The sequence below is a fragment of the Chiloscyllium plagiosum genome, unplaced genomic scaffold, assembly GCF_037043375.1.
Source record: "Chiloscyllium plagiosum isolate Xiang-an unplaced genomic scaffold, Cpla_swu_hap1 HiC_scaffold_10, whole genome shotgun sequence".
Lineage (NCBI taxonomy): Eukaryota > Metazoa > Chordata > Chondrichthyes > Orectolobiformes > Hemiscylliidae > Chiloscyllium > Chiloscyllium plagiosum.
The window spans coordinates 55,120,661-55,192,749 of NW_028270148.1; positions in this window are offsets into that span (position 1 = coordinate 55,120,661).

Sequence of the window (72,089 nt, forward strand, 5' to 3'; positions counted from 1 at the left end):
GCTCCTTGTTTATATGCTGGTACTCCAGTTGAGGCTGATCTAGGATTTAATAACAGTTCATCACAACTTCTTTATTTTTGTAGCCAATGCACTCATTTATAAATTCAAAAGTCCCATGTACCTATATCGTCAATTTCTCAATCTAACCTGCCATCTTTAATACTGTTCCTCTAATTTCTTTAATATTGTAACGATATTCTTCTTACCAAAATATATCGCTTCATATTTCTCTATTAAATTTCAACCACCATTATGCCCATCCAGTTCATCTGCCTACCCATGTCAATCAATCACTGGTTCCCTTAAAGTTCACAACATTTGCAAGATCTGTTTTTTTGAGTTGCTTTTATTTTCTTGTTGCGCTGATGACTCCCAAGACATAAATTTAATGCAACTAACTCCCTCATTGTGTCATAGGTCTTCCTTGAGCTCTTCCAACAAAGCAATCCAATCCCAGCAGTAAAGTTTTAATGTTAATGGATGACATTCTGCTAATATATTCAGGAGGGTGGAAGTGACTAATGGTATCAGAATCCATTTGCTACTGAAACTATCGTCCTATTCTGTGTTTTAGATTGTCCAAAATTGAAGTATTATTTGGGTCCAGTAAAGTCACCAGCATTTCAAAGAAGGTTGCGTCATAAAATCCATGTGGAACAACACTTATTAAATATCCATAGATTAAGTAGCATTGAGATGATAAGTTTTAGGAAAAAGAAGCAATGAGTGGTGAACTGTTGTTTCGAATTGGCAGAGATTATACAGTTGTTTACAGGTCAGTATTAGGGCCAGTGGCTTTCATTGTTCCATATTAATAATTTATATTTGGTGTACAGGGCATAAGAGAGATAGATCAAGGAGAGATGATAATCAAAAAGAATAAGAATTCATAGACTAAAGAATTATGCTCCTGTGTGAATGAGAGATTGGAACACTGTTGGATTTGCCTTCAGAAAGGAGGTGGTAACTGACTAGATGGACCTTCATGACAGTTGCTGACATTATACTGAAGATAAGGCAAAGGTTTTTGGAGGAATTATAAAATTGAACATTATATGATAAAGTAAAAGGAAAGACTTCAGAGAGATTAGACTACGATAAAAGTTTCTAAAATTATGGAAGAATAGAAAAAATAAAACACATGGAAACAAGGCGCAAGAGTTCAGTGCTCTGAGCCTGCTCTACCATTCATATGATTATGGTTGCTCCTCTACCTCAATGCCATATTCCTGCTTTCTCTCCATACCTTCTAGATGCTGGTAACATCGAAATATTTATCTCTCTTTCTTGAATATATATACTTATCCTTTACAGTCTCATATGATAGAGAATTCCCCAGGTTCACTCCTCTTTTGAGTGAAGGAATTTTCCTTCATCTCAGTCCTGAACGTTTTACTCCTGTGCTGTTTCCCCTGGTTCTAGACTCCTCATCCAGGGAAAACAATATTTTTGCATCCAGTCTATCCAGCCCTGTTAAAATGTTATACTTTTCAGTCAGATCCCTCTCAGTCTTCTAAACTCAAGTGAATAAAGGCCCATTTGGACTAATCTCTCCTCAAAGGACAGCACCTGTCAAACCTGGTATCAGTCTAGTGAACTTCCACTGCACTCCCTCTTTGGCAAATATATCATTCCTTAAATAGGGAGACCAAGACTGCAAATGATATTCCAGGTGTGATCTCACCAAAGCCTTGCATAACTGCTGTAAAGTATTGATACTTCTGAACTCAAATCCTCATGCAATAAAGGCCAACATACCATTTGTCTTCCTAATTGCTTTCTGCAGGTCATGGAAACTAGAAAAAGAATGTTTGTAGTGGTTGCTGAATCCAGTTCGAGGAATATTGATACATAGTTAAAATTAGATGTCAGATTGTCCTTAAATTTTGGTCTTAAAAGGATGAGAACAGGTTAAACTCAACTATATTTTCATACCTAAATGGCACATCTGTGCTATAGACTAGCTATGAGCATACATTATGAGACCTACTTATATTGTATGCATGAAATATCCAAACCAGTAAAAAACATATTGAGGAAATTCAATTGGAAAGGCCAGAATATATAATGCAAAGCAAAATTGCTCATTTTAATTGCATTACAAGGTACCTCTCTTCCAAGGGCTCCTGCCCAGGAGTTCTTTTTTTTTCCAAAATCTTTTCATTATTTTCATAATAATGCTGAATATTATTTGCAGTTTGACTGTCAATGTAAGACTGATTGACTGTTGTACGTTCATGGTATAAGTTTTACCCAGTGACATAATAGGACATATTCATCTAATTTGCCACTGTGCCAGCACATCTTGAGACAACATGATCCATCACTAAAACATAACCTGTTCTGGACAATTATGTACATGGTTTAATCAATGTATTAAATGGTTTTCTTATGAAAATTCAACAAGGGGGGATCCAAGATGGTGGCGACCCAGCAAGTCTGAGTCTACAGTGCTCCTCCCAAGACGTGGGCAAAGTGGGTCACCCACCCCCACGACACTCATCAAATCATTTAAAATAGCTGTTTAATTTAATTAGTTGCTTAGTATTAAATTTAAACAATCTAATCTTCAGTAAAAATGACTAAAGGGAAGGGAGCCCGCAGTTCTCAGCAAACAGGAACCCCTCCCCCACCCTCTCCAGCTGCAGCTGAGGCATCCACAGCCGCCCCGGGTGACTTACCTACGGTGGCGAGCCTTGTGGAAATCATCTCCAAACTGGATGCGAAGATCGACGCTTTTATTGAAGAATCCCCGAAGTCGATGGGACTCACTCTCGGCTGCGCTGCAAAAGCATGACCGAGACATTAAGGAAATCGAGCGGCGAGTAGGATGGGCGGAGCTAAAGGCCGCGACTTCCGAAACTACAGCGTAATCGGCCATGGATCGGGTCCGGACTCTCGAACAGCGAGTCCGGACCTTAGAGAATCATATTGATAATCTCGATAATCGAGGTCGTCGAAAAAATATTCGTTTTCTGGGCCTTCCCAAATGGGAAGAGGGAGGCCAGCTTACAGCGTTTCTCGAACAGTGGCTGCCACAGCTGTTAAATCTGGAGGCTGGATCAGGCCAGGTAAGGGTAGAATGGGCCTACCGGGTCGCAATACACGGGCCCGGCTCAAACCAGTGTCCCCACCCTGTCCTGTTCTGGTTGCAGAGCTATAGGGAGAGGCAGATACTCCTAGAAACCTCTAGAAATCTTGGAAAAGATTCCCAAGTCATGATCTATAAAAGATCCAAGATCATGTTATTCGAGGAAGCCTTCTCAAAATTGATGGCTCTTGGTGCCATCATACAAATATAGGGGGAGACTTTAATTGTATTATGGATCCAGAAATAGATAGGGTTCCCAAGAGTACTGCAGGAGTATCTCCCAGATCTAGACAATTGGTGGATCTGAACAAAGAATTAAGATTAGTAGATGTATGGAGATGTCTTCATCCACAGGGCAGAGATTTTTGTTTTTCCTCCAATCCACATAAATGTCATACCAGAATTGATATGTTTTTGCCTCCTCGATTTTTTTAAATTCCATATCATCCTGTAAAATAGGTAGTATAGCAATTTCCGACCACGCTGCTGTATATATGGAAATCAAGGTGAGGAACAACGGGACACCCCCTCGGCATTGGTGTATGGACCCCTTCCTATTGAAAGTTAGTAAATTTGTAAAGTACTTCTCTCAAGAATTTAAAACTTTTTTAGAAATGAATTTAGGTACGGCTAGCAACCCATCAATGATGTGGGAGACCATCAAAGCTTACGCGTGAGGTTTGATCATCTCCTACTCAGCGACCCAGAAAAAATTAAAGGGAGAACAACAGCGTCTGCTCGAAGCTCGCTTAAAAGCAGCTGAAACAGCATACGCTGATAGACCTTCTAATATCAAATTGCAAAGGATTACGGCCCTTAGGACATCTCTAAACACCACGCTTACCCAAACGGCTAAGAGGGAAATATTATTTGCAAAACAAAGGTTATATGAATTTGGTGACAAACCAGGTAGATACTTAGCATTTCTTGCAAAGAAAAAAAAAGGCCCCTCAAACTATCACGTCTATCAAGGACAGTACGGGTATTTTGACTCATGATCATAAAAGGATTAATGCAATCGTTAGAAAATTTTATTCTGATTTATATAAATCGCAGGATTGTGAAGCCTGGACTAGGAGGATGCAATCATTTTTTAAAAATTTTACCTTTCCGGACCTAACTCCGGAACAGGTATCGGTCTTAAATGCTCCCCTAACAGTCCAAGAAATACTTGATGCAATCAGGCAACTTCAGAGCTGTAAGGCACCTGGCCTAGATGGTTTTCAAGCTGAATTCTATAAAGAATTTACAGAAATACTGGCTGGTCCACTTATGGACATGTATAACTACGCATACTGTCAGGGCTGTCTCCCGCCATCGATGAAAGAGGCAAATATCTCTCTTATCCTTAAAAAAGGAAAGGATCCAGAAGATTGTGCGTCATACAGACCAATATCTTTGCTAAATATAGATTTTAAAATCCTTTCTAAAATGTTAGCATTGAGACTAGAAAGGGTATTGCCACATATCATAAAGGTGGATCAGAGGGGGTTTATTAAGGGCCGTAGATCATCCAATAATATTAGAAGGGTTTTGAATATGATTCAAGCCTGCCATCAGGGAAAGATACCAGGAGTAGTAGTCTCATTAGATGCGGAAAAGGCATTCGATAGGGTTGAATGGTCATATTTGTTTTACACATTGGAAAGGTTTGGCATTGGAAAGGTGTTTACCAAATGGGTCTCAACATTGTATAGTAATCCCAAAGCGGTTGTGGTTACCAATGGATTAGGTTCGGATAGCTTCAGTGTGGGTAGGGGCTGCCGTCAGGGATGTCCTCTCTTGCCATTGTTATTTACGGTAATAATTGAACCACTAGCAGAAGCTATACGGGCTGATCCTAATATTACGGTCCCGAGGATTGTTACAGGTAAACATAAAATTACCCTTTATGCAGATGATGTTCTTCTATTCCTCAGTAATCCTCTGATGTCCGTACCTCGCTTAATCCAAGTTATTAATACATTTAGTGCATTCTCAGGCTATAAAATTAATTTCTCAAAATCGGAGGCTATGCCAATGGGTGGCCTTGCTATGATACCCCACTTAATGGACGGATCCCACTTTCCCTTTCGGTGGTCCCTGGAGGGTTTCTTATATTTAGGCATTTTTATTACCCCAGTATTTGGTCAGTTATACAGGCTAACTTTGTGCATTTACTGGAGAGGATAAGGCAGGACCTCCAGCGATGGGGAGACCTTCCAATTTCTTGGCTGGGTAGAATAGCACTAATTAAAATGAATGTCCTGCCCCGTTTCCTATACCCCATGAGAATGCTTCCGGTGATGCTGCCGAGGCTGGCACTACGTAAATTATATGGCTGGTTGGGTTCCTTTATCTGGAATCATAGACGGCCCCTCATTAAGCTGAAGAAGCTACAGCTTCCACAGGCAAGGGGAGAATTGGACTTCTCAGATTTTAGGAAATATCAGTTAAGTTCCCTATTAAGTTACATGGCCAATTGGGTCTTGTCTGATTCGCAATCAATCTGGCTGGACATCGAGGCTTCTCAAGTAAAATGTCCACTTATTAACCTTTTTTTTTCAGACAAGAGGAAAATCATTACGGATCACTGTAAAAACCCTATAATACTAAATACAATTAAAGCTTGGAATATAATGCGGCAAAATGAGGGCAACTCATATAAAACATCCCCCTATGCGCTGATAGTGGGAGCATGGGGATTCCAACCGGGGTTAACAGATGCCACTTTTAAACTCTGGAGATCCAGGGGTATCTCATGGCTAGGGGACCTATTTAAAGATGGGGTCCTGATGTCTTTTGAACAGCTGCGTCAGAAATTCGGATTACCTAATGGAGACTTCTTTTGATACTTAGAAATTCGAGATTATATACAGAAGAAGACTACGTTATTAGATAGTCTTTATAAATCAGATAGAGAATATAGAGTACTACAACCAATGGGGGTATCTTCCGTCAGTACTATTTATCATTTACTACATGATGAAATATCGGGAGATATGGACAATCTGCTTAAAACATGGAATCAGGATTTGGGACTAGAAAGCTCTATAGAAACGTGGAATGACATTTGGGAAAATGCCAGAAGAATCACCATCTGTAACAGAACTCAGGCTATCCAGCTGAAGATACTTCATAGGGCCCGGATCTATTGGCAAAATTTAAGGCAGGAGCATCCCCAATGTGTCCCAAATGTAAAATAGAGGTGGGCACTCTTGTACATTGCCTATAGACCTGTCATAAGATCCTTAGATACTGGACTAAAGTAGCAAGTACCCTGACAGAAATTTTAGGAACGGAAATTAAAGTGGACCCTGTATCTCTCCTTTTGGGCTTTTCGAACTTACCCTCCCTGGATATGCACGGGAAGAGACTATTTTCTATTCTCTCTTTCTGTGCAAGGAAAAATATTTTGGTAAACTGGGTGGCTGAGGGCCCCCCTGGACTTTCAATTTGGCACAGATCAATTATGGAATGTATTCCCCTTGACTTCCTTACAAATATGGTGCACCGAAAGACCAAATTATTTCATAAAATATGGCAGCCCTTCTTGAATTATATGAATACAGATATTTCGGTATCCTAACAAGGGCTTTTATTTAATTGAGATTACGAACCTGGCTGGTTCGGGGCCCCTTGGGAGAGGAATCCCGCACGAATACGGGTTTTGTTCCATTTGATGTTAACACATTCCGAGCATGTATCTCACTACCCAATTTCTGTGTTATCCGTTGTTTTTTTTTCTTTCTCTTATTTGAATCATGTAAGAGACTTAAATATACACTCTGGTTAGTTGTAGGTTAGATTAGTAGTTAGTTGAGTTTTGTTTTTTTTATTTATCAGTATTTTTCTTTTGTTAAATTTTGTTTATTATTTATTTAAGATTTAATTGTATATCAATGTTTCTACTTGAGAGTTTTGTTTATTTTTGTAAACTTGTAAAAATGTTAAATTTCTAATAAAAATATCTATTAAAAAAAAGAAAATTCAACAAAATACTTTTAAGACCTTCTGTCTTTGGGACATTGACATTAAAGGTATGGATACAGAACATGCTGCTCCAGGCAAATTTCTTACAATATTTGTTCAGAACAAATGGAAAGTGTTACCTGAATGGTTAATTGCATGGATTGAATGCATCCCTTTGTGCTTTGAGCTGTGTTAAAAGTGACTTGCCTTTTTTTTTACTACATTGTATTCTATTACAAATTGGTTCATTCTGTAAAGTTACTTTATTTCATTACTCGCCCATTGTCTGAGTGACAGATACATGAAATTATGCAGTTCAATTTATAATTCATTGTGAATGAAGCTAAATGTAGAACATTAAATTCTTAGTAAGTGCTCCCTCTGATTCTGTGAAATGGAAAATTATATCAATTAGTTGGCAGTCGTAGATCAGTTGCTAATATACTTATCTCTGAGTTGCAAAGTCCTAGTTGCAGATTCAAGCACTATTCCAGATTTTAGGTATAAAAATCAAGACCGACACTTCAAAATTGAGGAAGCACTGCACTATTGGAAGTGCTGTCATTTGAACGTGAAGTGAAACTGAGGCCTTGTCTCTCTGCTCAGGTAGATGCCAAAGATCTGATAGTACATTTCGAAGAAGGGCAGGAGAGTTATCTCAGTGTCAAAGTAAATATTTATCCTTCAATCATTACGATAAAAATACAAATACCAGGTCCTTGTCATATTAATATTTGTAGGAGGTTACTGTGGAGATTGGCTGCCTGGTTCCCTAAATTACAACTGTAACCACAAAATATTCTGATCAGCAAAATTCCTGAAAGTGATGAATCATTCATGTATACTGCACTCTATTACTGAGTCCCTGGCTTATAGCCTACCGATTCTCTATCACTGTAACCTGACATGAATGCAATAGGTCACATTGTACCACAGAGTGTAACCACAGGTTCATAAGCAATGCTTCTCATGTTTCAGTAAAAGAGTGCCTTAAGGCAAGGTAATTTTATGTTGGAATTGAGATATTTACGCACATTGACTAATGTATTCTGGATTTACTAAGCGGGATCTGATATTTGCCTATGGCCTGAATACTGGTTCAATGTCATCTTGTGCAGATGAAGCTCATTCATTCTGAATAGCTGCATTAGGGCTTTTGCACTATATGACTGAATATTGTTAATTTTCTTTTCTTTGGATAAATTTATAGTGTCAATATTTTCCTCACTCATTCAGAAAGTGTGGCCATATGAATTTCGCCCATTGTGAGCTTGAGAGTGCTAAACCAATTTATTTCTATGCAATGCAATATTAAATAATTTTCATAAATTATAATTTTACTATAAATCAAATGCTCAATATACTGTTATTCAACCATGGCCTTCTGTAACATTTAGTGTATCTTTCAGTTTTGTTAGAAGTTAGTTTTGGAGGTTCAAGTCAGATAACTATTTATGAGGGGTAGATCTTAACTTTTTAGAATACTATAAAACTGGTGACAATGAATTAACCAGTTTATTTTACATTTTTCCTGATGGTTAATTTCAGTGAGTGAATTCAACAAAGAAATTATTTGGTTTGCATGGACCAGTTTGGGCCAAAGGGCCTATCTCTATACTGTCAGACTCTTGACTCTAAAGGGAAGATTTACTATCACTTGTTTTATTGAATAAGAGTTAAGACCTAACTTCAGATCTCTGTGAATGTGTGGCATGTTGACATTAGATAAAGCATCACTTAATTTGGTACAAAATCATAGAAACTGATAATACTGGATAGTATATTTATGAAAATTCTTGTTAATTTATACATATGAATCAATTGAATCTATCCATGACCTGGCCAAAGTTGCTGGTACATTTTATCTCAGGGAATCTTCTTTCTATATTACAACTTTGTACACTGGTGGTGAAGTGCTGAACTTACATCTGTTTTTTGGCTATCAAAAGAGATATTTCATGTCTATCAATGTCTATTAGCATAGTGTCTGATCTATAAAGATCTACAATGTATTGATATCTTTTGGTGATCTGAGGACAATTTCAGACACTTTCTTGGTTGTTATAGACTCACAATCCTTTGGAATTAAGGTTCCCTGCATTCATTCCCATATTATGGGGTAAATGAAATTTAACATATAATCATCATGCAGGAACACCATAGAAATCTTTTCCAAAGGCATTTCTACACATTCTCTGCCTCCGAGAACTGCCTTCCCCCAAGCTTTCTTGCACTTCTTCAACACTCGCATCAAGCAAGTTGCCACTGGCTTCATTTGAATATATTAGAGTGTAATGCTGATCAGAATTCTCTGAATTTAGAACACTGTTGTATTCAGAGTGAATTATGTTGGATTACAAATTGGACCTCATTTTACCAATTTCTCAGGTGAAGAACTGAGTGAAAATATCTAATATATTCAGAGTTACCCTGCATACCACAAGTACCTGAGGACATTGTTGGATTTTGCCATCAATGATTTTGCCAGTCATCCCAGGAGGTCACCTTAAACATGTGTGGGATGCCTTGTATACAAAATGAAGGGACTACTGTCTATTTGATGACTTTTATCTGGAAATATAGCTTTTGATAGATTTTCTAGTTCATGATCCTTAAAGGAACTGCTAGATGTTTCCCAAAGCAATGCTTTTCATCTACATTCATGTGGAGCCAGGAGAGGCAGGAGTTCTCACACTTGTTTCACATTCTCGATGCAAATCCCTCACTCCTAATCCAAGTGTCTGACTCAGCTGTTATTGCTCTGTGTCAGATAAATCATCTACACTGGAACGCATGATTGTTGCATACAGCACATGATGCTGAAGCCTGAGAACATATCTTAGGCATTCCGCAGGTTAAACTCTTTGATGTGTTTTGCAGTGGTGCTGCTTATTTTGGCTGAAATTTTCATCCTCGGATGTACCTGGAGATATTTAAATATGTGGATTTCCATCAGTCAGTAATATTTCTCTCAATGCAGGTTTGTTTTTGACATTCTGTCCACTAACATCTGTCGTGTGTACTGTTTACATCTAGCAAGCTCATGCTTGTTGATAGATATTTAAATCTCTATGCCACCACCTTTCCCCAGTATATTCAGGACTTCGCAGGAGAAACTACTGCATTTCCTTTGGGCACCTTTTCCCCTGCTTCTTCTCACTGTCAACCGCAGAAGGACCAGCATGGCAAATGGTGGTTGTCAGCTCTAGGCAATGAAATGGAACTTGCCCCATCATCTTATACTTGGTCAGCTTGAAGTCACTGGTGTAAAGGATGTGAGGGCGCTGGCTTCGGGCCAGGCGTGTGCTGCTGTCCTGAGAGATTGCAGGATCATGCAACTCTAACTCCTTGGTGGCTCAATCTACAACATGTCACTTCACCATTATCAGTACATTTCTCTTCTGCTGCCACTGATAGAACTTCAGGAAGATGTGATGGTGGCAGATAAAGGCTATGAATGAGTAGATATCATCCACCTGGAATGGGGAGGGAGGTGCGCGGTAGAAGTGGATGGAGCATTCTGCATGTGTGATGTTTCAGTGGGATATGAGCATAATAATGTGGTTCCTCTGTCAGTAAACTCATTTCAAAATGATGTTATTGACCTTATCAGCATCTGTGTGTTTCCCTCTAACCCAATGCTTCTGTCCATAATGAAACTACTCGCAGTTGACATCCTCTCATCAATGTCCTCTGTATAACAGGCATTGTGCACTACTTTGTGCTGCCAAAACATAGGGTAAAGAATAATACAATGATGGAATGAACCCAAGTATTGTGGGGTAAAGTAAGAGACTTGAATGTATATGGTTGCTAAAGTAGAATCAGGGAATTTTAGAATTGTACACATGAGATATTTCTGTGGGGTAGCTTTCCAATCAGCCCTGGTGAAGAATGACAATTTGGGGTCTTAACCCTTTGAACACTAGAATGAAAAACTGCTCGTTATTTATAATGAACAAGCTGTGTGGAATTCTCCACAAGACCATTACAATACTCCTCCCACCCCATAGTGTTAGGTGAATGTAGGGGAATGGGTCTGCGTGGGTGGCGGGTCGGTGTGGACTTGTTGGGCCAAAGGGCCTGTTTCCACAGTGTAAGTAATCTAATCTAATCTAATCAGACCGAGGGAGTGCTATAATGGAGAGGATAGGTTTTTCTTTGATTTTTCGACTGTTCGATTGGTATTAGAAATAAACAAAGCAGAAAGAGCTTGGCTAAATAAATCATAAGTCCCCATTGGAGAAATTGGGAAATTTCAAACCAGCATCTACTGGAGAACAACACATACGGACCAAATATTGAACTACAGAAGCAATCACCCCAACATCCACAACGAAGCTGTATCAGAACATTATTTCAATGAGCCAACACACACTGCAGCACAGAGGAACTACCAAGAACAGAGGAAAATCACCTATACAATGTATTCAAAAAGAATGGGTACCCAATGAACACAGTCTGCAGATTTCTCAGCAACAAACCCAAACAAGCAAACAAAATGTGTCCAGAAACCTTAGCCACTCTCCCCTATATCAAAGACACCTCAGAAATAACTGCCAGAATGGTGTATGTCTTGAAGGGGACCATGCAGGCAGTGTTGTTCTCATGATCTTTTACTCTTATTCTTCGAGGTTGCAAGGTTCACAGAATTGGAAGGTTCTGTCAAAAGAGACCTGGCAAGATATTCTGATGCATTTGTGGATCACTGGCATTATGTGTTGGTGTGGAGGGAGTGAATGTTGAAGGTGATAGATGTGGTGCCACTCAATCGGGCTGCTTTGTCCTGAATGGTATCGAATTTCATGAGTATTGTTGGAGATGCACTCATTCAGGCATTCATGATGTAGAGTCTTCCAATAGTTTCATCTTAGACAGACCAGGAAGAATCAGGTGGTGCGATACTTGCTACAGAATTCCCAACCCCTGACTTGCTGTGATGGCGACAGCATTTATGTGGCTAGTTTAGTTCAGTTTTTAGTCTATGGCAATTCCCAGTGGATAGTGGGGGATTCAGCAATGGTAATATCATTGAATGTCGAAGGGAGATGGTTAGATTCTGTTTCATTGGAGATGATCATTGTCTGGCATTTGTATTGTTTGGATTTTACTTGCCACTTTTCAGCCCAAGCCTGGATATTGTGTAGGTTTCATTACATATGGACACAAACTGTTGCATTATCTGAGGATTCATGATTGTTGCTGAACATAATGCAATCATCAGCAAGCACATCATTTCTGACGTCGTGATGGGTGGAAAGTCGTTGATGAAGTGGCTGAAGGTGGTTATACTGAAGAGAATAGCCTGAGGAACTCCTGCAGAGATGTCTTGGGGCTGAGATGATTGGCCTCAATTGACTCTAACCATCTTTGTTTGTGATAGGGCTGATTCCAATCAGTGGATAGTTTTCTGTCTGATTCCCATTGACTCCAGTTTTGATAAGATGGAACCAAAACTAGCATCACTGCGCAGGTTATTCTTTTGCAAGAGTTGCTAGATCACATTATTAATTACTCCTTACATGACTTTGCTGATGATTGAAAGTGACCAAAGAGTGTAGTAATTGGCCAGGATGGGTTTATCATGTATTTTGCCCAAATTTCCACGTTGTGGAATTTTCCATATTGTTGGGTAGATAGCAGTGTTGAAAATGTGTTGCTGGAAAAGCACAGCAGGTCAGGCAGCATCCAAGGAACAGGAGATTCGACGTTTTGGGCATAAGCCCTTCTTCAGGAATGAGGAAAGTGTGTCCAGCAGGCTAAGATAAAAGGTAGGGAGGAGGGACTTGGGGGAGGGGCATTGGAAATGCGATAGGTGGAGGGAGGTCAAGGTGAGGGTGATAGGCCGGAGTGGAGTGGGGGCGGAGAGGTCAGGAAGATGATTGCAGGTTAGGAAGGCGGTGCTGAGTTCGAGGGATTTGACTGAGACAAGGTGGGGGGAGGGGAAATGAGGAAACTGGAGAAATCTGAGTTCATCCCTTGTGGTTGGAGGGTTCCCAGGCAGAAGATGAGGCGCTCTTCCTCCAACCGTCATGTTGCCATGGTCTGGCGATGGAGGAGTCCAAGGACCTGCATGTCCTTGGTGGAGTGGGAGGGGGAGTTGAAGTGTTCAGCCACGGGGTGGTTGGGTTGGTTGGTCCGGGTGTCCCAGAGGTGTTCTCTGAAACGTTCCGCAAGTAGGCGGCCTGTCTCCCCAATATAGAGGAGGCCACATCGGGTGCAGCGGATGCAATAGATGATGTGTGTGGAGGTGCAGGTGAATTTGTGGCGGATATGGAAGTGTCCCTTGGGGCCTTGGAGGGAAGTAAGGGGGGAGGTATAGGCGCAAGTTTTGCATTTCTTGCGGTTGCAGGGGAAGGTGCCGGGAGTGGAGGTTGGGTTGGTGGGGGGTGTGGACCTGACGAGGGAGTCATGGAGGGAGTGGTCTTTTCGGAACGCTGATGGGGGAGGGGAGGGAAATATATCACTGGTGGTGAGGTCCGTTTGGAGGTGGCGGAAATGACGGCGGATGATACGTTGCACATGGAGGTTGGTGGGGTGGTAGGTGAGGACCAGTGGGGTTCTGTCCTGATGGCGGTTGGAGGGGCGGGGCTCAAGGGCGGAGGAGCAGGAAGTGGAAGAGATGCAGTGGAGGGCATCGTCGACTACGTCTGGCGGGAAATTGCGGTCCTTGAAGAAGGAGGCCATCTGGGTTGTACGGTTTTGGAACTGGTCCTCCTGGGAGCAGACGCGGCGGAGACGAAGGAATTGGGAAAATGGAATGGCGTTTTTATAGGGGGCAGGATGGGAGGAGATGTAGTCTAGGTAGCTGTGGGAGTCGGTCGGTTTATAGTAGGTGTCCGTGTCGATTCGGTCACCCGAGATAGAAATGAAAAGGTCTAGGAAGGGGAGGGAAGAGTCTGAGACGGTCCAGGTGAATTTGAGGTGGGGTGGAAGGTGTTGGTAAAGTGGATGAACTGTTCAACCTCCTCGTGGGAGCACGAGGCAGCGCTGATACAGTCATCGATGTAGCCGAGAAAAAGGTGGGGGGGGTGGTGTGTCGGGGTAGAAGGTATTGGTAAAGTGGATGAACTGTTCAACCTCCTCGTGGGAGCACGAGGCAGCACCGATACAACTTCTCTTTCCAATCCTTCCACTTCCTCCAAACCAAAGGAGTAGCCATGGGCACCCGCATAGGCTCCAGCTATGCCTGCCTCTTCATAGGATATGTGGAACAGTCCATCTTCCGCAGCTACACTGGCACTACCCCCCACCTTTTCCTCCATGGAGTGGGAGTGGTCTTTTCGGAACGCTGATAGGGGAGTCACGGAGGGAGTGGTCTTTTCGGAACGCTGATAGGGGAGGGGAGGGAAATATATCACTGGTGGTGGGGTCCGTTTGGAGGTGGCGGAAATGACGGCGGATGATACGTTGTACATGGAGCTCTGATCTCCGGCATCTGCAGCCCTCACTTTCTCTCATAGATAGCAGTGTTGTGGTGTACTGCTCCTCACCTCTCACCAAGACCATAAAATTCAACTGATGTGCTCAGTGTCAAGATATCCTTCGCTTGAGGAGTGAACTGATATCAAATATTGTGTTGTCCATAACCTTTAAACAGTAGGACTCCAAATCTTCAAAAAGGATTAACAGAAGTATTTTCCCCAAAGGATTATCTTCTCAGGATATGTTTCATCTCTTTTATTAATTGATGCATTTGTCCTTAGCGCAATTATTTTGCAGTTTCTTGTCATGTTAGAGGTTTGTCGTGTTTTCTAAACTGCATACAATTCAAATAAGAAAAATCAATGGATGGCAGAGAAGCACAGTGGAATGGAGTCCTAAATTTCACATTGTAGAAAGATAGCATTTGTGTTTACACCTGCTTAAGGAAATCTTCGCATTTCAGACATTTTATTTGAGATGTGTGAGGCAGTATCTAGATCTCACCCTAGTGGGATCAAAATATCTGCTAATTATCCCTGTGCTCTGATACCTTCCATAGGGGCTTGAGCAGTAGCCTGGCAGCAGTATTCTTGTCCAACACCTTGGTCAAGAGGATGTATGGGGGAGGGAATCTCAAAAAGAGCAGAAAGTAATTTTACACTACCAAAACAGAAGAATCTGACTTAACCATCAACTTAAATGTTCTCAGATTAATAAAAAAAAACCTGTCTAACAACTCTGGAGAGGCATAAATCACTATTATTATACAAAATAGTGGCTGGGAGAATCAGTCCCTATTGAAACTAGGAATATCCTGTATCTGTGCATGTTATTTTGGCTCATTGTATAATATTCTCTTCTCCAGGTTAGAGGTGGTAGGTTCAAGTTCTGTACCAAAACCTGAGCTCATAATATTGACTGCAATTTCAGTATCGTACTGAGGGAGCATTGCATTGGTCAAGATGCTGTCCTTTCAGATGAATATTAAATCAAGGCGCTGACTATCCTTTTCAGCGATTCTGGTCAAAAGGTCCTCCATTTGAAGGACAACAGAATCCTTGCAAACATAAGTCTCGCAACCAGTACCACTAACGTTCAATTAGGGGCACGGTGGCTCAGTGGTTAGCACTGCTGCCTCACAGCATCAGGGACCCAGGTTCAATTCCTGCTTTGGGTGACTGTCTGTGTGGAGTTTGCACATTCTCTCCATGTCTGCGTGGGTTTCCTCTGGGTGCTCTGGCTTCCTCCCACATCCAAACATGTGCAAGCCAGGTGAATTGGCCATGGGAAATTGCCCATAGTGTCAGGTGCAAGTGTAGGGTGGGTTGCTGTTCAGAGGGTCGGTGTGGACATGTTGGGCCGAAGGGCCTATTTCCATACTGTAGGGATTCTAATCTAAAAATTACTATTTTTGGCCTTTTGCTTCTGCAAGTTGCCGGACAGATTTACCCAATTAATAATGTCCACTGCAATTCAGGTGAGATCCACTCAATAAGGTCCTTCAAATGATTTGTCAATATGAAAGGCTTTCATATCAATTTAAGACTTCTTTTCTCCAACACCACTCCAGCAACTGCCTAATTAGTGTGATATAATGCGATTCATGAAAATCACGAGGAGATAACTGATCACCGTTGTGTCAGGGCTTCAGGACTGTGAAGCCACCTTGTGACAAGGTCACAGAGCTTAATTAGCATAATTAGCACAGTGGGGTCCAAGTTAGAACACACTACAAGAAACATTCTGGAAGATACACTGTGAGACACTTTGGAAAAAAAGTAAAGTGAGCACATGGACATGAACACATGAAGAAGCTATTTAATCCTTACTGACGTAACTATAATGTAGAGCCTGGTGTATCAATGATTGCCATGGAGAGCAATATTAATATAAAAGTCTGAAAGAAAGTGTTACTTTGAAATTTAGCCCTAAAGATATTTCTTGATTTTGCTTTCTCCTCGATTAGTCTGTCTTGAATTTAAATCCAGCATATTAAATCAAATCACATGAAATAGCAGGCAGAGAGAGATTTTAGGCATTACACTAGAATATTTGACAACCTACTAGGTAAAGATGTAAATGATAGAGTGTAACTAACAAGGTTATGATCCAATAGAAGAAATTAAATTATTGAGACAGCTTTGATAGAAGGAGCCAGGTTTTGTCATGAGAGGTGAATAATTGGTGCAAGACCATCTCTTTTCCATTTTTCATGGGCTTTGCTGTTAGTATAACATCCAAAAGGTTTGTTTCCCTCTCCCACGCAATTGGGAATTGAGTAAACATGCCAAGCAAGTGTGAATTTTCTTATGCAATGAGATTAAGCAATTAACGAGTTTTGAGAAGATTTGTGACTCAGGTTGAGGATCTGGAAGTAAGTTTGCTTGCTGAGCTGGAAGTTTTGTTTTCAGATGTTTCGTCACCATACCATAACATCTTCAGTGAGCCTTTTGTGAAACACTGATGGTATGGCCCACTTTTTATTTATGTGCTTCGGTTTCCTTGGGTTGGTGATGTCATTTCCTGTGGTGATGTCATTTCCTTTTTTTTCTCAGGGGGTGGTAAATAGGATCCAAGTTGATAGAGTTCCGGTTAGAATGCCATGCTTCTAGGAATTCTCGTGTGTATCCATATTTTGCTTGTCCTAGGATGGATGAGTTGTCCCAGTCAAAGTATGTCCTTCCTCATCTGTATGTAAAGATACTAGTGAGAGTGGGTCATATATCTTTGTGGCTAGTTGATGTTCATGTATCCTGGTGGCTAGTTTTCTGCCTGTTTGTCCAATGTAGTGTTTGTTACAGTTTTTGCAAGGTATTTTTAAAATTATATTAGTTTTGCTTGTTGTCAATAGAGTCTTTCAAGTTCATTAGCTGCTGCTTCAGTGTCCCAGTGGGTTTGTGGGCTACCCTGATGCCAAGGGGTCTGAGTAGTCTGGCAGTCATTTCTGAGATTTTTTTGTTGTAGTGGAGAATGGCTAGGGTTTCTGGATGCATTTCGTCTGTTTGTTTGGGTTTGTTACTGAGAAATCGGAGGGCTGTGTTCATTGGGTACCCATTCTTTTTTAATAGGTAATTTCCCTCTGCTCTGCGTAGTTCTTCTGTGCTGCAGTGTGTGGTGGCTCATTGAAATAAGTTCTAATGCAGCTTCATTTGTGGATGTTGGGATGATTGTTTCTGTAGTTCAATATTTGGTCCATATGTGTTGTTTTCCTGTTGACACTGGTTTGAAGTTCCCCATTGGCTGTTTGCTCTACTGCGACATCTAGGAATGGCAATTTGTTGTTGTTTTCCTCCTCTTTAGTGAATGTTATGCCAGTAAAGGTATTGTTGATGGTCCTCTAATTTGTTTTGTTTTCTAAAGAACAAGAAATGATGTCACCACAGGAAATGACATCACCAACCCAAGGACATAAAAAAAATGAGGGCTATACCACCAGTGCTTCACTGGAGGCTCACTGCTGATGTTACCCAGTATGATGATGAAACATCGGAAAACAAACCTTCCTGCTCAGTGAACAAACTTACATCCAGATTAAGGAATTGTCAGTGAAAAGCACAGTCCAAACCAGGAATGGTTAGAGTAATGAATTCACTTCAATTCAGATTTCTAAAACAAGAGGGAAAGACAAATTGGACTGAAAAAGAAAGAAAAATGAGTGAGAAAGAAAAAAAGGTAAACTTTTAATAATAATAAAAAGCTTGAAGGAATGGAATTCAACATTTAAAGTTTTTTTCATTAACATTAATAGTAGAAGTTAAGGCTCATTATTCTGTTATTAGTACATGTCGGCTTTGACAAGATTAGTCTGTATTTATGACATTAGTGCTGAAAAACTATACTGTTTGATGACATAGTTTCTTGGATCAAACTCCAGTGCCAGCATTACGTGGTCTGAATGCTTCCTTCTATGTTAGATCACATAACATATCCCACATAGGCTGGGCACATGTTGAGACAGATGTATGAAGTTGATTGATAACACTAAATATTTACATTGCTCTAATATTTCAGTCTTACACATACTCTGGGTCCTTTGTTTACTAAAGTTACTGCATTACGTATGCATGACTGACACATTACACTGTCTCCATTACAATGAAAATGTGAGTGAAGATGAGTCAAGTACCTTTATAGTGGAACATCACACATTGTGAACTGTCTTAAAGGTACAGTGCCCATCTGATTTTGAATTCATTCAATGACATAATATTTAACACTTCCGAATAGGGAGCCAGGTAGCAAGACACTGTTTTATTCAGTTTATGGAAGAGCCATGCATCGTGCACAGCAACTTTGAAATTTCTAATTTAACTGTGCATCTTCAATCACATACATATTGTTTGCCTTTTCATTATTTTTATAGCGTGATCCAGCCTTGTAATTTTGTTCAGCAACATGATCTAATTCAGAAGTACAATATTTTGTGAATAGTCCAGAAATACTGCAGATTGGCTGAGGTTGGTATTCTCAACACCTTATGAAAACTAGTCATGCTGACATTGTTTACTAGGGTTTACCTTCATTCAAACTGAATAGAATTGCTTCCTCTGGTAGTCGAGTATATGAGATTTAGCTGACTGAAAATTATCATCTTATAATGGGATTTTTGAGGAATATTTACATTATTTAAATTATAACATAATGTATATAATACACAGAAACCATGAAATGCCCATAATGTACAGATGAGGTAAAAAGTCAACTAAATATAATTCCTAAGCTCCACTGCAGGATTGGAACAAAATTAAACATGGAACAAGTGGAATAATTTCTGTGGATATGAATGCGAAACTGTGCACTTCTGCTAAGCAACACCTGGTCATTTAACTCTGCTGATTTTGGACATGCTGTGTGAAAATTATTTGTCATATTCATCTTAAAGAACAACAATAGTTTTATTGGATGTGTCATGCTTTGAAATGTCATGAGGCACTTTAATATGTAAATTTGTTTCAGGCCTCATTTGGAATTTTCTGTGTTGCATTAATGAAAATTGACATCAGACAACAAGAAATGTGTTCACTTGCTGGATTTACAGTTAGCATTAAAATGTGACATCAGCATCACATTTGCTTATATCTAACTCAGGATAAATCAATCTAATATCTTGATTTTCTTCAATGTGGAGAGTATCTGCTATATTAACAAGAAAACAAAATCCTTTAGGCTGTTAAGTGTTTGTGCTCAATGTGCAGTATAACTCCAATGGATCCTAAACAGTTTCTAATTAACCTTATCAGAGACGTCACTATACAACTCTGGAGTAGGTGAACTGAAGTGAGGTCTCGTAGCTTAAAGGTAGTGATACTACCATTATGCAACAAGGTTCCCAACCTCTGTCAGGAAGAGTGATGTGGGACACCTGGAAAAGGAAATCACACCTGGTAAGGGAGCCCTCTAAGTTTACTTGATATAGTTTAAACAAGGTTGAACAGATATATGAGACTGGTAGTTTTTCAATTAAGGAGAAAGTGAGGTCTGCAGATGCTGGAGATCAGAGATGGAAATGTGTTGCTGGAAAAGCGCAGCAGGTCAGGCAGCATCTAGGGAACAGGAGAATCGACGTTTCGGGCATTAGCCCTTCTTCAGGGCTGAAGAAGGGCTAATGCCCGAAACGTCGATTCTCCTGTTCCCTAGATGCTGCCTGACCTGCTGCGCTTTTCCAGCAACACATTTCCATCTCAGTTTTTCAATTAATTCATTCTCAGAATGTGAACATCACTGACAAGGCCAGCATTTGTTGTCAAACCTTGTTACATTTGCAGGGCTTGCTAGGCAATTGCATATGGTTGTTAAGTATCAACTGCATCGCTGTTGATCTTGAGTTACATATACAAGAGATTTGCTAGTGGTGGAAGCTTTCCTTCCCCGAAGGAACAAGTAGCACTGGACACACGTTCATGAATCAGATTGACTTTTATGACTGTTCTCTAATTTCACAATCATCGTTGCCTCCTTTTTATCTCAGATTTATTTCATTAACTGAATTAAATATTTTCAGAAGCTTAGACATTTAGATAGTTCAGTAACCTAAGCGCTAAGCCACTATAGTGACAATAATAGTAGTACATAGAGTCAGAAAATCTTCAAATTTAAGGAAGCAATACAGGAAAAAGCCACGCAATCCATCATTTTTGAATCCAGAACTAATTCTGTTTTGTTGGTGTTATAATGTTCTCCATTTCAAATATATATATAATTTTCCCTTATAAACTTCAGTTGTATCTGCCCTGTGGCAGAGCACTTTATTTATGGTCTAAGAAACCTTTTGATAAAAACATTCTCCTGAACTTCAATGCTTTCTCTGAGTGACAAGCTAAGATTGATAATTTCTCTATGATAAGAAATTACCTATACTAGGTAGCTTTCTATTTGTTCAGCCTTTCGATTGCCTCTTTTGTTTCCTGCTACAGTGAATAATCTCAAGATCTATTTCTCAGTGGTCTAACACATGCATAAACTTCAATATAATGTCCTAGAAAATATATATCAATTACAAAAAGGAAGTTGATCTTGGAATATCAAACTAGGCAGAAATCTGAGCATTCAGACTCAATAGAGTGGATGTTTCCACTGGCAGGTGAAACATAGCCTCAAAATTAGGGCGGGCAGATTTAGGACTGAATTGAGGAGGAACTTCTGAACCCAAAGGGTTGTGACCCTATGGATTTCCCTGCCAGGTGAAGTCACTGAGGTTTCCTCAGTAAATGCTTTTAAAGTTAAGATAGATAATTTTCTTAAACAGTGAAGGAATTAAGGGTTATGGTGAGAGGGTGGATAAGTGGAGCTGAGGCCATGAACAGGATCAGCCATGATCTTACTGAATGGCAGAGCAGGCTCAAAGGGCCAGATGGCCTACTCCTGCTCTTAGTTCTTATGTCCAGTTAATTAAATAATATGTTGTAGATGTTAACATTTTCTGCATTAGGAATTCTGATGTTAGGCTAACAGGTCTGCAGTTTTCCAATTCCTCCATCCCTCCTTTCTTAAATATTGGAGTTACATTTGCAAACTTCCAACCTGCATGAACAATTACGGAGTCCATAAAAATTTGAAATATCAGCAATATCTAAAAAAATCAGCAACACATCTATTATCTTTACAGCCACCTCTTAACACTCTGGGATGTTGTCATGGTCAATGATCAATCGCCAACGGGTGTTATGGTCCACTGAGGAAATTCAATGTCACTGGTCATGGGTTCTGTGGGTCCTTGTATGGCTGATAAGCCTGATCTGAGAGCTACAGCTCTGACTGAACCAACCAACACCAACAGTTGTAATGTATTGTGATATAGGTCATCAGGTTCAGTGAATTGATTTCCTATAAGTCTCAGTGTCTTTTTCTAGCAATTTTAGTAATGTAAATATTTTGCAGTTCCTCATTTGCATTTATACCTAGATTCTCCATTATTTCTTGGAGATCTTGAATACTTTCTTTCAGTTACTTTCTGTGCCATTTCTACATTGCCCAGTATAAATTCTTCTGACTCTTGTCATGAATCCACAATTTCTTTTGTTGCTGATGTTTTTCCTTTTTATTTATCTATAAGAGTTTTTGCATTCTGTTTCACGATCCTCTCTAGTTTCCTCTCCATTCCATTTTTTCCTTTCTTACTCATTTTCTTGGCTCCCCTTTCCAAAGTTCTAAAGTGCTTTCAATCTTTTGGCACTTATATGAGGCCACACATTCAAGGTTGGTCTGTCTGAATACAGATAGTGTTGGGCAGCCATATTCAGGGGAAACCAGGAATAGAATTTTACAGTTTGCCACTTACAGGTTTGCACTGTATTTCTTTGATACAATCTGAGACTTCTTCTAAAACACACACTGGCTCAAATCCATCCAGTAGCAGCAATGATGAGCAGATTCCTGCTGCATCCAAAGATTCTCCTGACCTGATATTGTTGTGTATTTCTTCTGGGATGTTTTGGGCCTGATTGCCAAAACAATGTGCGTTCATTGTCCCTTGTGGAACTCCATTGGACCAGAGTTGAATTGTGGAAAGACAGGAAATGCCACCTATTTATGATATTGGCTCCAATTAATCTAAGTTTAAAGAACCTGTCTTTGAATGCTATTCAATGCTTGAGTGAGTAGGTAAGGACGTGAATGGGTAGCTGGGTGAATGGATGAGTGAGTGAATGGGTATGCGGATGAGGTGGTGTGGTGGGTGAGTTGGTTAAACGGATAGGCAGTTGAGAACAAAAGCATACTCAATGCTTGGCTTTTTTTCATTTGTCTTCTTGTCTCCCAGCAATATGTCTTCTTCCTATTATCAACTTTGCTTTCTTTCATTTTGTGTTACCTCTCAGGTCTACCTCTTCCCAAGCTGGTTTAAATCCACCCTAAAGCACTAGAAAATATTCCTGATAAGGATCTCAGGCCCATTAAGCTGTTACCTGTCCAACTTTTACAAATCCCACCTACCCCAGTACAGGTTTCAATGCCTCAGTTGCCCTTTCTCCAGCTGTATATTCAATTAATCAATCCTCCTGTGCATCCTGCTCACTGATATGTAGCACTGGAAGCAATCCTGAGATTACTGCTCTCGAAGTAGCGAACAAAGATACATCCCTCCCTGATGTGCTCAACATTTTCTATGCTCAGTTTGAGCAGAATACCAACACATCCACTATCTTTACAGCCATCTCTTAACATTCTGAGATGTTGTCATGGTCAGTGATCACTTGCTAATGAGTGTTATGGTCCACTGAGGAAATTCAATGTCACTGGTCATGAGTTCTGTGGGTCCTTGCATGGCTGATGAGCCTGATCTGAGAGCTACATCTCTGATTGAACCAACCAACACTTGCAATGTACTTTGATATAGGCCATCAGGTTTAGTGGATTGATCTCCTGTAAGTCTCAGTGTCTTATCTAGTAATTTTAGTAATGTCAATATTTTGCAGTTCCTCATTTGCTTTTATACCTGGATTCTCCATTAATTCTCGGTTAATTTCTGTGCCAATTCTATACTGTCCAGTATAAATTTTCCTGTCACTTGTCATGAATCCACATTTTTTGTTCGTTGCTGATGTCATCTGCCCCAACAGCCCTGGATGCACCTGTGCCCATTGTCACCACTGCAGATGTCAGATCGGTCCTCCTGGAAGTCAACCAAAGGGAAGGTACAGCCTGGACAGAGGAGCACTTGGATCCTGTGTGGAACAACTGATGGAGGTAGTCACTGATATCTTCAACCTCTCCCTCCTACAAGCTGAAGTCCCAATCTGCTTCAAGACGACCACAATCATCCCAGTACCTAAGAAAACACATGCAATGTACCTGAATGACTATTGCTCTGTGGCTCTGACCTCCATAATCATGAAGTGCTTTGAGAGGCTGGACATGGCCCACATCAACTGGAGCCTCCTAGCTGCCTTGATCCCCTACAATTTGCCTACCAATGCAACAGGTCCACAGTGGCAACCATTTTCCTAGCTCTGTACTCATCTATGGAACATCTGAACAAGGACACCTACATCAGCCTTCTGCTCATTGACTAAAGCTCTGCCTTCAACACCATAATCCTCTTCAGATTGATTTCAAAATGTCGAGACCTAAGTCTCTGCTCCGGCCTCTGCAACTGGATCCTCAACTTCCCGACCCATAGCCACAATCAGTAAAGATAGACAACTGCACCTCCTTGACGATTCCCCTCAACACTGGAGCTCCCCAAGAAGGTGTTCTCAGCCTCTTTCTGTACTCTCTGTAAACCCACAATTGTGTAGCCAAATTCTGAATGAACGCTGTCTGCATGTTTGCTGAAAACACCACAGTGGTAGGATGGATATCTAACAAAGACAAGTCAGAATACAGAAAGGAGATAGAGTGCTTGGTGATGTGGTACAATGACAAAAATCTCTCTTTCTCAATGCCGGCAGAACTAAAGAACCTGATCAATGACTTCAGAAAGAAAGGAGGAGAACACACTGCCATCTATATCAACAGAGCTGAGGGTGGAGAGCGTCAAACTCCTCGGAGTGATGATAATCTGTCCTAGATTTCCCACGTAGATGTAACGGTCAAGAAGGCACAAAGCTTCTTCTTTCTGAGGTGCCTCAGGAAATTCAGCATATCCATAAGGATCTTCACCAACTTTTACAAATGCATAGAAAGCATACCATCCAGGTGCATAACAGCCAGGTACAGCAACTGCTCTGCTCAGGACCATAGGAAACTAGAGAAGGTTATGTGCACAGCCCAGACTATCACGGAAGACAACCTGCCATCCACGGATCCCATTTACATGGCTCAGGAAAGACCCATCACACTCTGATAATGCTCTTCTACAATCTCTTCCATCAGGCAGAAGATCCAGAAGCATGAACAAACATGCCAGCAGGTTCCAGAACAGCTTCTTCCTGGCTGTTGTTAGATTGATGAATGGACTCTCTAACTTCAAGTAATGCTGATCTTGCTAATGTTGGTCTTGCTCTGCACACTTCCAGTGCAACGTAACCTATATACCTCTGTCTAAGATTTTTTTCCACCCTATGATCTGTATATTCTTGCTTATTATGATCTGCCTGCATTGCTCAAAAACAAAACTTTTCACTCTACTAGGTTCATGTGACAATAAATCAATAAAATCAAATCGAAGTTCTACTTTTTAATTTCCTTCCTGAATTCTGCTTTCAAGGTGTCATCCTACCAATGTTGACTGGCACCAAAATGGACCATAGCTTCTGGATCATTTCCCTCCCCCAGAAGGATGTCCTGCAGCCTCTCCATGATATCCTGGATCCTGGGAGGTAACACACCATTGTGAGGTCATATCTAATCATGCAGAAATGCCCATCTGAGCCCTTGATTATAAGAATCCCCTGTCTCTATTTCCCTTCCATTTTTTTTCCTTGCTTGCCTTCTCCCCACCCTGCACCCCTTGCTCATACAGCTGAGATTCTCATGTTCCTGGATTAGCTTTAGCGGCATTCCCCGGAGGAATGACTGTCCTCATCAGAGACTGAAAAAAAACCTGATGAACACATGGGATAGGCTTAAGGAAATCTTGCACTACCCGCTTGGTGTTCTCCTATTTCCTCTCTGCTTGCTCACTGCTAACCTGTTGTGTGACCATTGCCCTTGTTTATCCATGTTGTCCTCTGCTTTGTAGATCCTTAACAGTGACTTCAGCTGCTGCTCAAGTTCTGAAACCTGTAGCTCAAGGTTATGCAGCTGATTCACGCACATTGTTGCCTGGCATGCACGGTATACTTATGATATCCCATATACACAGGATGGACACTCCACTTGGTCCACACCACCTATCTTCCCATAACTCTAAAAGCTGTTTGTTAACTTTAGAATAAGCATAAGCTTACTATAAGAACTTATTTGTAGCTTCACTTTATTTATGTTAATGTTATATTCCATGAATTATCTTCCCAGGAATAGATGTATTCTTTCTGGTAAGATCTATTTACTCTGCAGTAGGTGGTAATTGTCCAATTTAATTTCATAAGTGCAGGAAAACCCTTTTCTATAATAGTATACAGTGTCTGCATTGTTATACATCAGAATATATATCATTTACAGTAAAGAAAATAAAGCAGTGTAGTCATACCATAAAATTAAATCTCTTCAAACAAAGAGGATAAAATAACTTTGAAACAAAGCAGAATTAAAATCCTTTAAAATAACAAAAAAAAACAACAAAGACATGACAGCAGTAAAAATGACAGGAAGAGTTACTTTCAGAGATGAACAAAATAAAACACAGAAGTGAACATTTTTATTTGTTCTTAAGATGTAGAATTGTTTCCAAACTAGAGGCTAAATCAAAGGATGAGCAGGTAAATACACTTTTGGATTCAATCTGATGAGGTTATGACTCAGCAAGGCATAAAAGAAGCAACAGATACTTCTGATGAAGTTCTGCAAGTCTTTGACAATTGGTTTAATCTCAGAACAAATAAAATTGTTGAAAGGACAAGAAAGAACAGAAGACATCAGCATCAAGGAGGACCCATAAATAGTTTCCTTGGTGATCTTTACAGATTCATGAAAAAAACATGACCACGAAGCATTGAAGTCAGAATTCATAAAAGTCAGAATTGTTGTTCGAATTATTGCCAAGTCTTTGTCAGATTTATTGCAATCTAAATAAGATTTGACTTTGGGGAATTCCATTGAAACAAAAAAATCCATAAGCAAAACAGATCACTCCTAATCGGAGAGCGTCAGTATAATGCATTCAGTTCTTAAAGCACAAAAACCTGAAAGATACAAGTGAGAAGCCAAGACAGGGAGCAGACAAAACCACAGATTGTAAGAGTCAGTGTCAACATTATAGACTGAGGAATCCCACAGGCACAAGTTATTAAAAAGAATAATGAATCTGAGAAATAGCAGGTCTCTTCTAGGAGGTCTGCAGCAAACTGTGACAGAGCAACAAAATGTCAAGTAGAAACTCACACAAAGAAGTTACTTGGGTCAAACAGGTTACAATTGTCAAAATAAATAGCTATTTCCATGAGAAAAACCTGATCCAAGTCAAGCAGCTTTGGTAAGAATGTATTTACATCAGTGGACTTCTCACTAACTTTAAGCTTAAGACAGAGGTGTATTTCAATGTTTTTTCAGACAGTAGATTGTTTGCAGCCTAGAACAGTGCAATTGTGTGATCAAGGTGGAATAGCTTTCAAGCTATCAAGATCGAAGATATTGCAACAAGTAACTTTGTAACACAAGAGATGATAGATAATTAAGAATGTACAAATACATCATCAAGACTTATCACTCTTGAGCAAAGGTATGCTTTTCTTTTAACCTTTTTAGGAAGATAGAAAAATTTAGGTTGCAGAAGGTTACAAATTCTTTGGAACAGGATTACACTAAATTGTTTCCAGGGTTAGGAAATCTCAAAAAATACTGAACGCAAGAACATGTGAAAAAGATGTCAAGCCATTATGTCTCTATATGCCCAAGATAATTTCATATCCTTTAATGAAATAAGCTCAGAAGCAATGTAGGGAAATGATTAGAATGGGCATCAGTTCCTGGTGATGAAGCCAACTGATTAGTGTTTGGACATAGTTACTATACCCAAACCAAATGGATCTATCCGAATTTGTGTTGCCATAGACCAACAATGTAGTGGTAAGAGAAACCCACCTTATGTCTACCGTGGATGAGAGTATAGCCAAATTCTCTGAAAATAGAGTTTTTACCAAACTCAATGCAAACAATGGGTTTGGTAGGTTCGATTCAATGATAATGAAAATTACTCACCACCTTTACAACTCCATTTGGGAGATTTTGTTCCAACAGTCCACCATTCAGGATCATTTCAGACCAAAGGATTCTTCAACAGCCATGTGTACTATTCAGGAGGGTTATAAGGTATCATATGCCACATGGATCTCATACTGAAACATGGAGAGATTGTTGAAAAGTCATGGCCAGAGTGTGCATTCATTTTTAAAAAACCTACAGTCTGAAGGGTTCAGTCTTCATGACAAGTATGAACTTCCCAAGGACTCTGTACCTCCTGTACCTCCTATTAACAGTAATAATGGAATTATGATTGACCCACAAAAAACAAAGGCTATTGAGGAGTTATCCACTTTGCAATTGGTTTATGACTTGCAAAGATATTTACAGATAACAAACAAGTCATTATTATTTTTGTCTCATTTGGCACTACAACTGAACCTTTGAAATAATATCTCCAGTTTAAGGAATGGTGTAGAAGTGATATCAGGGTATGAAAATACCAAGGTCATGCAAATATCCACAGCTAGCCTGATGCACTTCAATCTGAACTTTCCAATCATTAAAGCTGCTAATGCTTCAGCTACAGTCTTAGGAGGAATGTCCCTTCAGGAAAAAACATGGATGTCAGGAATCAGCATACTATGCCTCAAGAGGGATAAGAAAGAGTTGTAAAAGATGTCTTTACAGCTACAGAGATTCTGATTTTGCCTTATGAGTTGCACTTATGAGAAGATTCATGTACAAAGAAGTTACTTGGGTCAAACAGGTTACAATAGTCAAAATAAATAGCTATTCCCATGAGAAAAACCTGATCCAAGTCAAGCAGCTTTGGTAAGAATGTATTTACATCAGTGGACTTCTCACAGGACAATAGTGGATTGGATCTCCAGAGCAATGATCGATGTTTACACGCATGATGTAGAATTTGTTCATGAAATTAAGATCTACTCTCAAACTATGGAAGTACAGTGGCCAGCAAGCCAAATTAGGCTCAAGCAAACACAGCAAGAATAAAAGAGTGACTAAGAATGAATACCATTTGATGTATTGTGAAAATGGTTGACCACACCGAAAGCCCAGTGGATTGACCATGAAGATCCAGTTTGAGAATTGACAGCTTTGCAGAATCAGAGACTCCTTACTGTTTTTAATGAATGATTGATTGTTCAAGTTTTATCACGGGAAGGTATGCTAGTCAAGACACAACGGGAAGAGTTAGGGATCATTTGTGCAAAGACGGACATTGATTGTTAATGTGATACCAATGTAAAGAGATTGGAGTCCTTATATTTAACTTCAATTTGCATTATTCATAGGCCTGAGCAGTGTGAGCTGTTGATATCTGTTAGGGACCAGTACAAACCCCTTTCAAATATATCAAGGAGATAGCCTGGACCCGAACATTTTTTTATTGAAAGGCAACTGTAAGGTGCTGTGTTCCAGATGTAATTTACTTGGTTACACTACTTGGCTTGATGGACATATTTTTAAAGAAGCTTTTTGTGATGAACAAAATCAACATGATTTGTGAAAAGGAAGTCATGTTTGACAAATTTGTTATAGTTCTTTGAGAATATCAAAGGAAGTAGTCAAAATAAATACAGATGAGGATCTTAGGAGCAGTGATCATAATATGTCAATGCTTGAGGTCCAAATGGAATGAAAAATAAAGACTCCAGATTTGAATATAATGTATTTTAGAAAAATGTTAGAAAGTTAGCTGAGGTCAGATTGGGGGAAAATACTTAATGAAAGAAAACTGCAAAGTGACTGAATTAATGAATGGTGGTCTCATCTGTCAGCACTGGTGGACAAAATTGGGCAATTTTGAAAAACAGCATTACCCCTGGTACACTGGCCAATAGGTTGTCCCAATGAACCCCACAATAACAGATTATCTGCTCATTACCAAGTTTCTGTCTGTGGGACCTTGCTGTGCAGGAAGTTGGCTGCAAGGTATCCTTCATTATGATTATACTTCATGTGTACTTGATTGGCTATAAAACACTTTGTTACTTTTGATTGCTGTGAGAAGCTTCATATAAATGCAAGTCTTCTTTCTTTCCTTCCTTTTTTTCTATTCTAAGAGGGATCTACATCAAGAGCAAGATTTTGTAGGTGGGGTTTCCTTCCCCAGCACCGACAGACTCAGCCAGGAATGCATTCCGAAAATCACTGCAGGGCCACTGCTGGAAGGAATGCTAACTGGTTAGAGACATGGCATCTGCTCTTCATGTGAATGAGAAGCCCATCCCAGTGAAGTGATTGCCAATGTGAGACTGCAAGTAGTCCCTCAATTAATACGTTCCAGAGTCAGTATTAGGGGCGTGCCAGAAAGGGAGGGATCCCATGGATTGGACTGGAAATGTGTCCCAGTCAGCTAGGGAAAGGGGTTGGGAGTTTTGATGAAGAAGCCAATTGGGTGCAGGGAGCACCCAGGAAGGGCTGGGCTTTATGGGAATAGGCTCACAGATGTGGAAATTGGGCCATTGTGGGATTTGATTTTCTGAAGCTCCAGCAGGGTGACCTGCCATGTAAACCCTTGCCTCTTAATCCCTCCCACTGGTCTTAAAACTGAGGCCAGTTGGAAAGTGACCAATAACTGCTTGCAAAACGGACCTGAGTTGGGTTGAAGGTCAGGACCGCCCTAAGCCTCACCTGCTTCCCATAAAATTATGTAAAAATAAAGAAACACTTAGAAACACATTAATGATATAAAATGGAGCGTATAACAATGTTACTGAGGTGAGAGATATAATAGAAAAGATTGTGGAAGTAATTGTGAAAACTGAGGAAGAGGAATATTCTCTAGGTATGTAAGTGTGAGTGTGGTCAGATAATGAATTAATGGAGAATTATAAAGCATAAGCAGAATTGGTAATTGATGAAGAGAACTTGGCAACATCTAAGCATCCAATTTGTAGCTGGTGGAAAGTGAATGAGGCATATGGGCACAGAACAGGCCCATAGGATTAAAATTGGAGCTCATGTGGGTGATGGTCACAGACACTAACACATGTTCTTGAATCACAGTTTCTATGTGATGCATTTTGCCCCAAAGCCTTTAGCAAGAAACATTGGCACAGCTTTAAGGATTGCCAGCTGTCCTTAATAGCAGCTGACACCTGATAATATGCTTCCCTACCCTCGCGACATTCCAAGTGTGTTGTATATTAAACACTGAGATTATTTAAATGAGTTAATATCATATTATTGGGCAAAGTCCACTTTGCACAACACATAATGTCTGAGATATAGTAGTTCCAGTAGTACTACATGAAGATGATGTTTTCAGTCCTTTTAATGGAACTGCTTTTTGATTTGTTCTTTCTTGCACAGGTGAGAAATGAAATATGAAACTACTGCATACCATAAAAATTCAGTTCTTCCTTTGTCGGTGAATTATATTTCCTGTTTCAACTGGTGGTTTAAGTCCTCAATATCAATGCAAGGGATTGAGAGTTACAAGTTAACAGTTAAACAATGCAGAGTAAGCCTACAGCTCATAATTAATTTCCACAATCCTTACATGCTAAATATAATGAGGGTAGCAACCCTTTTACTTTTGCACCATGTGATTTCACAGACCAGGCACCCATTAAATATTTTCTAATCAACATGCTCTTAAGAAACCTCTGGAACAAGTTTTGGTTACCTGGCTCGGAGGTAGGGACATTACCACTGCAATACAAGAGCCAAATGACCAGCTATGTTTGTAATGTCTAATCAACTTGTTCAGAAATATTATTGCACACCTCTGCAACAGGTGGCACTGGAGTCTGTACCTACTTAGTTCAGAAGTAGGGACATTACCATAGAGCTACCAGCCACCTTTAAGACTAATTAGCAATAATTTCCAGTATAAGTCAAATGGTAGCCAGTCACATGCGGCTCCTTAAGTGGCAAAATAACCATCTTCCCCTGCATGGGAAACCAAGTCTCAATAGAGAAATATTTTACCTTTTATAACTATGTTCAACACATTTTGAAATTAGTATCACAATTATAGTAGAATGTCAGTGCCAAAGTATTTGAAAGATTTTTTTAAAATTTGTTTACATTAATAATTATTTGTATATTTTTAGGTGTTAGTCCATAAAGATCAATTTCAATTTTTCACAAATTATACACCATTTTTCAGTTCTTTGCCCAATCACTTAATCTATTCATATCCCACTGTAACATTCTTATATCCTCTTCACAACTCACCTTCCTACTAGTCTTAACGTCATCAGCAAATTTAGCACCCGTACCTTTGGCTCCTTCATCCAAGTCATATATATAAATTTTAAATTCTCAAGCACTTGATCCTGATCCATTAAATCTTGTCAACCAGAATATAACACATATACGCTTTTTCTTTAGTTCCTGTTTTCTAGCCAATCTTTTATCAATGCCAAATATTACATACAAAACCAGGAGGTTTTATTTTCTGCATTAATGTGGTAACTTATCAGATTTCTGATGAAAATCTAATTTGAGTACACTCATCAATTCTCCTTTAACCACTCATGTTATTTTGTCAAAGAACACCAATTAAGTGATTAGACATGATTTATCTTTCGAGAAGAACATGTTGACTGTCTGATTAGCTTTTATTTTTCCAAATGTCCTGTTTATTAATAGCTTTGAACATCTTCCCACATGTAGGTTGATAGCTGAGCTAGGATTTAGAAAAATTTACTTTGTAGTTGGCTGTGCTGCCAAGTTACATTTGTTTAACATGTAAAAAGAAGATAATATGTTAGCTTTTTATAAGTTGCACAATGCTCAATTTATTATATTATTGTTCTCATGACAATCGTAACAATGGCAGATATAGCTGCTGTTTTCCTTCATGCCCTTGATAAAGCAATAATTATATGATACCAGGATGACCAATTCTAACAGTGCTTTTGCAGCAACATGGGATAATCTATCCTTACCTCATTACATGTCAAGTATTCATGCCGCATTGTCAAATAATGTAAACCAATTTGTACTTCAGTGCTTTTATCTAGTTCAGTTCTTCTCATAGTGAAGTTGTTCAGTTATTTCATACCACATGTGTTTAGCTTCCTTCCCCTTTGCATTTTTCTCTCATTTTCTTCCTTTCTGAGTCACTCTGTCAACTATTCAATTGATTTCCTGTTTTTATACCTTTTCCTATGGCCTTTTTGTTCATTAATTCTATGGTGTGAAACTTATAGTTCTTTTTCTCCTTATTCCACCCTGCCGTCATCCTTAACTTTTGTATTTTATGATGATCAATTTCTCCCTACAGTGGGGAAAGAACTTAGTAGACTTTTAGAAACGAGCATGGCTGCCAATGGTAGATCCAGAGGTGGGCATTTCTTCCATGTTGGGAATCACCAAGTACCGTCAATTTAAGTTTCAAGTGCATGAGGTTGGCATGTAACCCATGTGCAATTACATAGCAAAGGATTGCTTTCAGATATCTGCCTCTTCATCAGCTGCTGACATGAAATTCACAACAAGGAATGATATTGATTGGTAAAAGAATGATGAATCCACACTCAAATTGACTAATCAAATACAGCATGTCTCAATAGTGAAACAACTTCTATAAAACAAACATAGAACACGGAACATTACTCTTATCTTCCTGCAAGCTGCACAAACACTGCATTACTGGATTGGTAGAGCGGTACAATTAGTCTAACCTGCTGTGTTCCAGTTGTAGTCTCCTCTGACAGTTTCCATTTGAATCTTATTTTTGACTTTGATTTCATTCTGAGCAGCAAGTTTAAGAAGGGTGTGAAGAACAAGGAGTGGCTTCATTTTGAACATAATGCTGAGAGAAGAGACAGCAGTGTTGAATGAGCAAGGAGCAAGTTTAAACATTTTTAAAATAGTGCATTATTTCCAAACCCAGCAGAGACAGAAAGGTTCTGCAGAAGGGTCAATGGACTCATAATGTTAACTCTGATTTGTCCCCACTGATGCTGCCAGACCTGCTGAGATTTTCCAACAATTTCTGTTGTTGTTTCAGATTTCCAGCATCTATACTTTTTTCTTTTTTTTTTGACACAGAAAGAGGAGACAGCAAGTTTAAGAAGACCATGGTGATCAGGGAGTTACTTCCGTCTGAACACGGTGCTGAGTGAAGCTAAGTATGAAAAGAAGCCCAAGAACAGCATCATTGTGGGTTGGTGAGATGCAGCTGTTAACAAATGAGTCTAACTAGCTTAAAACTAAAACAAATAATTTATAGAGAAGAAACAGTTACTTGGATTTCAGGGTGGAACACTAACAACTCAGAGTTGTTAAATCAAGTTAAAGTAAAATAATATGATGGAGTAAAACCAAAGGAAACTAAAGTTAAAGTAAGTGAACAGAAGTAAAGTTACGATTAAGTTTTCAGAGTAAGTTTACATTTATTCTAAGTTGACAGGCAGTTTTCAGAGTTATGAAATTTCAAGTCAGCCAAGCCAAGTGGAGTACCCTGCAGCATATGTGAAGTGATGGGTGTACAATGTGACCCAGACAAATATCCACAGAAACTGTCACCAGGTACACAGAACTGAGCTCCATTTCAGAATTGAGCAGAAGTATGAGCCACTGTTGAGCGTTTGCAAAGTGGAGGACTACAGTTGGTTCTGTTACATCATGGTAGTTCCATTCTCAGGCAATCCAGTGTTATAAGAAAATCATGTAAAAGCAGCACGATTTAAACTAATGGGGCCGGAATCATGTGATAACCAATACATGCTTTAAAAGTTTGCACTTTAGAAACAGTGTCCCCAATTTGTCAATTACGTCATTTGGATAGAACATATAGGGAGTTACTCACAGTGTAGTTTAGAAGTGTACAGGCACAGAGGGAATGGTGATGACCAAGAAGTCAAGAAAACCAGACAGGGAGTGCAGGTCTCCCTTGATTTGATCATGCTGGCCAATAAGAATTCCATTTTGGAAATTATTAAAGGTGATGCTTACTTGGAGAATGCAGCCAGATCCAAGCCCATTGCACAACGTATGTGTCAGTTGTACAGGAGCAGAATGAAGAGATGAGGTGAGAGTGACAGACCTTCAAGGCCGCATTTGACTGAATATGGCACGAAAGAACCCTAGCAAAACTAAATTCATTGGGAATCTGGGGGCAAGATCTCCGCTGGTTGGAGTCATAACTGTTACTTAGGAAGATGGTTGTGTTTGTCAGAGATCACTCATCTCAGCTGCAGGACATTTCTGCAGGAGATTCTCAGGGTAGTGTCCAAGGCCCAACTATCTTTAACTGCTCCATCATAAGGTCAGAAATGGGGATGTTCATTTATGTTTGTACAACGTTGAGTACCATTCCTAACTCCTCAGATACTGAAGCAATCCATATTCAAATGCAACAAGATTTGGACAAATCCAGATTTAGCCTGACAAATGACAAGTGACAAATAACATTTGCACTACACAGGTACCAGACAGTGACAATCTAACCAGCTCCCCTTGATATTCAGTGGCATTACCATCACTGAATGTCCACTATCAACATCCTGGGGGTTACTCAAGTGGAGTCATCATATAAATACTGTGGCTACAAGAGCAGGTCAAGCTATGAATGCTGCGGTAAGGAACTCACCTTCTGACTCCCCAAAGCCTGTCCACCCATCTACAAGGCACAAGTCAGAATTGTGGTGTAGTACTTCCCATTTGCCTGAATAGACACAGCTCCAACAACATTCAACAAACTTGACACCATCCAAGAGAAAGCAGCCATGTCTACAAGGGTTCACCTCCTCCATTACCAATGCTCAGCAGGAGCAGTATCTCTTACCTCCAAGATGTGCTGCAGCAATTCACCAAAGATCCTTCAACAGCACTTTTCAAACCCACCACCACTTGCAAGGACAGCAGAACCTTGGGAGCAGCACCAATTACAAGTTCCCCTCCAGGCTACTCATCATCTTGACATGGAAATTTCTCACTGTTTCTTCAATGTTGCTGTGTCAAAACCCTGGAAAACCCTCCTTAATGCCACTGTGGGTCTACTTACAGCACATGGACTGCAATGGTTATCTCTGGAAAGGGTGGCCCTGTGGCACAGTGGTTAGCACTGCTGTCTCACAGCATCAGGGACCCGGGTTCGATTCCAGCCTCAGGTGACTGTCTGTGTGGAGTTTGCACATTCTCCCCATGTCTGCATGGGTTTTCTACGGGTGCATCGGTTTCCTCCCACAATCCAAAGATATGCAGATTAGGTGAATTGGACATGCTAAAATAGCCCATAGTGTTCAAGAATATGTAAGTTAGGTGCCTTGGTCAGGGGTAAATGTAGAGTTGTACGGGAATGGGTCTGGCTGGGTTACTCTTTGGAAGCTCGGTGTGGGCCTGTTTCCACACTGTAGGGATTCTATGAAGGCAGCTCACCACCATTTTCTCAAAGGCAACAAAAATCACATCCCATGAGAGAATTAAAGAAATAACAGTGAGATGTGATTACTATATTCAGGAGATCAGATAAGCATTTCTGTGGAGTGTTGGAGCAGCTGTGGTCGTCCTTCTCAGGAAGCCACAACTCCTCACCCACGTTGGTACCAAAGATATACATAGGAAGACGATTGAGATCCTGAAAGCAGAATTCAGAGGGTAAGGAAGTAAATTACAAAAACAGAACCTCAAGACCAATGATCCTCAGGATAACTTGCAGTGTCACATACTCGTGAGCAATAGGAACAGGAGAATTGATCAACTGACCCCATGGCTGGAGAATGAGTGTGGGTGGAATGGCACAGACTTCTGAGGCATTGGGACCAGTTCTGGGGCAGTTGGAAGATGTACAAGTTGGATGGATTACATCTTAATAGAACTGGCACTGGATATTCTCACAGGGAGATTTGCTAGTGCTGTTAGGGTAGTTTAAACAAGTTTGTCAGCAAGGTGGGAAGTGGAAGGATAACCCAATTGGAAGGGAATTAATGTGCTTGCAGAAAGTAAAAAAGCTGCAATGGAGAATAGAAGCCAGAAGAAAAAAAAACTCAACATGGAGCCTGCCTCAAATGTCAGATGATTCCAAAAGATACAAATTAGGCGCACTCTTCCACATAGCACGTAGCAGATAGTAATAACATAATTGCCATTAAAAAAAATATAGCTGCATTGTGACCAGTACTGGAACTGAATATTCAAGTATATTCAATGTTTAAGAAGGGAAGACGAGAAGGAAAAGGAGATGGAGTTGCAATGATTTAAAGGATAGGATCAGTACATTAGTAAGGAAGGATTTCAGATCAGAGCAATATTGTTTGGCACCTGTTTGTGTGGAATTAAGAAACAGCAAAATTGGAGTTATTTATAGTCTACCAAGTAATGCGGGACAAGGTATATATCAGGAGATAAGGAACAACAAAAATCATGGGGGATTTCAAACTGCCTGGGTAAACCAATTAGGACACAAAAGCTAAAGCAGATGAGTTTCTAGAATATCCAATAGGTGGTTTGCTCTTGTTGAGGAGCCAACTAGAGGACAGGCAATGTTAGATCTCATATGAGGTAATGAAAAAGATCAAATTAAAATGATCATTATAAAATAATATTTAGGGATGAGTGACAATGGTATAATAGAATTTTATGTTTGAAAGTGAGGTGGTTTAATCTGAAGCAATGATTTGAAATTTGAATGAGGGAAATTAAAAAGACTATGAGGTGTAAATTGTAGGACGTGGATTGGGAAAATACATTAAAGGGCATGATCAGATATGGATAATCTTTAAAGAATAATTACATACTTATAGCAACAATGTACTCTTTTAGGTGCAAAAACTCATAAAAAGGTCAGTCAGTTGTGACTGACAAAGGAACTTGTGATGATGATGCTCCTTTAACAAGGCTAAGTTGTGCCTTGTATCTTTTCAGAATGGTTGTAAATGCAACGATTCCGAATTATCTGTGTTTATCAACTTGAAGAAGCTTCTAATTTTTTTTTAAACACCTGTACAATGAAAGGGGAGTGGCCAGTTCTCCCAGCTCAGCTTTTCTCTAGTTTGGTTTTTAGCAAGCAGTCAGGTTTTGAGACTGCTGTCAAAGAAACAGTTACATGGAAGAAAGTGTTCCAAGCTGAATCTCTCTGCCATCTCTCTCTCTCTCCTGTAAGACCCTATGTCTGATTTTACTTTTTTTTTTGCCAAGCGCTATTTATGGGGATTGTTGCAGGAATTTGCAACAGCATCATCAAGTTGGGATAATCTGTTGGGTTTTCGGATAGGTTAAGTTATTCTGTATTCTGATCCCATTTGTTTGTGTTTTAGTCGGTACTCTGTAAATAAATAGGTTAGGGTCTGGGCTACCTTATTGAAATGTTTTGAAGGGGTCTGGCCTCATCCATAACAAAATTAAGAATTGTAAAATTTTAAAGAAAACATTTGTAAATTGGATAGAAATAGTAATAAATCAAACATTTGGGAAGTTATTTTAGAATACGGTAAAGGAAGACAAAATTACTGTTGAGGAAATGGGTGGCACGGTGGCTCTGTGGTTAGCACTGCTGCCTCACAGTGCCAGGGACCTGGGTTCAATTTCAGTCTCGGGCAACAGGCTGTGGGGAGTTTACATATTCTCCCTGTGTCTGTGTGGGTTTTCTCCCACAGTCCAAAGATGTGCAGGTGAGGTGAATTGGCCATGCTAAATTGCCCATAATGTTCAGGGATACATAGGTTAGGTGCATTAGTCAGGGGAAATATAGAGTAATACAGTAGGGGAATGGGCCTGGGTAGGTTACTGTTCAGAGGTTGGTGTGGACTTGGATCAAATGACCTGTTTCCACACTGTAGGGACTCTATGAAATGATGTTTAGAAATGAACACAATCTAGCAAAAAAAGAAAAATGGAAATATTTGACTAAGACTAACATGGGTCAATTAAGTAGTGTCAAGAGAATTTATAATGGGGAAAAGAGAGTTTTTAGAGAAACTGAATCTGTTTGTGTTTGTTTTCATTGAGGAAGTTACAAGAAGCCTCCCAGAATTAAAAATCTAAATGATAAGGGAAAATGAGAATTTGAAGGAAATCAACACAGGTTTCAATCCTTTATCCAAAATGCTTGAGACAGCTGTTTTTCAGGACTTGGAATTTTTCGGTTTTCAGAATAAGCGACAGTTTAATGGAGAAATTTTTAAAAATCTTACTGGAGGAGCAGACTTCTAAGTGAGAACGAGCTTGGCCACCATCACCTCCCCGCCCCCACCCCCCACCCCCCCCACCACCCCCTCCCCGACCCTGTCACATCTGAGTGACTCGCATTGAGTGGATGTCAACTTAGGGGTGTTCACAGAGAAGCCCCCAGGACTGTTGGTGATTGGCCACACCTCCCCTCTCCACCCTCCCCCCACCCCCACCCCCCCCCCCCCACGTCACATCCGAGTGACGTACGGTTAACTGTTTGCTCACCAAACAACCTTGTTAATGAGAAAAAAAGCTTCACAGAAAACCTTCGGATTTCGGAGCTTTTCGGGTTTTGGATGTTCGGATAAAGGATCTTCTACTGGTTTGAGTAAGAAGTTTGTACTTTGTAAATGAATAGGAATGAAAGTGTATAAGTATCTGACTGTCTACATTCCAGAGCATTGACGGAGGTGGGTATAAGAGATAATCGATGCATCAAAAATCATCTTCTAAAATCCCATAGCTTTTGTAATGGTTCCAGCAGGCTTGAAGCTTGGAATTATCACCCGACTGCCTAGTAAAGGAACAAGGGATAAAGAAACAGGGAACTACAGATCCATCAACCACATATCAGTGAAAGTGATAATTTCAGAATCTGTCATGAATTGACGTTTGGAAAGAAATGATCTGATCGAGAATTATTGGCATGGATTTCCAAAGTTTGACAAACATTTTGGAGACTTTTGAGAATGTTACTTACAAAATTCATAAAGGGGTTTGATTGATTTCATTTATTTGGATTTTCAGAAGGCTTTTGACAAGTTCCCCACAGGAGGTCAGTTAGCAAAATTGAAGCACATGATATCAGAGGTAATGCACTGGCATGAGTAATGATTGCTTTATGTTTGTTAGTCAGAGTTTAGGAATAAGTGACTCTTTCTCTCATATGGGTAGACTGTGACTAGTGGGGTACCACAAGGATCTGTACTTGGACCCCAACTATTCACAATACAGAGGAGCCTCGATTATCTGAAAGTTGATTATCCGAATTTTGGACTATCTGAAGAAGATTGCAAGGTCCTGATGCTTAGCTAAATTGTGTTATCTGGCATTCGATTATCCGAACATTCGACTATCGAACAAAGATCTTCCCGCCTATATCATTTGGATAATCAAGGCTCCTCTGTGTATACCAATGACTTGGGCATGAGGTAATGTTTCCAAACTTGCAGATGATACAAAGCAAGATTGAAATGTGTGTTGTGAGGCATATGCAAAATATTTACAGGAGGATTTGGATAGAGTTAGTGACTGAGCAAGCACAGGCAGATGGAACATAATGTGGAAAAATGTGAGATTATCCACTTTGGTAGGTAAAACAAGTATGCAGAGTATCTCCTAAATGCTGAGAGGTTGGAAAGTTTAGATGTGTAAAGTGATGGGTGTGTCCTTGTTAATCAATGGATGGCTAAATTGCAGGTGCAACAAGCTGTTCAGAAGGCTAATAGAATGTGAGGCATTACTACAAAAGGATTTGAGGACAGGAGTAGTGAAATCTTGCATCAACTGTATAAGCACCTATCTAAACTGCACTTGGATGACTATGCACAGTTTTGGTCTCCTTACTTTTGAGGGAGAGGGAGAGCCTTAGCAAAGAAAGTTCACCAGAATGGTTCCCAGGAATGTGGGACTGACCAATGAAAAAAGATTGGGCAAATTGGGCCTGTGTTCTCCAGAGTTTCAAAGAATTTGAGGTGATCTAATTGAAATACAAAATGCTTACAGTGGCAGACAGGGTAGATGTAGGTAAGCTGCTTCCCTGGTTGTAGAGTCTAGAACTGAGGAACATAGTTTACAAATAATGGGGAATACCATTTAGCTATGAGATAGCGATAAATGCATTTACTCAGAGGGTGGTGAGTCTTTGGGTTCTCTCCCCAGAGGACTGTGGAATCTCAGTCTTTAAGCCACCATGCAACCACCATGTTAACAGTAATGTTATATCTTTAAGATTCCTTGCTTACACTTCTTGTGCTGTAGTGATGCCCTTCTACAGTAATGGCAGGACTTCCTAAAGGTCAATAGTCAACTCTATTTTGACAAGAATCACTCAGAAGTCTGGAAAGCAAAACAATTCAGCAAAATTGTTTGGATATTGGGGCAGACCCAAAGAATCAGATAAAACTCTGCCTCAAACAGAAATTTCGTTATTAGATTTTACTCAAATTGTAGTGAGCTGTCTTCTGAAATTTATCCTTTCCTGTTGTGCAGGAGCTCTTGCTAAATATAAAGTACAGAATAAATTTGAGTGTTCTTTTTATTCTGGACAGTAATTCAAACTTTCTAATTTCAACAAAATTTCTATTGAAGTATTACATTTGCATTATTGAAGATATTATCTTTCTTCTGTCATTTATGTCATTTAATACTGGAGCTTTTGTCATGCACTGGCTTTGGGGACAGGCAACCTTCCATCGTTAAATTACTCAAATTACATTTCTTTTCACCAGAAGTACTTTCATATCGTTTTACAGATTTCCCTACTGACTGAAAGATTGTCTCAACATGCAAATGCTGGTGTTACAAACTTGATATTAGTTCAATTCAGATTTTCAAAGCTTGTTTTTCATTAACCAATGCAATACTACATTTTTGTCTTTTTCTTCCCCTGTAGCTTTGATAGACTTCTTTCACATGGCTCAGAATCATGAGTGCATTGGGTGGACTTTCAGTTTCCAGGTCAAAACCCCATTATTGCACAAATTTCTGATCCCAATACTGCATCTTGTCCAACAGAGATTTATTGCAATTTGATTTAGTACAGATAGTTAACCGGTAAACCACCAGAGTCAGGTTCATCATCCAATTAGAAGTAGTCGGCAAAAGTAATAAGCAGGACACCAACAGCAATGGACATGATTTAAAAGATGTGTGACTACCATTGTTGTGGTTGCCATTAGATATGCTGATGGAAGGTGGAGCTGAGCAGAGGATAGTTGGCAGGTACTGTCCCCTCATTTCCCTGGCATCTCAATTGATCTATGACTAATCGGGATGATATCTCAATCAAATATCACCTTCACTTCCAGTGCACAGAAGGCATGGCTGGATATGGTTCATGAGGTCAGCAGCAAATATGTGATGAGGAGGAATTATATCCAGTGCAAAAAATATTTAAATTAGCTTCTTAGGCCTGGTGAAGTGAGTCCAAAGATATATCCAGGTGGCCAAAATGCAGAATCCACAGGTAACTTGTAGGGAATACAGTCCTTCTGAATATAGGAGAGATGTGTTCTCAAAAGCAGTGATGACCCATTAGCACAATTTGTATCTCTAGTGTTATTGGATGATAGCATACAGTGATGCCTGCCATGTTTTATGTGAACAAATAAACTATGAATAGAGATGGAGATGGAGAAAAGCACCATGTCAATGCTATCTCTCTTCATCCTGAGGTCAAATTTGAGAACAAAGTCAAGGAAAGTTCAAAGGAGTGTTTGGACAGTTGGGAGCCTCAGCTCATGCTCAGAAATTGTACTAATCTCTTGTTTGCTCCAAACGGCAAACCACCAGGAGTTTAGAAACAAGAGACTGGGAGTCCAACATGGATTAAAGTAAGATCTTATGCTTGACTGCTTGATATTCGGAAAGGATTGTCATGTGTTCTCCTGAACCAGGAGATACCAAAATCTTTTCACCATATGGACTCTTGTTTCTTTGTTTTTATCAATCAGTTGGTTTGCCGCTTTACTTGGCTTTGTTCCTTAGTCTTCACTATTAATGAAAGTCCCTTTTGATATTTACAATAGTTTGTTACCCCAAACCTTCTGTTTGTGCAATTTAATTCAAAAATGTACATTTCATTAATGTATTCAAAAGCAAGGGGACACACTGTAACACACACACAAAACCACACACACACACACACACTCAACCACACGCACATGCACTTGCACATACACAGACACATAAACACACGGACACGCGCACATACAAAGAAATACATGAATGCACATAATAATGAAAAATAAAAAGAAAAGGAAAGGAAGGGATGGACAATTTCAACCTTAAATATATGAGCAATAATTCAGATCAATTAAAATCCAGCAATTCAATGTCCCTTTAAGTTTCTTGCAGTTAGCTGATCTTACAGAAGCCCTTCTTTGTAGGTGCTTGTATCTAGTTGGAGGTGCAGTAATATGATTCTAGTAGACTAGGAATTAGCTAACTTTTAAGGTGAATAGAAAATTCTTCATGGACATCTGGTTTGAAGAGGAGTTAAGACCTGAGGCGGGCTTTGAAATGGAATTGCTTGTTGATTTCAGTTCTATTAAAAGTACACTGGGATAAGGATTCAGAACTGTTTAATTAAAATGCTTCAGAACAGAAACACTGGCGAAACACTATTCATGGTGTCTTCACAAGATCTTCCAAATTCAGATTAAGAAAGATGACCCAATTGCAGCCCTTCCTGATGAAGGGCTTATGCCCGAAACATCGATTCCCCTGTTCCTCGGATGCTCTCTGACCTGTTGTGTTTTTCCAGCTCCACACTCTCAACTCTGATCTCCAGCATCTGTAGTCCTCACTTTCTCCACTTTCTCCTATTTTGTCATCCAATCAGGATTTGAAACAAGGCTTCCAATCCTCATTAAACCAAATATTTTTAAAGTATAATTTTAACTGTGTAGTATTTTCAGAACTGCCTTGTAATAATACCTTCAGTTCATTATTTTGTCACGTTTAATTATATACTTGTTATACGAAAGGTTGCTACAGGGACAAGAAGTCAGGAGAAACAAAGCATTAAATATGCTTCAAAAGCAGAATGGTGTTAAAAAAGGCAAAATTAAGGGCTTTCTAACAGAATGCAAGCAGCATTCACAACAATATTAAGGATTTAAAGACACAAGGATGGATATTTGAGTATGAACTAAATGCCATTACAGTAACATGGCAAACAATTTTTTCGCCATTCACTGGTAGATTTGACTGGACAACAGAAAGAATTATCAGAACCTGCTCTCATCTGCAAATACAGCTCATGATTCAAGGGTGATCTTAGAATGGGAAGGTAATGGCTGGTTACATTGTAACTTCCTGATCAGCTACTTCCTCCACTTCCCTACTTTGCCTAATGTCCTCAAAAGCCTGGATTTGCCTGGAGTCATACTCCATGGGTTTATTGAAAATAAGCTGGGGGATTTGGATCCAGACGTCCTGCTTACATGTCCAATAGGCTCTGCTTTCATTTGGAGGATTGTCAGATTTGTTGAATGGTTGTAGTACAGGAGCAGGTCCACTAGCTCTTTGAATTCACATCACTTTTCTCAAAGAGCAATTTGAATAGTCCCACTTTCGCACCCTTTTCCTGAAATCCAACATGTTATTTTGTTTAAAAATCTCATGGTTCTAATCCAACTTCTTTTTGAAAGGTGCTGTTCAATCTGCCTCCACTCCACTCTCTGATTGTACATTCAAGATCATAACTAATTATTATGAACAAGACCAATCAGTCAAATATTCTGGCACAGTAAAATACATTCCCATATTAGCACTGGTTCTTTTGCCTTTCACTTACAGTCAGTCACCTATTCTTGATGCCTCTACTATTAGAACACTTTGTCCTTTTTTGCACTATCCAGATCTTACATAATTTTGACATCGCTATCAAATCTCTTCACAACCTTATCTAAAGAAAACAACACAAGATTCTCCAACTCTCCTCATATTGAATGCACTGAAACGCAGACAATTTTCTTTAGCAATTGTTGCATCAAAGCCTGAACATCCCACTTAATGCGTGATGCACAGAATAAAACAAAGTACTTCAGTTTTGACTGTATCAGTGTTAACAAAGATCCTCTACAACGTTCCTCTGTCAGTAACCCAGATCTTGATTCAGAAGATCCTGTACAGATCTTATCCATATTCTCAGGCTACCCTGCCTCCTTCAATGATATATGCACATGTACAGCTGACATCTGTTATGGACCAGGCCAGATCTCTTCAAAATATTTCAAGAAGGTAACCGAGACCCTAACTTTGCGAGTGGTTTTAAGCAGGTGTAGAGTGGGTATTCCAGGAGGGATGCAGCTGATCAAACCACTTAGTTTTAAACAAAGCAAAATTTATTTACAAGATAACTTAATGAAACACAAAGAACAGAAAACAGAGTACCAAATAACCTAACCTCTCCACTAACCCAACAGACCATCCCAACTTAATGATGCTGTTCCAGATACTTGCAACATTCCCCATAAACACTCCTTGGCACAAAAGGTAAAATCAAACACAGGTTCTTATAGGAGAGAAGTCAGAGAGAGAGAGAACCAGCTTGGACTTGCTTCTGGGTCCAGTAGTTTTTCCACACTACTGCTAAAACAAAATCCAGAAAAAAACCTGAGATAGGAGAACTGGCCATTCTGCTTTCATGATACAAGTGTTTCTTTTTAAACTCAAATGTTTTCTGCCTGAAGCAGTATCTGTTAGCTATAAATAAATTGACCCTAAAACCCTGCAACCCCCAGACTTTTCAGAGCCTGTGTCGTGTATGACCTCTCTGAAAAAAAGCCAAGGACAGCATAACCTTGTTAAAGGAGCAATGTGGTCACACACCTTTGCCATAGAACATGTCGACCTCCCTTAGAATATCAGGTATATTCCTCTGATTCCTCCCAATAGGATTTCTGAAACTATTCAAAGAATGTTCTTTTTCTATGTTGTGACTTTTAGCAAAGTTCTCCATGGACAATCGCATGAGTTCCAGATCTGAAGAAGAGTCATACCAGACTTGAAACTCTAACATTATCTCTGTCCAAAGATACTGTCAGATCTGCTGATTTTCTGCAGCGTTGTCTGTATTTGTTGCAGATTTCCAGTATCTGTAGTATTTTGCTTTTAATTGCTCTTGCCCAATATTACGTTCAGTTTGTAGCTGATTGTCAATTTTATTGATTCTCCCCTTCACTTCAGTGGCCTGCATGTCGGCATTATGCAGTAAGTGTCAAATCTATTCCAATTAACTTTACAATGATATGCTAAGCTGTTAGGTTATTATTTCACAAAGAATGTTAGTAGTGCTTGCTTAACACATTAGTAGCACATTATGATGCAACTTCTGGGCTATGTTGGACAGACAAGAGTTACGAAACTAACTGCTGCATTATTTCAATACAGCTCTTTGACATAACTCCTTGTTAGATCACCATCAGGCCTTATCAGAATTCTGATGTAACTGATGTTCCTCCATTTGATAGAAATGTCCATGATCATTAAATTTGATTTCATGCAGAAATGTCCAGATGGTCCAATAAACGTTATTATAAACTGTGTAGAATATTTATTCCTCTGCATCCACAAAGTGTTCTTTTATTTGTTTTGAACATTTTTAATCAACTCATTTTAACTTTTATTATTTCTGCTGTGTTACACCAAACAAAACCCAGTCAAAGTCATGAAGGTTACATTCTTTATGAGTAAAGTTAATGAATCAAAGCAGCATTCAGCTGATTATCCTCAGTAATTCATAGCTCTGATAGTTTAGAGTGATGTTATTTATGGACCTTTAGCTGTAAACGTATTTGAAAGCATATGCAGTTCAATCTGGTGTGCTTGTCAGAAAAGTAGTCAGAAGTATTCTCAGCCAAGATAACAGTGAGTGTGTAAGTGATGGAAGCACCCTTCTTACTGCAATAAATAAAGCTCGTAAATCAAATGAAAGGCATGAGGCAGATAGCTTTTTCAGTAGAGGTGCACATGTGAAAATACCTTCAGTGGAAAAGTGCTCAAAATTCATTAGATTCATTCATCTTTATATGAAGCAACTGTTGAAAAAACAGTGCGAGAAACAAGAATCTTTTATGCTAAGCAAGACTGTGTCATGTCCAAAGTGTTTTTGGACATATTTCATGTGAAGTTGGATATTGGTAATAGTGAGAAAACAAAAACATTTTTTTCCATCTGGTCTGAAAAAAGCCAGAACTAGATAAACCTTATCTATCAAAAGACAAAAAGAAAGATGTGCTGGCATTGGAGGCAATCCCAAGAAGGTTCATTAAGTTGATCCCACATATGGAGGATCTGTAAGTGAGGAGAGGTTAGGCAGTTTAGGCCTTTGTGCATTTAGAAGAATGTGGGGTGATCTTTCTGAAACATGTAAGATTTTTAGGAGACTTGATAGGAGAAATGCAAAAAGATTATTTCCCCTTGTGGGGATCACAGAGCATGATCTCAGAGTAAGGGGTCATCCATTAAAGAGGAGGAATTTCTTCTCCCAGAAGATAGTGAATCTGTGGAATTTGTTACCATGGATTGCTTGTAAAGTATTTTCAGGCTGAGACAGACTGAGAGATTTTTAATCGGTAAGAGAATTAATAGATATGGAGAAAAGGTCAGCAAGTGGATTTCAATATTATCAATGATCTCATTGTATAGCAGACATGACTCAATGGGCTGAATGGCCTTTTTCAGCTTCTATGTTTTATAGTTTTATGGTCTTGTGGGATTACCCTGTAACTTTTGATGTCCTAGCTAATTCCTTAAATTCTGACTGCAGAACCACATTTGCCTTTCTACCAATATGTTCCAACATGGACCACAGCCTGAAGAATTTACTACAGGCTTCCTGTGACATCGTCGACCTTGGTTCCAGGGAGACATGTACCATCAGGAGATGTGACTATGACCACAGAAATGCCTGCCTATTCTGCTAATCAGTGAATCTCCAATCACTACTGTTTTTTGACTCTTCTTTCTTCCCTCCAGTATAGCTGGCCAAAGAACAATGTCAAACACCTTGGAAGGTACTGACGGGGTAATGTCATAAGGATGACACACTAGTTCATGGAGCTTGAAAAGCTCAATTATCTTTATCAATCTTCCAAGAGACCAAGAGTTGAAAAGCTCCATGAAAGCTGAGTTTGAAGAGAAAAAGTGCCATCATGAGAAAACAGTAAGTTCAGTAATTTCTAATCTTTAGCTCATCGTTAATAGTATACAAAATACGATTACATTATGGCAGGGCAGCTTGTCCATAAGGAATACATGTCCAGTAGCTTTTAAGGAGTTGGAAATATTTTATGTGAACACATGCAGGAAGTGTCGTAAGCTGCAGAATCCTGAACTGTAGGATTTGGATATCAGGCAGCAGTTGAAGTCACCGTGGTGCATCTGAGAGTTACTTGGTTAACACACTCAGATGGGTGGTTCATTTCCTCCTGTGTAATTGGTCTACCAGCGGTGTCATGGGCTGCTCTTCTCTGAGCAACTGTCACCCTCACCAGTGTCCAGAATGGATATCTGATACTCCAGCAGGACCTCAGGGATTATTGCATTACTCGCTGAGAACTCTTGAACTGCTGGCAGTCGTCCATTACCTATCAGCCTGCATTGCACTAATCTGTGGTGTGACCACCTTTTAACACCATATGCCTCAAATGTGATGGAGTCTATGGAATGTGCGCCAGACTCATTATCTATATTTAAATGCTCTGTATTGAAGAAGAAGCAACTCATCCTCTAGACTGGCTAAGGACAAATATTGTACCATTACTAACAAATTTAGTTATCACTCGTGTTTTTATCATTTATTCTCCTCTAACATGTGTTACAGTTCTGACAGGTAGACTGCCCAGATTGTGGTACACAAAGAGGAGGTTTTAGCAATTCTGGAAAGTGTAAAAATAGATAAGTCCCCTGAGCCAGATGGGAATTATCTTCAGATTCTCTGGGAAGCCAGGGAGGAGATTGCTGAGCCTTTGGCTTTGATCTTTATGTCATCATTGTCTACTGGAATAGTACCAGAAGACTGGAGGACAGCAAATGTTGTTCCCTTATTTAAGAAGGGCAGTAGAGACAACCCTGGTAATTATAGACCTGTGAGTTTCACTTCGGTTGTGGATAAAGTGTTGGAAAAGGTTATAAGAGATAGGATTTATAAACATCTTGAGAGGAATAAGTTGATTGGGGATAGTCAACATGGTTTTGTGAATGGTAGGTCATGCCTCACAAAACTTATTGAGTTCTTTGAGAAGGTAACCAAACAGGTGGATGAGGGTAAAATGTTTGGTGTGATGTATAGGGATTTCAGTAAGGGGTTTGATAAGGTTCCCCATGATAGGCTATTGCATAAAATATGGAAGCATGGGATTGAAGGTGATTTAGCGGTTTGGATCAGAAGACAGAGGGTGGTGGCTGATGGGAAATATTAATCCTGGAGTTCAGTTACTAGTGGGGTACCACAAGGATCTGTTTTGGGTCCACTGTTCTTTGTCATTTTCATAAATCACCTGGATGGGGGCATAGAAGTTTGGGTTAGTAAATTTGGGAATGACATGAAGGTCGATGGAGTTGTGGATAATGATGAAGGATATTGTAGATTACAGAGAGACATAGGTAAGCTGCAGAACTGGGCTGAGAGGTGGCAAATGGAATTTAATGTGGAAAAGTGTGAGTTGACTCACTTTGGATGGAGTAACAAGAATGCAGAGTATAGGGTTAATGGTAAGATTCTTAGTGGTGTAAATGAGCAGAGAAATCTCAGTGTCCAGGTATATTGATCCTTGAAAGTTGCTACTTAGGCTGACAGGATTGTTAAGAAGGCATATGGTGTGTTAGCTTTTATTGGTAAGCTCTGGTCAGAGGAATTGAGTTTTGGAGCCATCAGGTCATGCTGCAGATGTACAAAACTCTGGTGAGGCTACATTTTGAGTATTGCATACAGTTCTGATCACCGCATTATAGGAAGGGTGTGAAAGTTTTGGAAAGGTTCAGAGGAGATTTACTAGGATGTTGCCTGGTATGGATGAAAGGTCTTATGAGGAAAGGCTGAGGGACTTGAGGCTGTTTTTGTTAGAGAGAAGGTTGAGAGGTGACTTAATTGAGACATATAAGATAATCAGAGGGTTAGATGGGTTGGACAGCGAGAGCCTTTTTCCTCAGATGGTGATGGCTAGCACGAGGGGACATAGCTTTAAATTGAGGGGTGTTAGATTTAGGACAGAGGTCAGAGGTAGCTTCTTTACTCAGAGAATAGTAGGAGTGTGGAATGCACTGCTTGCAACAGTAGTAGATTCGCCAACTTAAAGGGCATTTAAATAGGCATTGGATAGGCATATGGCTGACAATGGAATAGTGTAGGTTAGATGGGGTTCAGATTGGTTCTACAGGTTGGCACAACATCGAGGACCGAAGGACCTCTTCTGTGCTGTAATGTTCTATGTTCTAAATTCAGCCTCACTACTCCATGAGCTATACCAAGCATACCAAAAATGTAAAAGTGTTATTCAATCAACAAAACTAGTCGATTTGATTCTCCTTGTTACTGTTACATTGAACTAAAAAGACTTTCACTAGGCTTTCCATTGCAAAAAAAAACACACTTATTAGAAACAAATTTGCTGTTCAAACAAGAGACAAACTGGCTATCAATAAAGCTACTGTCCAAATTAAACTATACTGTCCTAAATCTCAAATGCACACACATACATACACAGACAGGACAATGTGACACACGGTGCTACTAAAGAAATTATGGGTGGGGAATAAAATTAGATAAAAATGCAAAAATATCAACATTACTCCTGTAAGTCAATTCAGATCACAAAAATGTGTTGACTTCTCGTAGTTCCTTTCAATTCTTGTTGATAAGATCTGATTGTTAACAATCACCAAATAATGAAAAATATTCAGACAAGTTTCAGATTCACCTAAGAAACAATTAGGAATCCTGAAATTTAAAACTTTATCAGGCAATTTTTCAAAATTCTTCATGACAACGATACAGACAGTGCTGTTTTCAGCTCCAAGCTGGAACAATTACTAGGAGAGAATCAGTACTCTCTCCTTGCAAACTTCTTCAGCAACATGCCACAGTTTCTATGTGTGCTGAAAAATAAAATGCAGATTACCTCAATTCAGAGGCTGTTACTTGGTGACATCAATATTATTCCATTCAGGTTGTCTAAGTCTATTCCTTTAACAGTAAAAGCAAAAGAAAATAGTCCCTCTAAACATTTTGTTGCACATTGCTTTCAAAAGGGGCTTGTTTTTATTTTGGATCTAGCAAATGGATCATAGTCTTCATTATTTTTTGATTTTTCAGTCCTAACAAAAATCTTTTGCAATACAGTAATAACCAAGATGTTCATATTCCAACACTCATGACCCATAAATATGCATGTTCCCAACATGCCTCCACCCTTGGGAGATGAAATGCAATTTTAAAAATGCATATCTTAACATTAATGTAACGTGGTACATATACAACAAAACACAAAAAGAAAATAATGCATTCTCATTCATTCTTTCATAACATTTGCACAATTTCTTGTTTCTCCAAAGTCAATTCTTTTTTTCTAACTTGCAAACAGACTGTAGTTTCTTTAAACCTTATGACATTTAAGTTCAGACAATCACATGGTAAATCCTTTGTAAATCCAGCAATGTCCAAACATGTCCAAGCTTGCAATAAAGAAATAAGAAAATATGAAATTGATAAATGGATTGCGCTGTTGAATGGCCCAATATTTGACAAATGTGAGTTTAACATGGATAAGTATGAGGTTTTCTATTTTGGTCAAAAGAATAGAAAGACGACTTATAATCTAAATAGAGTGAGTGCAGAGGAATATGGATTATCAGTGTGCATGAAATGCATAGAACTCACATGCAGCAGGTAATAAGGAAGGCAAATGGTATTTTGGCAGTTATTGCTAAAGGAATAGATTATAAAAGTAGGGATGTGTTGCTGGAACTGTACAAAACATTACTGAGACTGCACCTAGAGCATACAATTTTGGTTCCCCTCATTTGAGGAGGATGTAATTGTTTTGGAGGCAGTTCATAGGAGATTCACTAGTTTGATTCATGAGATGAAGGTTTGTCACACAAAGAGAAATTGAGCAGTTCAGACCTATACTCTCTGGAGTTTAGAAGAATGGGAGGAGATCTAATTAAGATATATAAGTCGCTGAAATGGATTGACAAAGGAGACCTAGAAAGGATGCTTCCTCGTGTGGGACTTCCTAGAATGAGAGGTCATAGTTTTAGGATAAGGTGTAGCAGATTTACAACAGAGATGAGGAGAAATTGCTTCTTTCAAAGGATCATGAATCTGAGGAATTCATTACTCCTGATTGTGATGGCTTGTGGGATATTGAATAAAATTAAGAAGAAAAAGATGCAGATTTTTAGTTAGTGATGGGTTGAAAGGTTATGGAGAACATGCACAAAAGTAGTGTTGAAGTTGAGGTGATGTTAACCATGATCATATCAAATGGCAGAGCAGCCTTGAGGAGCTGAAATGCCTACTCCTGCTCTTAGTTTTTATGGTGTTATGCCTATATTCCCATTCCCATTAGGGCTTATGCCTGAAACGTTGATTCTCCGGCTCCTCGGATGCTACCTGACCTGCTGTGTTTTTCCAGCACCCCACTCTCCACTTTCCTTACATAACCAAATTCAATCACACAGATGCTTTAGCCTGGGACATGAAACCTGAGTGAGCACAAACGTCATTGAATTGTTTGCCTTAGATCCAAATATAGAAATATGAGAGATGGAAAATATATTTTCTGCTTCTCCTAAAGCAAAGCAAATCATTTCCATGAGCTATTGAGCTCAAGGTAAGTAAGATTCCTCTGTCATAATGACAGGCAACAATTTTGATGTTCCGGACTGACATTTGGGAGTCAAGCACTTAACCACTTAAGCCTTTTACCGTACCATTGTTAAATGGTCTTTTTAAAAAAATATCATGTAATTTCTCAAAAATAAAAGCAATTTGACTCTTTGGCATAAGTTACAGCTCACAAGTAATACTATCTGTAATAAAATATATCCAAACATTCCCTTCATCAATATCAATCCACAGATTAATTTGATCTATGCATAAAAATGAAGGTTACAGTGACGCAATTTTCTAATATTATGGTGCACTATTACATATGCGGATACAGAAAATAAATTAATCTTAAATAATCAATGTCATGCTTTTTTTCTGAATTGGAAGAAATTCATTTTATTTTTCCAAAATGCTTTGTGGACGACAATCTAAATTATTATGACACATTTATATTTAAAGTTTTTTAGAAAAGGGATGGATATAGGCCACTTAGCTCCTTTAACATGATTTCTGGGGGATTTATTTACTTGCCTTTTTTGCAGTCCCTTGATAGCTTTCAAACAAAAACATTCCAATAGTATCTCAATTGAAAATTTCAACAGTGTTAGCCTCAAAGCTCAAAGATTTGCAACACCCTGTGACTTAAGAAATATCTCGGAGGAAAAAAAATGGATGTCAACTATAAGTGAATTGCTGGGGAAGCTGACCATAAATGTAATCAGAGGTAAGCTTTAAGGATTCTTTTAAAGAACAAAATGGAAGTAACTTAATGAATTTGTGTGTTATGACTCACAGTAGACATGCAACATAACCTTTTTTAAAATTAATTCATGGGATGTGGTCATCACTTACTAGTCCAACATTTATTGCCCATTCCTAATTGCCCTTGAGAAGGTGTTAGTGAGCTGCCTTCTTGAACCACTGCAGTCCATGCACTGAAGGTAGACCCACAATGTCATTAGTGAGGAAGTTCTAGGATTTTGATCCAGCAACACTGAAAAAAATGGCATTAGTTTTCGGAGCCAGAATGGTGAATCACTTGGAGGAGAATTTGCAAGAGGTGCTGTTCCCACGTAACTGTTGTCCTTGTCCTTCTAAATTGTAGTGGTTATGGGTTTCATTGTATCATAAAATTCCTACAGTATGGAAACAGGCCATTTGGCCCATTGAGACCACACTGACCTATCAAAGAGCATCCCAACCAGACCCATCTGCCCATCCTATCCCTGTTACGCTGAATTTCCCATGTCCAATCCACCTAGCCTGCACATCTTTCCACTGTGGGAAGAAACGTAGATGAGGAGATAATGTGCAAATTCAACACAGCCACCCAATTGAACCTGGGTCTCTGGAACTGTGAGGAAGTAGCGCTGATCACTTAGCCACTGTGCCGTCCTGTTTGGAAGGTACTGTTAAAGAAAACTTGTTGCATTTCTATAGTGCAGCTTGTAGATCGTGCACACTGCTAATACTGAGCACTGAGGTGGAGGGAGTAACTATTTGTGGATGTGGTGCCAGTCATACATGTATGTTGTCCTGGATGGCATCAAGCTTCTTGACTGTTGTTAGAGCTGTATTCATCCAGTCAAATAGGGAGTATTCCATCATGCTCCTAATGTGTATCTTCAGATGGGGGCATACTCTGTGAGTTCCTGACTGCTGGATTCCTAGTCTCTGACCTGCTCTTGTCGACAATATATTTATACGGTTGGTCCAGTTGAATTTTGGGTCAATGGTAACTTTCAGGATGTTCTCAATGGCGGAATCAGTGATAGTCAAGTAATGATACCCATGAATTTCAAGGTTGACTCTCTCTTATTGGAGATCGTGATTACCTGGCATTTGTTCAGTGAGAATGTTACATGCCACTTGTTAGCCCAAGCCTAGATATTGTCCAGGTCTTGCTGTATTTGGCCATGGGCTGCTTTAGTGTCTGAAGAACAGTGAATGGTGCTGAAGATTGTACAATCATCGGCGAACATCCCCACTTCTGACCTTATGGGAAGTTCTTCGATGAAACTGATGAAAATGCTTGAGCCTAGGACATGCCCAAAGGAACTTCTGCAGAGATGTCTTGGAGCTGAGATTACTGACTTACAACAACCAATAAAACCGGAAATCATACATACTGGTCTTATATATCTGAAAATATGACTAGTACATCTATTTCCCAGTTGTCCTATGTTTTCATAAGTTGATCTTTCCCCTCTGAGTACTAGTAGCATAAGGAATCTCACCCATAGGAGTGATCAACTCCTCTTGACATACTGTTCTACATGATAGAGGGGATGGGTACAGAGCACCAGCCAGCAGGAGACAATATTCATGACACAGTGCAATGGTAGAGGAATAGTTCTAGGGGTATGACATTTGCTGTTTACTGGAATGAAGAAAAACTTTTGCCAAGTGGATCAGCATTCCAGGGACAATCCAGGTCATAATAGACCAAATGATCATAAGAAATAGGAACAGAAGTAGGTCGTTCGACCTCTCAAGCTTGCTCCACCATTCAATAGGATCATGGCTAATGTTACATTCCTGCATTTTCCCCACAACCCTTAATTCCCCTATTGATCAAGAACCTATCTATTTCAGTTTTAAATAAACACAGGGACTCTGCCACCACAACTCTCTGCAGGAAGGAGTTCCAAAGATACTCAACCCCCAGGGAAAAGAAATTCCTCCTCATCTTAGTTGTAAATTGGTGCCCCTTTATTCTGAGACTATGCACTCTGGTTCAAAACTCTCCCATGAGAGGAAACATCTTCTCAGTATTTACTAACAAACTCCGAAATAGCCCTTCCAAGATCTGCCAGTGATATAGTTACAATTCCAATCTGTTGCTCACAAGTGCATCTTCCAGATATCTGATGTAATGTTTGCCAGAGACACCACCTACATTCAAATCCAGTCAGAGTGTGGGGCTCCTCAGATTTGCTACTCTGGCTGGGTACCTAATGGTACAGAAAAGATTTCACATGTAATGGAGGCACCCAAATCTTAACAGAAGAGGATTTAACTCTTTGAATGTTCAGCCGCTATGTATCCATTGGAAACCTATCATATCTGTCTGAAACACATAGGAAGCTTCAATGATGCATTGTTCTAGTCTCCCACACAAAGTTTAATCTCCAAACAGAAACAGTGAATGGTTACTTAGACACAATGTTTACTCACTAAGTGCGTACTTGTCAGCAGCTCAGGAGAGATCTTACCACTGACACTGACAGGGAAAATACTAACAAAGCCAACTAAACACAAAAGTGGTTACTGAGCAAGCCTTCATAGATGAAGATGTGGTTCAGGTGTTTAGACTGATCTAAGGGTGCTTTTCAGTGTACCACAGTCAGATTTTCCAGAATTTAAGTGATGTGCTGCATCTTGCACAATGTGTTACAGCAGAGAAGACTGTTACTGTACAAGGACAAAGGTAAGGGCTGGTCTGCATCTTCAGGGCAGGAGCAACAAGAGGAGTCTAATGTGGCAAGTCTACCCTTAAAACTCATTATCTTCCAGGGATGTCTGAAATGGACAGTTCATCCAAGTTTCAGCTTATCTAAGGCAGTAGAACCATCTAGTACACCTATTCTGAAACCATTGTGTGCCACCATATGTCCCAACTCCAACCAATCACATACTCAGTCACCCATTCCTCACACTGATATGATTCTGATGGTGGAATGAGCTGATAGTCAAGCCCAATTACCCCAATAGATATATCATTAGAATAAGTGTTTTGATTCCATCAACAAATTTGTCAAACTGTATGCCTTTTATGATTAGAACCCAGAATAAATGAAAATTTCACCAGGTTTCTTAACTGCTATGACACAGAGGTGAACCTTTTCTGCTAATTAAACCAAACACCCAGAAAAGTTCACCTCGCCTCATAATTGGTTAAAATATGAGTTACAGAAAACTCCCAAATTCTACTATTTAAAGATAATAATGCCAATTTATTTTCTAAGTCTAAAAGTGAACATTAAACAAAAACTATTCACAAATCTAATCCCCCTTTCTCTTTACTGTTTGTTATCTGCCTCCAACTCTATGACAATATGTTGTTCCAATAAGCCACTTAGTAAAATTACATCAACTTAATTTCAAAGCCACACGGTCTCTATCTTCTTCTGTGTCTTCACTCTACCGGCTGTGGATCTCCCTGAGTCATCTTCTTTCCTTTTACTGTGAGTATGTTTCACATGAAACAACATCTTTGATATAGAGTGTTTCCTAATTTATTTGAAAGCAAGATGTTAGATGGGCAATTAGGTCTCCAGGAGTTTCTCTCTCTATGGCAGTACGGCAGTTGCAATTTAACCAATTTTCAAAATGTCCACATTCTTATCCAGCCCCCCCCCCCACCCCCGCCACATCAGATTGTCTCATTGGCTCAATGTTGGCAAAACAATAAAATCAAACTTGTTTGGGTTTTAGTATCCTGGGGCATAATTTAAACTGATTGGTTAAATTTGAATTGTTGTCAAAACAGCAACCAATACTCAGGTATCCTTTTCACACTCAAATGTTACATATTTTCAATTTTCTAGTACTCTCTGGGACGACCATCTAGTTACCTAAACAGGTGCTTGTAATCTCTTACTTCAGAACACCATCCTTTCTCTCGTAATGGTATAATTCATGGCTTCAACTTCATAACATTACTAAACTCAAAAGTTTCTCATTTATTATTAACAGAACTTATTCTTTAAACAAGTGGAAAAACTGCTCACAACTAACTCTAATCCAGAAAAAAACTATATTCCTTAAATTCCAAAAAGAAGCTATTTTCATGAAAAGCCATTCAATATAGCTTCACAGAGGTTATATGGATTTTAAAAACAATAGGCAATTAAAAAAAATGCCTCTATAGATCAAAGGTTCAAACTGAAAAGATAAAATGGGCCCCCTTCTGATGGTTCACTGAGTTTCTTATCAATGGCACTGAAATGCTGACTCCCTTGTAATGGTGGATCTTCAGATCTCACTTCAGTTCAGATGACAGGTCAATTAGACTTAGATATTTGACTGGAAGTAATAGATCAGCTTTCAGGATTTATGAGTCAGACAGAGACACTGATATTTAGGCACTTCCTCAGGTTCACAAAAATATATGCCATTGAGCGAGGTCTGTACAGCTTTCCCTGATACAGAGTTCTTCTTGGGGGGAGAGAGAGGGAAAAAGAAAGTGAATTGTTTATTATATAGTTTCTTTTTGTTCCACTGACACACACAGGTGTATGCGATAAAGATAAATTAACTCCAGAAGAGAGTTGCTACACAATTTGCAGCACATAGGCTCCATCTCTTCCAAAACAAGTTTGCTTAGCAATTAAAGCAATGAACCTCATCTATTATCTCTCTTAAAACCTTTGCTTGTCTCCTGTCTAAAGTTATTTGACTTTTTAATGATTAACAAGTGAGTCAAGACTACTGATCATTCCAAGAAACCACATGTTACTGCAACAAGGTTGACAAACACTTTTTATTACAGAATATCTAAACAGTTCTACATTGCAGTTGCCAATGGTTTGTAAACATAACAATGTATTCTCAATAACGAACACACTCTTTGCTCATCCTTAAATCTTACCATGTAATTTTTCTCAAGGTAAAAAGGATAATTGAGTAGCAGCAGGCAAACAGCAATGGAGAGGTTGGAGGAGGTGTGGGGTGGTGGTGGGGGTGGGGGTATCAGTTAGAACCAGAAAAATTGAGTTTTTTGAGATAAAGTTTATAGTTGATGAACAGTAAATGGAAATGTGAGAGGTTAACACATCTTTAAATACCTCATTAAAAACTTTCCTACAACAAATCCTTTGTCTTCCTTTCCTCATTATACCTATGCAGTTTAGCCCCCATGGCAAGCACAGATTGTGACTGACAACAGTATCCAAAAGCAAGGCACTCCACTTCCACAACTGATCTTGCATTTCACTGTAGAACTACCTGATTGCTCTCTGAAGCTCCTGTCTGACTTGCGCTTCCCTCCAAGATCTCAGAGACAGCAGCTTGTTGCCCACAATATTTGTGAACTGTGGTGCAGCATTTGTATGAAGCCCAGTTGCTGGGCAATTCTGACTGGCACACAAAATAATTCTGTATCCCATCTGCCCTTCAGTCTCCCTTTCAGTGTTTCACTTTCACCAAACCCACCCTCCCTGCACATCTCAGATCCAGTGGGCTGGTGGCTGCTTCTGGCAAAAATACATTTCCCCACTCCCCCTCAAGGTTTCAGCGAAGAAGGCTGCTCCCACCCTTGTATCTTTGCACTCCCAGCATAAAACCCCTGGCAAATCCCTCATGGCTGGAACTTAATTATCCTGCTCCTCTAATCCAGTTTGTTTCTTTCTAGCAAGAATGTTGAAGAGCTGAATAGATGTCTTTCAGCCTACTTATGGGAGAATCATTTTTTCCGTGCATTAATTTTCACCAGTGATTTTGCAATTTCTGGGCTGGATTCACCCTCTGCCCCCATCTATTTTGAGCATTAATTCCTACATTCTGAAATGCTTCCACACAAACCCTGATATGGTCTCTTCAAATAACTGATGCTGATGCAGATCATCATCATTTCTACCCGCTACAAACGTTCATGAAACCTGAATGGTACTCTGCTTGAAGTTGGTTGAAATGTTCAAATTCAAGCCAAAATTTCCACATTGTTAAACTCCTGAGCACAATCATATGTAGAGAAACCACACCACAGATTTCCCTCAGCCTTCTAATTATCATTGACATATTAGGCAGTACAGTTTATTAAATGTTCAAAAAAGAGTTCTGATGCATATTTTCATTATTCATCAATTATATTCATAATTCAGATGTGTTTCTTTAATACTGTATGATATGTATACAATTATCCTATAGTTCTCCATAGATTTCATAGGATCAGCTAATTAATGATGCATAATCTGTATAAAATCATAACTTTTATTGTGTACACTACATAAAATAACTCAATTAATGGTGTGACATATAACAAATCATCCCATTATTAACACATTATACATACAATCATCACACCAAAGTGCACAGTCTCTGTATAATCATTCTATTAATTATGCATAATATGTGTAAAATTATCTCATTAATAATGAGCACTTAAATTATAGCTCTCCCAGTACTATACTCAATTATCGGCCTTGCTTCATATAGTGTCACTTCTTTTCCACTCCCTATAGAGATTGTTAATGTTCAAAACAGGCAGTCAGCCACCAGTGATTAACTGAATAAAAACGATGCCATAAAATTCTATTGTTTAAAAAAAAAATTCATTATGTATGAGTCAAAGGAAGCAAACCACTATGAGCTTACCTCTATTTCAACATAATATTTATAATTTACAATCAAAAATGCAGACAATCACTTACGTTTTGAAACTCAACTTCTTGATGAGACATTACTCTTTTTACTTTGACTTGCCCAAAAAGTGTTTGGCTACTTATCGGAATCTTGAAAGTTCCATTACTTCCTGAGACCAAACCAAAATGGCAAAATTCTCAAAAATTTAACTCTCCTTAGTATTTCTGTTATTCTCTAAGGAATGAACTTTTTTTTGCTTCCAGCTAAACAAGCCTCCACTGCTTTTTTAGCTCCTGACATGAACATGTCAGTACAAGTATGGCTTCACCACACTCTTGCTCTTCATGTATCTTTTGCTTTTGGTCAACTTCAGCTTTTACAGATTCTCTCCACCTGCTGAACTCAGGGCTCACTTCCCACCAATTTAGCTTCAACCCTAAAAATCTTCATTAAAAGTCCCAAAGCCAACTTCCAAGAATTCAAACCAAGGTTTCACCCTGAATTACTCATAGATTAGTTGAAATGTTTAACTGATATATAATTAACTCATTAATTTCAAAATCAAACCTCATGATTCTGAGGTTTGCATGACTAATTTAAATGCATAGTTCGGTCTTGGCAATTCTCCTCAGAGGTACAGTTCTTCAGCCGACATATCCTGGCAAAACCTAAAGTCCAGCAATTTACTTATCTTGCAAATGTAGTTTTCCCAAAGTAAAAATAAAAATTGCTTCTAAGATATCAATATGATCCAAGATCACAATCATTATGATCAAGTATGGGGAACTTGTGTGGAGGAGACAAGGAAGACTTGTTCCCAAAATGAAGAGGTCACCAGGGAGATAGATTTTAAGGTGATTGATAGGAGGATGAAAAAGGGCATGAGGAAATATATTTTCATGCAGAAAGTAGTGGGAGTCTGGAATTCACTGCCCAAATGGGAGTTCAGGTGAAACCATCAACTCATTTTAAAAGATACCTGGATCTGTACCTGAAGGGCTATAACCAGTAAGGCAATGGACCAGATGCTGGACAGCTGATGCAGGGAAAATGGGCTGAATGGTCTCTTTCCATGTCGTGCATCTGTGACACTGACTTAATCTAACAATTTACCACATCTGAGGCAAGAGTGCAATAAAATGAGCCAACTGGTACAAGAAAGAACTTAGAATAAAATGCAGCATGCTGACAGTAGTAAATTGCAAGCAATGATTTACTTCTGAGCAAGGTGCTGCAACTCATCTATAGGTTCATGACTTGCACGTTATTCATTTCAGAGCCATTATACCAACTCTTGTAATTCACAGCTGACAGCCCGATACTCCCTGAATACAGATCATTTAATGTCTTTTGCTTCTCTTAAATTCATTAAGTTCAATTAATTATTTATAATTACTGGTCATAGAAAATGAACTCAAGTAAGAATAAAGGAGTTGAGATGGAATTGTTCACTTCTTCTGACCCTAATTTATGAGCATGAAGAATTAATGTGTTTTTCACAAAGTTAACAAATGATATCATGGAACTATGAATTTGTATCAGGTTTTAGGTTTATCATTGAAAGGCTCTCATAATTGAACTGCTTCAGTTACATTCCTTTCTCCAGGTATAGTAACTTGACAAAGCTTGTGTTCTTATATGATGCCTGGGAGCAAGTTTTAATTGCATTCTTTGTAATATACTAACAGATTTAGATATATTGTCACCTGCATATAAGAAAAAGTGAAAAGTATTATTTTGCATGTTATACGCAAACTGTCATCACGCTCCGGTGCCATCTTGAAACACTGAATATAATACATGATGTTACTGCAATTAGATTAGATTAGATTACATTACAGTGTGGAAACAGGCCCTTCGGCCCAACAAGTCCACACCGCCCCGCCAAAGCGCAACCCACCCATACCCCTACATTTACCCCTTACCTAACACTACGGGCAATTTAGCATGGCCAATTCACCTGACCTGCACATCTTTGGACTGTGGGAGGAAACCGGAGCACCCGGAGGAAACCCACGCAGACACGGGGAGAACGTGCAAACTCCACACAATCAGTCGCCTGAGGCGGGAATTGAACCCAGGTCTCTGGCGCTGTGAGGCAGCAGTGCTAACCACTGTGCCACCGTGCCACCCACCAATAGAGTTCATCTTTCTCTGCTTCTTGTTCCTCCTCTGTGCTCTTCCAATTGCTGCTTGACATTGGCCGGAGTCTGTGAAATGGGCTTCTCGGTCTCTGTAACTGGCTCTGGGGTATCGGTTATGGGTGTCCACCACTGTCATTAGTGCAATCGCTGCGTCTGAGTTAGAGCCATGCACCTGGGGATACACAGGTGTTTCTTCCATACAAAACCCACGATATATTTGCAGTCAAATTTGCAACTTCACTGTACTTTAAATAAAAACAATTTCTAGTTATTGATTGGTATTTAATGTGGGGAGGTGGGTCTCACCCAGCAGCCTGGAAAGTGCTGAGCTTGGCCCTGCCACCCCAGGAAACTTTGGTGTCAGAACCACAGGAATGGCCCAGTGTGGGTAAGAGACATACTTGACATGAGGTCAGGTCCAATGACATATAAAGTATGGGAATTGAACAAGTGCATGGACCATATGAACGCTGCAAACTCACCAACAATATGGGAGCAAAAATATGCCTGGTTCCTCGAGAGCCTTTCTGACTATTCTGGAACCCATGGGTTCTCCATCTCTGTCAAGCATCGAAGGTTATAGGTCCTGTCCCCACTCTGTTGCATTCAAGTGCTGCAAGCCAACCAAAGAGTTTGCTAGTTTTTTTAATCCCAAAAGTGCTTGCAGCAGCAGTGGCTCTGCTGGGACTGCAATTTGTTAATGATCCAAAGTAGCAACGGTCGTTGCAGAAGATGATAATTGGGATAGACTCACCAAGCCCAGTCAGGCTGGCCTCTGTGCCTCAGTTAGGTGGTGGGAGGTGCAATCTGGAGGCCAGGGGATCAAAAACAGGCAGCACTTTCTGCTGGAGGTTGAAGCTCAAAGTCCAACAAGAGGCATATGAAGTAACTCTACAGAGGCTGGTATTCTGTCACCAAGTCACCCCTTACCTACATGTGACACTGATCCAGCTCCCCCAGAGCCAGCTTTCAGAGTGAACAGGATGTCTGACACTCCTGATCTTACTGGTCAGCCAGGTCTCCCTGATTGGCCAGAATAACAGTCCCAGTAGGGATTGCATATTCTTTGAGATCCACCTAGTTGACCTCATTGCAATCATCACATTCCTCTCCCTCTGAGTCCAAGGTCATAGGCTAGTTTGTTTTTTCCATAACACATCTTGCGGTGTTTTAGCACCAGGTCAGGTTCATCTAAGTCTGCCTCTGCCACGGACGGCATGTAACACACACTAGTTCACCTCTTGCGCCCGGAACCTCTCGGAAGAAATTCATTCACCCCTTCAGATGGCAAAGGCAAGAGGGCTCCCCACGAGACTGCCTGACCTGCTGTAATTTCCAGCATTTTTTATTTTCAGTACAGAATCCAGCATCTGCAGTAATTTGTTCCTACTCAGATTCCAAGTTATTTTCGATGCTTGACAGAGATTGAGAACCCATGGGTTCCAGAATAGTCAGAAAGGCTCTCGAGGAGCCAGGCATATTTTTGCTCCCATATTGTTGTGAGTTTGCAGCGTTCATATGGTCCATGCACTTGTTCAATTCCCAAACTTTATATGTCATTGGACCTGATCTCATGTCAAGCATGTCTCTTACCCACACTGGGCCATTCCTGTGGTTCAGACACCAAATTTTGTCCCCTGAAGTAAACTGTCTCTGTCATCCAGTAGAATCTGTGTCCAGCATTGGCATTCCTGATGTCATATCACCCTCCTCCACTGGTCCAGGAAGAACAGAGTCATTTCCCCATTAGCAACTCTGCCAGAGCTATCTCTGTAGTTGCACGAGGTGGGGTCCTAGAATAAAATAGAAACCAGGACAATTTGGTATCTAGTGAAGCTGTAGGCTGTTTCTTCAAGCCTACCCACAAACTTTGGATTGCTCTTTCTGCCAAGCCACTGGATGATGGATGGTATGGATCTGTCCTTGTCTAACGAATACCATTTGACTTTAGGAAATGCTCAAATTTCCTACTGGTAAACAATGGCCTGTTATCTGTGACCAACATTTCCATGAGTCAGTGTATTGCAAAAGATATGCATTTTTTTTATATCATCCCTGTGTTTAACAAATGATTTCTATGCATGTCCAGCCATTTTGAGTGGGCATCCACAATAATTAAGAACATCAAGCCAATGAAAGGACTTGGCTAGTCGACGTGTAATCAAGTAATCAGGGTTTATCTGGCCGCACCTACGAAGTGGGGGTACTGCTAGTGTTAATGTTTTTGTCTTTGTTGGCACCCTGGGCACTGCCCCACCAATGCAGCTATGTCTGCATCCAATCCTGGCCAACAGACAAAACCTTTCATCAACATTTCCATTTTGGAAACTCCTCAATGAGTTCAGTGAATATTAGGCAACAACCTTTGTTTGGGACAATCACTCTTGCTCCCCACAATAAGATGTTGCATGGTGAACTGGTCTCTCCAGGCCCATAAAGGTTTCAAAATCTACATACTAAACAATCTCTCAGCATCTCCTTAAGGGTTAAACCAGTCATATGCTTATGCCAGTCATCTTAACCTAGTCAAAAATCCTCAAATGGATTTGTCTGTTTTTTGAAATGCCAAGTAAAAACAACAGTATCTTTCAATTTGAGGTTGTAATATTCCTTAACTATATCCATCGCCTCTTGAAAGGTTTTTGTATCTCGTGCCTCTGGGAAAGTTAGGCTTCTAATAAACTAAAAACCAGTGGATCCACAAACTGTCAGGACAATTACTCATTGCTTTTCACCTATCCCAATGTCATTTGCCCTGAAAAAATAACGCATTCTTTCCACATACTGGGCCCAGTCTTTGACAGCAGGATCAAATGAGTTAAGCCTCTCTAAATAACGGCATGATATCATTACCCCAACTCAAAGATGACTATTGCAAGCAAATTTATTCAGCACTATGCTATTCTCTTGTCGCCACTGAAATAACTCCACAGAGGCCAGTATTCCATCACCCAGTCACCCTTTATTTACACATGGAGAGTCCTTGACACTGATCCAGAACTCTCAGAGCCAGTTCTCAGAGAGACCAGAGCCTCTGACATTGGTATTTATATCTTCCCCTATCAGGGGACTCTTATTCTACGAGGTCTATATGGCTGACCTTGTTACAATCATTACAGGACACCTCCTCAAGCCTGAGGCCAATCAGTTAGGCTTTATTTTCTACCCTTTCCCTGTGGCATGTGCACCCTACCACTATTGATAAAATACTAGCAGCAGCAGATGCTTAAGTGACCACAAAGTGGTAAAATTCCACAGTGGCGGTGATGGACACTGACCCATGACCTTTCAAACCCACAATCACTACCATCTAGAAGGACCATTTTAAATTGCAGCAAGGCCAGAGAGAATGAGGACTGGCGGGAAGGCCTCACAGTGCCAGAGACCCAGATTCAATTCCCACCTCAGGCAACTGTCCGTATGGAGTTTGCACATTCTCCCTGTGTCTCCATGGGTTTCCTCTGGGCGCTCTGGTTTCCTCCCCCAGTCCAAAAATGTACAGGTTAAGTGAATTGGCCATGCTAACTTGCCCGTAGTGTTAGGTGAGGGGGTAAATATAGGGGAATGAGTCTGGGTGGGTTGCTCTTCAGAGGGTCAATGTGGACTTGTTGGCCCGAAGGGCCTGTTTCCACACTGTAAGTAATCTAATCTAAAGAAACCCTGATATAATAGGGCAGTGGCTGAACCCGAGATACTGCCTGTGTAGTCTCCCACCCGCTCTCCTCCTCTAACAAAGAAAGGACTCAGTGGTGTGTTGATAAGGTAAGGATTTTCTGTTCTTTTTAAAATGTTATCATGTGATTGGTAAAAACTTCTTCCTTTTTCGCAATTTTAGTGTCAGTTTAAGATTAAAAATGGCAGGAGATCTCAGACCTGTGTTATACTCCTCTTGCTCAATGTGGGAGCTCAGGGACACAACTGATGTCCCTGGATCCTTCACATGTAAGAAGTGTGTCCAATTGTAGCTCATGTTAGACCGCATGATGGCTCTGGAGCTGCGGATGGACTCACTTTGGAACATACACAATGCTGAGGGGGTCGTGGATATCACTTTTAAAGAATTGGTCACACTGCAGATTAGAATTGCTGAGGGAGAAAGAGAATGAGTGACCAAAAGGCAGAGGAAGAGCAGGAAGGCAGTGCAGGTGTCCCCTGTGGTCATAGAGTCATAGAGTCATAGAGATGTACAGCATGGAAACAGACCCTTCATCTCCCTCTAAGACAGATATACCATTTTGGACACTGTTGGGGTAGATAACTCACCAGGAGAAGGCAGCAGTAGCCAAGTTCATGACACTGTGGCTGGCTGTGCTGTACAGAGGGCGAGCGAAAGAGTGGAAGGGCCATAGTCATAGGGGATTCAATTGTAAGCGGAGTAGATAGACTTTTCTGTTGTCGAAAACGAGATTCCCAAATGGTATGTTGCTTCCCAGGTACATGGGTCAGGGATGTCTCGGATCGTTTGCAGAAAATTCTCAAGAGGGAGGGTGAACAGACAGTTGTCATGGTGCATGTAGGCACCAATGATATAGGTAAAAAATGGGATGAGGTCCTACATGAAGAAGTTAGGGAGTTAAAATATAGGACATCACAGTGCCACATGTTAATCAGTGTAGGAATAATAGAATAATCAGGATGAATTGAGAGATGGTGCAGGAGGGAGGGGTTCAGATTTTTGGGACATTGGGAACTGGTTCTGGGGGAGGTGGGACTATTACAAATTGGATGGGCTACATCTGGGCCAGACCAGAACCAATGTCCTTGGGGGTGCTTTTGCTAAACGCTGTTGGGGAAGTATTAAACTAATGTGGCAGGGGGATGGGAATCAAACAAGGAGGTTAGTGGACAGTAAGGAGGTAGTAACTAAAGCCTGTAAGGATCTAGATAATGATGTCAGTGTGACTGAAGGGAAGAGTAGGCAGGGAGGAGTCAATGAATGCAAAGGAACAGGTGGCTTGAGGTGCATTTGTTTAATGCGAGAATTATAGTAGGTAAGGCAGATGAACTTAAGGCTTAGCTTAGTAACTAGGAGTATGACGTTATTGCTATTACTGAGATGTGGTTGAGTGAAGGGCATGATTGGGAACTAAATATCCCAGGATATTAATGCTTCAGGTGGGATAGAGAGGAGGGAAAAGAGTGAAGGAGTTCCATTACTGATCAGAGAGGATATCACAGTTGTGCTGAAGGAGGGCATTATGGAGGATTCGAGCAGTAAGGCAATATGGGCAGAGCTCAGAAATTAGAAGGGTGTGGTAACAATGTTGGGGCTGTACTACAGACCTCCCAACAGTGAGCATGAGATAGAGGTACAAATATGTAGCCAGATTATGGAAAGATGCAGGAGCAACAGGGTGATGGTGATGGAAGATTTTAATTTTCTCAATATTGACTGGGATTCACTTAGTGTTAGAGGTCTGGATAGAGCAGAATTTGTAAGAAGCATCCAGGAGGGTTTTATAGAGCAGTATGGAAATAGTCCAACTTGGGAAGGGGCCATACTGGACCTGGTGTTGGGGAATGAGTCCAAACAGGTGTTTGAAGTTTCAGTAGGGGATTACTTTGGGAATAGTGATCACAATTCTGTAAGTATAAGAATACTCATGCACAAAGATGCGAGTGGTCTGAAAGGAAGAGTGCTAAATTTGGGGAAGACCAACTATACCAAAATTCAGCAGGAGCTGGGGAATGTAGATCAGGAGCAGCTGTTTGAAGGGAAATCCACATTTGATATGTGGGAGGCTTTTAAAGAGATGTTGATTAAAGTTCAGGAGAGATATGTTTCTGTGAAAATGAGGGATAGAAATGACAAGATTAGGCAACCATGGATAACAGAGGAAATTGTGAGACTGGCTAAGAGTAAAAAGGAAGCATGCATAAGGTCTCAGTAACTGAAGACAGACAAAGTTTTGGAGGAGTATCGGGAATGTAGAACCAATTTGAAATGTGGAATTAAGAGGGTAAAAGGGGTCATGAGATATCCTTAGCGAGCAGGATTGAAGAAAACACCAAAGCCTTTTATTCATGATTAAGGAGCAAGAAGGTAACAAGGGAAAAGTCTGGCCCACTCAAGGACAAAGCAGGAAAGATATGCGTGGAGTCAGAGAAAATGGGTGAGCTTCTTAACGAGTGCTTTGCATCGGTATTCACTGAGGAGGGGGACATGGTGGATGTTGAGGTTAGGGATAGATGTTTGATTACTCTAGATCAAGTCGGCATAAGGAGGGAGGAAGCATTGTGTATTCTAAAAGGCATTAAGGTGTACAAGTCCCAGGTCCGGATGTCCCAGGTTACTGAAGGAAGCAAAAGAGGAAATTGCTGGGGCTTTAACAGATACCTTTGTAGCATCCTTGAACACAGTGGGGGGTCCCAGTGGACTGGAGAATTGCTAATGTTGTCCCTTACTTAAGAAGGGTAGCAAGGATAATCCAGGTAATTACAGACCTGTGAGCCTGACATGAGTGGTACGGAAGCTACTGGAGAAGATGCTAAGGGCTAGGATATATACCCATTTGGAAAAAAACGGGCTTATCAGTAATAGGCAGCTTGATTTTGTGCAGGGAAGGTCATGTCTAAAAGCCTAATAGAATTCTTTGAAAAGGTGACAAAGTTATTGATGAGTGAAGGGCTGTAGATTTTATATATGGACTTCAGTAAGGCATTTGATAAGGTTCCCCATGGTAGGCTGATGAAGAAGGTGAAGTCGTATGGGATCCAGGGTGTTCTAGTTGGATGCATAGAGAACTGGTTGGGGAAAAGCAGACAGAGTGTAATAGTTGGAAGGGAGTTCTCAAAATGGAGACCTGTGACCAGTGGTGTCCCACAGGGATTCGTGCTAAGACCACTTTTGTTTGTGATGTGCATAAATGATTTGGAGGAAGGTGTAGGTTGCCTCGTTAGCAAGTTTGAAGATGACATTAAGGTTGGTGAAGTAGCAGATAGTGAAGGGGACTGTCAGAGAATACAGCAGAATATAAATAGATTGGAGAGTTGGGCAGAAAAATGGCAGATAGAGTTCAATCCAGACAAATGCGAAGTAATGCATTTTGGAAGATGCAATTCAAGAGCAAATCATATAGTAATTGGAAAAGTCCTGGGAAAAAGTGATGTATAGAGAGATCTGGGTGTTCAAGTCCATGTTCCCTGAAGGTGGCAACGCAGGTCAGTAGAGTGGTCAAGAAAGCATATGGCATGCTTTCTTTCATCGGACAGGGTATTAATTACAAGAATTGGCAGGTCATGTTATAGTTGTATAAGACTTTGGTTCAGCCACATTTGGAATAGTGTGTACAGTTCTGATCACCACATTACCAAAAGGATGTGGATGCTTTGGAGAGGGTGCAGAGGAGGGTCACCAGGATGTTGCCTGGTATGGACGGTGCTAGCTATGAGGAGAGGTTGAGTAGATTAGTATTATTTTCTTTGGAAAGAAGGAGGTTGAGGGGGGACCTGATTGGGGCCTACAAAATCATAAGAGGTGTAGATAGGGTGGAGAGCAGGAAACTTTTCCCAGAGTGTAGGACTCATTTACTAGGGGTCACAAGATCAAAGTGAGAGGGGAAAAGTTCAGGGGAGATATACGTGGAAAGTTCTTCACGCAGAGGGTGGTGAGTGCCTGGAATGCATTGCCAATGGAGGTGGTAGGAGCTAGAACAATAGCGTCATTTAAGATGTATCTAGACAGATACATGAATGGGCAGGGAGCAAAGTGATATAGATCCTTAGAAAATAGGTGGCAGGTTTGGATAAAGGATCTGGATCAGCGCAGGCTTGGAGGGCTGAAGGGCCTGTTCCTGTCCTGTAATGTTCTTTGTTCTTTCTTCTAACAAATGCAGCAACTACTTGGAAATGCTACTACTTGATTATTTTCCTAAAGACCACCTCATCCTCATTTGGAAGCATACCCCCATTCTTTCAATCTCATTGGGTCATAGTCCTGGAATTTCCTCCCTCACAGCATTGCAGATATACCAAATGAGTTGCACCAGTTCAAGAAGGCAGCTCACCACCATCTTCTCACAGCCAACTAGTTATGGGTAATAAATGCTGGCCCAGCCTACAATGCCACCAAACCATCAACAACTTTTTTTTTAAAGTCTTAAAGGATTTTCTTGTGGATTTATTGATGATTGAAACTATATAAAAAAAAGTTTAATCAATGTGCTTCAGTCTTCCTCAGTAAGGAATGAGATAACAAGAGAAAACATGATATTAAATCATACATCATGGTCTTGAGCTGAAGAGAGAAAAAGTAATTATAATTTAAATCATCCCATCTTTCTTTTGTCTGAGACACTTTTGTTTAGAGTTCAATATTTGTTGCAATGTTTTAATTGGTCCTTTTTGAGTCTAACTTTTTGCATGACACATCCATTGGAATCACATTGTGTAGAAACTCGGAAAACTATAGAGTGTTTAAAAAAAAACTTCACTTCAAACTTCACTACTCCCTTCTCAAGGATTGAGCAGTAAATGCTGGCCCAAGCAGTGATACGCAATTGCATTAATGAACAAAATAAATCAAGTATATCAATGCTGCTGTATGTGTTTCATTAATGAAACCTTTTCATTTGAATCTGGAACATTTTCAGTTTATGCCCGTTGAATAATTTTGGAATGTCAAATGATATCAAATCATCAAACTACACATGTTGCCATACTTAGTAAATTCCAACACCTGATCCACCCTTCCCATTTCCCTCTCATGTTATTCTCATCCCAATCATTCCATCTCTCCCATGTCATTCCTTTTGTCAAGCCAGCCCTTTCATCAATGCCATCCATGTCTCACCAGAACAGTCTGTACCAGGGAAACTTCCATGGTTTTAATCTCCATCAACGACCCCTCAACTTGCCACCATCACGAACAGTGCATGTGTATTGTCTGCATCATCCACTGCAAAGCTTCAAGCACCTGATATCCCTTTGTGTACAACAGGTACTATCCACCAAAGAGACTCATCAACAGAGTGGCCTTAAACAATCCTATAAAAACTAGACATTATTATTATTAGTACTATTTGTTTTTAGAATATTATCCGCATTGGCAGAGCCACATTTATCATCCATCCCTAATTTTCTTGAGAGCATTAAAAATATAATGCAGTATGGAACTAGAGTTACATGTAAACAAAACAAGATTGTGCGGAAGAAATAGAGGATGATAGGTGAGGCAGGGTGACTTTCCTGAAACAGTATTTCTGAATAATTACTATTGCTTGATGTTTCATAAACCTAAACAATTGTCATTGTTGCTGTTTTTAAGACTGCCTATTTAAATTATTACCTTTTAATGTGAAACCTAATCATAGAGTCATAGTCATAGAGATGTACAGCCATGGAAACAGATCCTTCGGTCCAACCCATCCATGCCGACTAGATATCCCAACCAAATCAAGTCCCACCTGCCAGCACCTGGCCCATATCCCTCCAAACCCTTCCTATTCATATACCCATCCAAATGCCTCTTAAATGTTGCAATTGTACCAGCCTTCACCACATCCTCTGGCAGCTCATTCCATACACGTACCACCCTCTGTGTGAAAAAGTTGCCCCTTAGGTCTCTTTTATATCTTTCCCCTCTCACCCTAAACCTATGCCCTCTAGTTCTGGACTCCCCGACCCCAGGGAAAATACTTTGTCTATTTATCGTATCCATGCCCTTCATAATTTTATAAACCTCTATAAGGTCACCCCTCAGCCTCCAACGCTCCAGGGAAAACAGCCCCAGGCTGTTCAGTGTCTCCCTATAGCTCAAATCCTCCAACCCTGGCAACATCCTTGTAAATCTTTTCTGAACCCTTTCAAGTTTCACAACATCTTTCCGATAGGAAGGAGACCAGAATTGCATGCAATATTCCAACAGTGGCCTAACCAATGTCCTGTACAGCCACAACATAACTCCTGTACTCAACACTCTGACAAATAAAGGAAAGCATACCAAACACCTTCTTCACTATCCTATCTACCTCCGAGTCCACTTTCAAGGAGCTATGAACCTGCACTCCAAGGTCTCTTTGTTCAGCAACACTCCTTAGGACTTTACCATTAAGTGTATAAGTCCTGCTAAGATTTGCTTTCCCAAAATGCAGCACCTCGCATTTATCTGAAATAACTCCATCTGCCACTTCTCAGCCCATTGGCCCATCTGGTCCAAATCCTGTTGTAGTCTGAGATAATCCTCTTCGCTGTCCAATTTTTGTGTCATCTACAAACTTACAAACTGTACCTCTTA